General features: G+C 44.5%; 1 protein-coding gene across 2 annotated transcripts; it reads left to right on the top strand.

The window, feature by feature from the left end:
* The first annotated feature begins 14,573 nt into the window (after positions 1-14,573).
* Positions 14,574-64,728, top strand: LOC147454119 (Peptide chain release factor 1). 2 transcript variants are annotated; one of them, XM_086516122.1, is made up of 11 exons: positions 14,574-14,752; positions 14,845-14,951; positions 34,457-34,555; positions 34,653-34,836; positions 34,966-35,014; positions 35,095-35,173; positions 43,370-43,444; positions 43,522-43,599; positions 63,620-63,778; positions 63,862-63,957; positions 64,030-64,728. In XM_086516122.1, exons 1-11 carry the CDS (start codon positions 14,653-14,655, stop codon positions 64,219-64,221), a joined length of 1,218 nt encoding a protein of 405 aa, XP_086372248.1. In that variant the 5' UTR covers positions 14,574-14,652; the 3' UTR covers positions 64,222-64,728. The 2 variants fall into 2 exon arrangements, with proteins under 2 accessions (XP_086372248.1, XP_086372250.1); XM_086516124.1 differs by having other exon boundaries at positions 14,721-14,752; positions 34,453-34,555.
* The last annotated feature ends 7,361 nt before the right edge of the window (positions 64,729-72,089 follow it).

The following is a 72,089-nucleotide window of genomic DNA, read 5'->3' as shown; positions in this document are numbered from 1 at the left end:
TGGGCTGCAGTTGAGCTTGGAGGCTTGTGAACAAGGCCTCTCGGGCTGTAGCAGACTAAGAGCACAAGCAGTGAACTAACGAGTAGTGCTACACTATAGCAGCAAATTGAAGCCAAGCTAAGCGTGCACACACACATACACGTACACACACACTCGCTTTTGGCTGACCACACACACTCTCATTCCCCTGTCGCTCGTCAGTCTCGCAGCCTGCAGATTTCGGAAATTGACCAAAAAATAATAATAATAATGAACTTACACACTATCTTTACTTCGTTAGCGAAGTGGCAAGTTTTCGCTGCTTGGCCCCTCAGCAGCCCTCGAGGCTGGCTGCACCTCATCTCTTTTTAAAAAATAGCGTCTTTTAAAAAAATAGCGTCGACGCTGTGGAGCTCTAAAAAAAGCAACACCGTCAGCTCTAAAAAGCCCTGTCAAACGCAGCAAACAAGCATAATAAAAAAAAAACGCAGGCCCGTCTTCTCCACAGGCAGTTTGAAGGATCAAGCGACACAAGCAAAACAGAGCGCCTCAAGGATTACCTCACTACCAAACGACACAAGGAGGTTCTCTCTCTCTCTCTCTCTCTCTCTCTCTCTTTCTCTCTCATCCACAATCGATTCTCTGTCTCAGAGAACGGTATTTTCTTGGACTGCGATCATCTCAGGTTTATCTGATTACGGACACGCTTATGATGCCCTCCGTATGCATGAATGCATGCTGGAGGATGGCTTTGAACCTGATGCGTACACGTTCGTGAGCCTCTTCAAAGCATGTGGTACCATCTCTGACCTTGAGACCCAAACTCTTACACACGTAATGATGTCATCTACAAAAGTGATGGTATTGACAGCACCGAGATGGTCATTGTACTCCTGCACGATCTCCCCTGTGTTTAAATCCCACTGGACTATCTTCTTGTCACTCATTCCAGCCAGTAAAATAGATTGTTTATTGTCATCCGGGTGTAGCCTTACCACATAAGGAAATTTCCCTTTCCCCCTAGAGAACGTGGATATGACTTTATCTGTTTCAGTGTCTTACAACCTTACAAAATTATGACTAAAACCAAGAAAAGAGGCCTTAATAGCTAAGCAACAGATCTGGCAGCGAAATTGACTGCCTACAAGTCTGTTGTAAAATCTCTTGAGCAATTTTGCATTGGATACATCTGATTCATCACGAGACGTCGTCGTTTTTGACAAGTTTGGATATGGCTGGATGCTTGTGAGTCTTTGTGCATACAATAACGTGTATGCAAGTTCCAAAGTATGTATGTGTGTTGCTTTTCTGAGATTTAATGTTGGTCTCTGTTGCTCAAATGTGGAAAGTTAAGTCACACCACTTCACTTATGCTCGTGGGTGACTCTGATCAGCCTTAACATGAACTCCCAGTGTGCTGCTGTGTATTTGCGAGATCGATTTTCTCAGCAGCTATGGGTAATTTGTTTGTCTGAGGCAATCATCATATATCAAATGCAAGATGTTTGTTGATCTCGTTGCCACATACATGGAAAATACCCCTATTGATACGATGCAGTCAAAGGGGAATCCCCTCTTTTTTGAATGCACGTGGCTCTGCAGATATGGTGCTTGAATGTCAGAACCTGAGGATTTCCCCTCAGTGAGAACTCAGCATGTCCACTGTACTCGTCGCTCATGATGTGATTATGATGCAAATATGGAGTGATGGCAGAAGAGTTGCAAATCTTGCAAGAAGCAGATCTTCCAAGTCTTGTGCTCTCCAGACATTGTCGATGGCGATGCATACAGATGCTCCTGATGTTTGTAGAGTTTCCAACCTTTCTTTCAATTTTTCTTTCCCCGGCTTTCATTCACAAATTCCACATGTGCCACATGATTGAATGCACATTGCGATTGTTGCAGCTCTTCTAAAATGTGAGCCAAGAGCGTCTCTTTGCCGAGCCCACCTTGGCCCACTATACCCACTAGACAGAGCCATGGTGCCCTAAAACTGGCTAATCCTGTGATAAATTGCAAAACCTTGCTAGCTCGCTCCAAGCCTATTTTGGTGATGGGAGCTTCATCAGTGAACACAACATCAGAGGGGAGCTTGGCAAGGGAGGCAAAAACAAGTGTGATACGATTTACAAGAGAGTTTAGCTCAGCGACTGCAGTGTCGAGCTCGTTATTAAGATTGTGTGACTGTGTAGAAGGCCATAGAAAGGGAATGAGAGTTTGCTTCACAGCTTGCAGACTTATGGCAATACCTGATGCCTCTTCATCGAGGCGTGTGCATTTTGGAGTTTTCCGTCTAGCAGTTTTTGCACCAAGTTTGCATAGTGCCATACTTTCTCAAGCTTCTGTGATAGCTAAGCGCCGTTCATGGTTCTGCGGCGGTAAGCACACTGGAGAGCTAGATTTGATTTCGTAAGCAATGTCAAGATGCTCAAAAGCCGGTAAGGGGATTGGGATGACAAAGAGGCTCTATAAATCAAGGTGTCACAGAGCTAGTCCGGGCCTGAAATAAAACACACGTCTCATCAAGGTGCCACAGAGTTAGATTTCGTTTCATAAACAATGTCAAGATGCTCAAAAGCCGGTAAGGGGATTGGGATGACAAAGAGGCTCTACAAATCAAGGTGTCACAGAGCTAGTCCGGGCCTGCAACTCGACAAAGAGCAATACTCTCGAAATCTGCTTCTTGCGTTCTTTAGTTCAGGCCTGCAACTCGACAAAGAGCAATACTCTCGAAATCCACTTCTTGCGCTCCTGTTGTAGAGTAGCCGTGAACATGCAAGTGTAGGTGATTATCGTTGTTGGCTTTTCCAATCAGATCTTGCGCAATTTGTTGTCCCCCTTTGCACTATTCATCTCTCGAAAATTTAATGCTCCAGGGTTTGTGGCGATGATGCAGGGTGTGGTAGTAGCGTTGGTGCAATACGATCTACTGCATGTTGTCGGTAGGAGTAGTTGGAGGACCTTGAGGGCCATGGAGTACATAGATGGCGTTAGCAGACCAAGGCTAGTCACAGCGCACAACACTACTAGCAAATCCCTCTTATCAGCTCTAATTGTTTGCTTGCTGAGGATAAAGGGGTCTCACTAGCAATTACAGCAGCTATGTGTGTATGTCCACCTTCAACTACCTTACTCAACTCGTTTCTGCAGGCGCAACTACTTATGGCCTAACTCTACCGTGTTTCATTGCAGACAGATCAAGAGAAACTTGGACACAACTCCTCTACATTTGCAACGGCGACATATTCCAGCGTGCGGTGAGTACAAAGTGCCACATTTTAATCTTGAACGCTGAGGACACAGTAAAAAGGAACACACCGAAAATTGCATGCTGCCGTGGGAATGGCACGTTCCCTCGTACTATAGAAATTGGGGAGGACTGTGCAAACTCCCCCGTGCATGGACACCAGCACGTTTTCTTTTTTTTCTGTAACATAAGAGAAAAAGAACACATACAAATAATGAGATTACTCTCACAACCTTAAACATTGTGCTATTACTTTTCTAACGCTTTGTACTTATTCTTTGCAAGGGACATTCAAGACATCAGCAACTGCTTGCCTCTTCTCAATCCGAAACCCCACAACAGCGCAATCCAGCACCACGTACATAGTTGTTTCAAACGCTTGAACTGTCCGTTGCTTTGCCGTGAATAGTAACTAAATATCACAAGGTTCTGATCGCATTGAACCATTAAGATTGAGTCCGACTGAAGCCTTCAATGGACCATCACCGAAAGCGTAGGATACACCTCAGCAGATCGAAAGCGAGACATCGCATTTCAATCAAGAAGAAGGCTAGATTTCTACCATGCTCACAATCATGAATTGATATCGTCAATTTAGTACACCGATGGAGTTCAGAAATAGCAACGACATTCAGACCTTTAAGCATATGCTTTGTTTGTGGTGTAGTTTTCATCCAAAGAAGTGCCTCTTTTCATTGTACTCGAGCCCCAGACGAGACATCGGTTGCAATGTTTGCTAGCAGTCTACTGGTATCCAGCTTAGAGGCTACACAAATAGAAACACAATGGGTATTGTGCTCCGCTTGTGAGAACTCAAGTGCACGTCGCAGATATTGTGTGCCGTTACTTCCAGACTACACAAGAAGATTATTGAACGGAAATCAGCTTCACATACAGCTACTGAGCGTCATTGACATATCTATCAACGCCATCTCAACAGTGACAACAATTGCACGCGGTACACTAGACAGACGTTCAATATTAGATAACCCTCTGCTATCATGGAGTAAAGAGCATAGAACAACCTTCACAGAGCAAGACCTAGCTACATCACAAGTGGCAGGCATACTTGCATTCAATCTTGAGAACAACTTCGTACTACAAAAGTACATGTCGATGGCTGAATGACCAAATAAAAGGCTTGGCCTCTACATACTAAGTCAAGATAGTGTGAGCAAGATCATTCAGCACCAACAAGACAACGCACCGTTTGCACTAATAGCGCAGCTTGACACGAGTTTGATGTTTGGTATCATCGAAAACATCGTTGAACCAGCCAGGAGAAGAGCATTCACCGCTAGCGATACTTACGAATTTGCTTCTCTGCAGCTCCGTGGCCGTCAACAATTGCTTGAGAGAACAGTTACTTTCAAGCCCAATGGCATGCCTGCCGCATCAAGCTCCATGAACGACATCACAATAGAGGCGGCAGCATTTCCATTCCTGTTCCCTTTCGGGAAAGGCCAATATGATGGTAAAATCAACTTCAGTATATATGTAAAGATACGTGCATCGACTTTGTTCTCCGTTTACACCCTGTACAAGCCATACATGCTCATAATGTACCAACTAAAGCAGGCTTTTATGTTGGCTAACAATACTCACACGAGCTTGTTGCAAAGGGACATTGACAACTACAAGAAGGCCAATCGTACAGCAACTGACGAGGATACTGTGAGACATGTGCTTCGGTACAGCACCCCTTCCAGCATACAAGGCTCCTGCTCGTGGCACCGCAAGAACCTAAAGGACTTGATAGCAATGGTGGATGAATGGGGAATGCCTGATTTCTTCGTGACTTTCACTGCCGATGAGGTCACAGACACAAGATGGCCTGAGGTTGACACGATCGAGCTAATTGCACGTCATTTGAACGCCTCCTTCACTTGGACACACTGCCCAGTCGAATGCACCCTCACCTTCCACACTAAATTCCAAATGCTTATGTCCAAATATATACTTGTGAAAGGTGTGTTGGGCCGTGTGCAACACCACTTGATTAGATATGAGGTCCAAAATAGAGGATCACTGCATGCTCATGTCATACTGTGGATGCATGAAGAAGACAAAGAGCAACTATCTTCTGAGATAACTGCATACATCCCGCCAGAAACTAGCACTATGGTTTTTCCAGAAGTGAGCCGCCTCTGACAACTCGTGCTCAGGAAACAACTTCACAAGTGCCGTACAAGTTGTTACCACGGTCAAAGAGATAGAGTATGTAAACACGATTTTCCATTTCATGCTCAGCCAAATCCAAACCCAGTCTTCAACGAACAAAATCACAGATGGCAATACTTCAGGCCCCGGCCAGAAATGTCGTACCGTACCACCCTACACTGCTTTTGCTATGGGGTGCACATATGAATATACAGCGGGTCACCAATTCATCGTTGTCCTATTACCTCCTAAAGTATGCAACATTTCTATATTAAACAACACAAGACAACAACTGCATTAGGTTATAACGTTTGTTCTGGACATCCACCAAGGTTGAGAAAATATTAATTTTAAAAAAAAACAAGAAGGTATAGCTGTGAACTTCTGCCATTTCATTTCATTGTTTTGTTCACTGTCTTTATCACATAACGTTGGTCATTGGCTACAACAATGTTTTTTTTTTTTCATTCAAACTATGGCAGGCATGACAACTTATCAACTTCTTTGACTGAAATGCTTTTTCTTTTTAGTTTAGAATGGGTAGGCCGATTCCAGTTGATCTGATTGAGCAGCAGTCAGAATTTCAGACTGCCATGTACATGTTGCAATATTGTCTCTACCCACATTTGCAAGAGCAGGTGCTCAGACACTACATGCATAAATGGAGTGAGTTCATTCCATGGCCAGTTCAGCCACCTACCCCATGGCATCCACATTACATCACACTCGGTCGACAAATCACCATCGACATCGCCGTGCTAGCTGGTTGCTCCACAAAATACCATTGTATGTTGTTCGTTCAGATTGCGGACGTGCTCGGCCTACTCGAGACTATAGAATTAAATTACTCTAATGTGGTCCCCAGCCACCTTCAGTCAGCTAAAAAATTCGTTTCGCGCTATTTTTTTGTCAACCAGTTTCCCACACACACAACTCTAAAGAGCATCTTACCGATATAGTCCTCCTCCTCTTCTCCACAGAAGATTTGTCCATTTCATTGTAAAGAAATCATTGCATGCTACATTCAAAGTTCCGTTCTTAATTCCTCAACTTTTTAACATACTATTTTCATCAAATCGTTTCAGTCACTTACACTCACTTGGCGTAAGAAGATTTGTGCAAAACAAATAAGTGCTCTCTCTCTCTCTCTCTCTCTCTCTCTCTCCTTTCATTTCGACAATCTTCTTTACGAATCTATACTCTGTATACAAGTTTGTTATCCACTTCCGGTTATACAGGCTGACGAAGCACTCTAGTTTGTATGCAAGGATCCGTTCCCACCACAAGCTCTTGACAACCCAACACCGCTTTCGACCATCCGGCCTCGACTCTCCGCCTAAAGCTTGAGAGCTGTGAGAGAGAGAGATTCCCATCGTAAGAGAGCGAGTTGTGGAGAGATAGCGAGAGAGAGAAGAGAGATTGAAAGAGAGAGAGAGAGAGCATATGAGAGAGAGTGAGAGCATGGATTTGCGACTTTGACATCTTGTCTCAGCATTGGAGACTCCCGTCCGGAGGCGGCCTCGACATCGGCGATTAGCCGTTCTGACACAGATGTTGGCACCGTTCTTGCTACTTGGAATTGTCGACACCTCTCATTGCACGCCGAATTTTTGACATCCGACCCTGACACGAGCGTTCTCGGGGACGAGCATTTTCCTTAGATGGCTGCGCTTGCGACATGCACGGGTGAGGTGCCTATACCACAAAGGAGTGACACCTAGAATCGGCACTAAGCGCACCGATAGGCATCGATTTTGCTCTGCAACATAGTTTCAGCTTCAACTTCTTTGGCAACTATTTGGCTAGCATATTTTTGTCGAGCAGCGGAAATTGACACCGACATTCCCATACCGACACCGACACGCACGTTACAGGGGGCTTTTGAGCCCGTTTACGCACAGTTTCTCCAGGTTTCCATAAACTTACAAGCACATCGCCTTTTAGGCAATTTTGGAAGTCATTTTAACAGCAATTTAAAATGCATTTTTGTTTTAGCACACCATTGTGCTATTGAGCTCTTTTGGGAGCAGATATTCCCACAAGGATACTTTTTACTGCACACAATAGTTCTTGGCACCTGTTTCAACGCGGTCATTCATGTACATTGAGTTGCGGACACTGCCCATGCTATTACGTGTGGAGCCATTCTTTGGCTATTTAGCAGTTTTCTCGGCTGTTTCTAAGACTCAGTTTTGGAAGAGCCCTTTCTCAGACTGCGGCTAGTGTCTTTGAGTGTGCATAGCCTCTGGAGGATCGATAGCAAGAGGTTTTCCTTGAGCTGGGGTGTTCTCAAATGTTGAGACACCTTCAGTGATACAGGTGGCTAGAGTTCCCCACTATGTATCCTTGCCATAGGAGATGTATCTTATGGGATCTTATGCTTGACGCCGTGTATGGTAGTCGATTGACGATGACACTGACATTTTTTTTTACATGCCTAGTTAGTGCAATTGGCACATTCTGTGCGTTTTTTAGTTGAGTTTTGACTCCTCATACAAAGGAGACTCTTCCGAATTTTTCCTGCGAGTCGTGACTTTCATTGTTAGCACTTTTGAGCCTATTTCGGTTGAGATTTTGCTCTCAATACAAAGGTTAATCTGCCCAAATTCCTGCAGCTTCTCACCATGGTTTGGCACCTCTCAAACCCTCTTGTCAGTGATGGATTCTTCTTCAAAAAAGGAGGAATATTTCATCCGCAAGTTTGATGGGAGCAACTTCACCATGTGGAAAGAGAGCATGAAGGATGTTTTGACTAACAAAGGTCTATCAAAACCACTGAATGAGCACGCAAAGGGTGATGTCTATACGCAGGCTCAGTGGGAGCTTTTGGATGCAAAAGCCATGGCTACGATACATTTACATCTATTCGAGTCAGTGTTCTTCACTATCATAGGGAAGACAACAACCAAGGCTCTATGAGATAGCTAATGTTCAGCATGGGAGAGCAAAAGTGCATCCAACAAAGTTTTTTTCATGAAAAATCTTATGAAGCTCAACATGAAAGAAGTCAGCACAATTTCTGCACACTTAAATGAGTTCAATTCCTTGTTCAGTCAGTTGACATCTCAGACCTTTAGTCAGTTTGACGACGAACTCAAGTCTATTTTTCTATTATGCTCTCTACCCAGTTCATGGGACATATTTTGCACAACCATTAGCAATTCAACTCCCAATGGCAAGTTAGTGTTCAATGATGTCACAAATGTGTTGCTCACTGAAGAGATTTGGAATAAATCTCTTGAAGATGCTAGTCATGGAGATGCATATATGGATGGCAGTTCAATGAAGCAAAGAGGCCGTGACAAGAACAAAAACAAAAGAAAAAGTAGAGAGAAAAATCCTCGTAGTCCAAGCAGAAACAAGAACTCTAGTAGAGAGCGCGGTGCCAAAAATGTTGAGTGTTACTATTGCCATAAAAAGGGTCATTACAAAAAGGATTGTTGCAGTTTCTTAAGAGACCAGAAAAACATGCAAAAAGATAATTTTGGCAAAGACAAAAGTACGATAAAGATTGAGGAGATCAACGTGGTTGAGTCTCCCATGCCTACCAATGCAGTAGAGGATGCTCCTCCTCCAATGATGAATGTCATGCCATCAATGATTCATGCAAAGGTGACAACACATCCCTCAGATGTTCTCATTTTCACTTCGAATCTCACTCTAGAATGCTTTGGTTGCACAGGATGAGGGGTATGCACAGAATTGGATTCTTGTTTTTTGTGCAAGTTTTCATGTCACACGGTATAGAGATTGGTTTTCCTCTTATGCATCCATGCAGGGCATAATCAAGCTTGGTGATTCCTATGAGCTTGAAATTATTGGCATTGGGGATGTGAAGCTTCAGATGCATAACGACACTACTTTTGTACAGCCCAAGCTTACAAAGAGTTTGCTTTCCATAGGGCAATTGGATGACCTTGGTTACACTATAGTATTTGTTAATAGTTCTTAGCTAATCCGCAAGAACAAACTTGTCATGATGAAAGGTTGTAAAAATGGATCCGTGTACTCTATGTTTGTATCGAGTGTCAACGAACACTCTATCTATGTTGCCGAGCTACCATGTATTGAGTTGTGGCATAGCCGGCTAGGGTATATAGCCAGAAGGGAATGAAAACACTTCAACGTTTTGGCTACTTACCTGTGTTAGATTACACGGATTTTTTCTTTGTGAGAGCATTGTCTATACGGCAAACAGATCAGGTTGACATCTTTTCCATTGAATAAGAAACAATGCGAACCCCTAGACTTAGTGCACAGTGATTTGTGTGGTCCAATGACACATAAAACTCTAGGGGGGGCAACCTACTTTCTCATGTTTATAGATGATTCTACCACAAAGGTGTGGGTGTTTCTCGTTAAGTGTAAGGAAGAAGTCTTTTCTACATTCCAAAAATTCCTCGCCATGGTTGAGAACCAATCAACGAAAAAGCTCAAAGCTTTTCGCACGGACAATGGTGGAGAATATGTCTCCACGAAGTTCAAGGTTTTTTGCAATCAAAGAGGCATTCGTAGGAAGTTTACTGCTCCATCACACTTGCACAAATTGGGATAACTAAAAGAATGAATCACACAATTCAAGAGCAAGTTATCTCTATGATTTTTATGGCGAAATTTACTTCAGAGTTTTGGGGGGAAGCTGTTCAGACATCAGTGCACATTATGAATAGGTCACCTAGCTCTCCTTTAAATTTCAAGATTCTAGAGGGGTTATGGATTGGGAAAACACAAAGCTATGAGAATTTATGTGTGTTTAGATGTGAGGCATATACACATGTGCCCAAGAACTTCGTCGCAAGTTAGATCCCAGGTCACACAAATGCATTTTTATTGGCTATGGTGCAGATGGATAGATGGGCTATCGTCTCTTGCACCCAGAATCCCGCAAAGTCATTCACAACTCACACGTGATTTTCAATGAATCAAAGATTCACAAGAAGCCCATTATATAAATTGAGTACATACGCATTTGATATGAGGATGTAGCCTCCAAATCAACTCAATTTAGTAGTGATGCACCTAATATTCAAGTGCAAGATACTACTATTGCTCTAGAGGGAGTAGAGTCCAGCAGTTAGGCACCGAGACGCTCTGAGAGAGTATCATGTGTGCCCGAGCGTTTGAGCCTGGTATACACCACATTTTGGTCACTGATGTTGGAGAGACAACCTGCTACAAAGAAACTATACAGATGGATGATAGCGTTAAGTGGGAGCAGGCTATGTAATTAGAATACACTTCGATTGTGGCTAATGAGACATGGCATCTGGTTGAACTACCACAGGGGAAACATGATTTACCTTGCAAGTGGGTATACAAGAAGTATACAACAAAAGATCTCGAGTCTAGGTACAAGTCTCGCCTAGTAGCCAAAGGTTTCAAGTAGTAAAAAGGTGTGGATTTTGACGATATTTTCTCTCCAGTAGTCAAGATGACTACGCTTCGCACCGTGCTTGGTTTGGTTGCTATCCAGGACATGGAGCTTGTCCAAATGGACGTGAAAACAACATTTCTTCACGAGGATCTAGATGAAGATGTCGACATGAAATAGCCAGAGGGTTTTGTATGTGAAACTCAAAAGCCAACAAGGGCATAATTGGTTTGTAGACTTAAAAAGGCACTCTATGGCCTCAAGCAAGGTTCAAGGCAATGGTACCAAAAATTTGACAAATTCATGTAGTCTCAGGGTTGCATAAGGAGTCAAGAGGATCATTACTTATACACAAGAAAGTTGAACAATGGTTTTTTAATCATCTTGATCTTGTATGTAGATAATATGCTCATCGCACGGAAATCAATTGATGAGATCAATTAGTTGAAAGGGATGCTAAGCACTCAATTTTCCATGAAAGACTTGGGAAATGCCAATCACTTTCTTGGTATGCGCATCAGAGAGATAGGCAACGTGGAATTCTTGAATTGTCTAAAGAAAAGTACATCCCCCCACAAGGTCTTGCAACGTTTTAGTATGTAGGGGGGGAAGTCATTGAGTACCCCAATGCAAGCATACTTAAAACTCAGCAACCCAAGACAGATGCTAAGAAAGAGGAAATGACAAAAATGCCATATTCTTCAGCAGTTGGCAGTTTAATGTACGCTATGGTAGCCACAAGACCAGACATTGCACATGCAGTGGGAGTGGTTAGTAGGTACATGTCAAACCCTGGCAAGAAGCATTGGGAAGAAGTGAAGAAATCCTCAGATACCTGAAGGATACAACTAGCAAGTTTTTAGGCTTCAGAAATAGCGATGCATCTATTGTGGGTTACACGGATGCGGACTATGCGGGTTGTGTGGATAATAGAAGATCTACATCTGGCTACGTGTTCATGTTTGCTGGTGCGGCTATCTCTTGGAGATCATGTATCCAAGACTGCACGTCTTCCTTCATCTACCACTCAGACAGAGTATGTTGCTGCGTCTAATGCCAGCAAGGAAGCCATATGGTTAGCTCGTTTTAGTGGGAGATTTGTGCAATCACGAGGTTCGAGTACTGCATTGTGATAATCATAGTGCCATTGATTTAGCAAAGAATCTGGTGTTTCACTCAAAGTCAAAACACATAGAGGTCAGATACCATGCCATACAAGATGTATTGGCTCGCAAGCGTATTGAGCTTGTCAAGGTTCACACCAATGACAACCCTGCAGATGCTCTCACGAAGAGCCTAGCCTCGGAGCGATTTACACACTGCATAGAACTTATGGGTGTAGGCTGAAGCTTAGGTGATGCTTCATCGACTTTGTATAGACTAACTATTGGCCACCATGACCTTCAAGTGGAAGGTTGTTGGACTGTAGGCCAGGTGGCCATGGGAACCACCCCCTATTTGACTTTTCTTCTTAATGAATATAGGGAGAGAAAGTGAGAGTAATACAACTCTCACTTTCTACTCCACTAACCCAAACCCTACTGTGTTGTGCTTCATCTCCTTCCCTCCTTCTCTCCTTCCCCCTCTTGCACTCACCGCACGGGATCCCTGATCCCCACAACACTTTACATCCTGGGTTGTTTTATCCCAAGGGGGATCATTTTTGCCAAATTTGCATGCTTCTTTGGACTCAAATTGGGCTGATTGTTATGATACTCGAGTGTCCACAAGTGGTTTTTGTTTCATGCTTGGCAGTTCATGCATATCATGGTTAAGCACTGTGGCCATGTCCCATTGTGAAGCTCAATATAGGATAGTCTTCACAGCTACGACTCAGTGCGTATGGCTCAAGCACCTTATGGATGATTGGGTGTTAGATAGGATACTATCAACATCATCTACACTGACAGTCAGAGTGCATTGGCAGTTGCGAGGAACCCAATTTTTCATGCTGGCATAAAGAAAATTGAGGTGCATTATCACTATGTCAAGGAGAGACTCCCAGCATGAGAGATCAGCTTGGTTTATGTGTCGACAGAGGACAACGTTGTAGATCTATTCACAAAGGAATTGCCTCATGAGAAGTTTGAAGCTTTTCACAAAGCTTTGGGCTTGCTTTCCTTTGTGTATTGATCATGTCCTTAGGGCATGGCACTTCCCAATACACTATGTGCTAGCTGTCGTTCATACTCCATCACTCCCAAGGGAGATTTTTTACCATATATGTAGTAGTGATATGTGTGAACACACTTAGGATTGGTGGGGCCCTTTTTCCCTCACTGGGAGGTTTTTTCCCGTGCATTGTATATATGCCCATCACTCTAGGGCTAACTTATCTTTCTATTTGTACACTAAGCAATACACTCTTTGTTGTGTGCCTTTGAGCTTCTTCATCTTCTTCAAGTTGTGTGTGCATCACTGCAACCCTAATTCCAACACGATTAAATGTTGGGTTCTCAAGAAACGCTTCTTTGACACCTTGGTGATGCTAGTGCTTCTTTATGGATTTGAAGTATCTGATAGACCTTTCAAAAATCAAGAGGTATTTATAAAACCCCTCTACACATACACTTCACCATGAATTAAAAGGACCCCCCTTCCTTCACAAACCTGTATATTTTTTTTCAAATTTCCATTATTAAACCCCTCTCTTTAAGATATAAAAACCCCTCTTGGTGAACTCACATGCCACACTTACATATTTTGAGGTGGACCCCCTAGGGGTGTTAGCATTTGTAAGTCTACTCGAAAAGTGTTTGAGAATGTCCAAAAGTGTTTTCTTACCAGCTTTCTCAAAGTTACGTCACAACACAATACGTGCTCTTACTTCGTGAGTCCGAATCACTTCTTGTTGTGGTTATGACTATGGAGAGAGTTATGGAGTACATGGTTAAGATGTGGCAGAACTCTTTACATTGACTTCGAAGAATTGCATTAGAAGCAAGGTCCACAAGACACACAAAGAAACATATTAAGTTTGAGATGGATGCATGACATCAAGAAGTGGTTTGGAAGATGGGATGCATTAACTTGCTTTATGATGCCTTGATAGACTCCAAAGTGAATGAGGCTTTTTTACAACTTCAATGTATCATGGCTTGGGAGAAATCCAAAGGTTCACACTTCATACATTACACCACATATGCTACCCCCAACTACAACACCATCTTCTTCTTCCAACAAGAGTATTTGTCTTCAGAGGGGGAGGGACACTCGATGGAACACTCTCTACTTTTCTTCTCCAATGCACAAGCTCCACCTAATGAGAACACCTTTTTCAATCACTTTGTAGCCACTTAGTGTGAACCCAACCTACTATGGCTCCTCTATGCTACCCAGCTTGTTTCAAGTTGTTCATATGAAGAGTGAATTGTCCTACACTCCCCACTCTCATAGCCTCGTCTAATAAGGCCATTGTCACACTTAGGACTCAATTGGTTTAATCAACATAATTGCCTTGTGTCGATGTCGTCACATAGAGCCGTGGTCACGATAATGGCGAGCATACGTGGATGTCCAGCACCTCCGACCCAAGTGAAGTTCTCTGCAAGCTGATTGGAGCAGCTCCTTGTGTAGCCCTTCTTTTGTGTCGCCTCGTGTAAAGAAGCTGCGGACATTCGATGTGCACTCCTCTTGGGCGTTGTGGATAGTGTGTGCCGTCTCACTTTGCAGTCGCTCGGTCTGAACCCAACCTAATATGGCTCTACCACTGTACCCAGCTCCAGAGTCCATTCCCATAGCGCAATCTAAAACCCACCTTTCAACCACTTTGCAGCCGCCCGGTCTGAACCCAACCTAATATGGCTCTAACCACTGTACCCAGCTCCAGAGTCCACTCCCATAGCGCAATCTAAAACCCACTTCGATCAAATTGCGCTAGCGCTTCTCAGGGCTAATGAATTGGCGGCGCTGGCATGGGCTCCTGCAGCGAGCTCGCCATCTTCAACACACCCGAATACAATTTTTGGGCAGCATGCATTATTTTTCCAGCGAAGGTAAAGCCATTGCATTTTCTGATAAAGAGCTTTGACCTCAATCGCACAGCTTGGATATCTTATGTGTCAATTTTCTGTTTTGGTGGCCATAGCTTCGCAGAAAGCAACGTTGCTGTCGGAGGAAACATTACGTGTCCTGAACAGTAGGGTTCTTGCAATTGAAATGCGGCATGCCCGATTAAGTAAGACAGCCGCACAGGTAAGGATCATTTATGATTACTTGGTTCATATGGGATTTTTCACGCTCATTCGACATTCATGGCCGGTGTACATGATATGATGACATGATATTGGATTTTTACCAACCAAGGCTCACTCTTTAAGGAAAACGTGATTCTCTTCCGGCAATGGAATCATGAAACCGGCCCACAGGGCCTTTAGCTTTCAGCCCGATCTTTACTTAGGCTATGGTCACGCGAGACTTAGTTTCGGTCACGAGCTCTGACACGCTGCAGCTTTTGACTTGCTTAGTAGCTTAACTATGCCTAAAAAGGCATAGTTGCAAAAACAATGCCGGTCGCCGCCACAGCTTCGCATTGAGTTTCTCTCTCTTGGTTGCGCCCGACTCTCGCTCTCTCTACTTGCTGCTCCCGGTCTTCGCTCTGCACTCCTATTAGATGCGCGCCAGGCTTACGGGTGACTAAGCCTCGCGTGACCACGTCCTTAATAAACTTTACTTGACTTTACGACATAAGAGGAACTTCATGAATTAACCTGTGACTGGAATTAACACTTCAAACAAACCACGGCCTGGCAGCTAGAGCACTACCAAGCAGACAAGCGACACCTTGCAGGCCCCAAAGACTGGCGCCCCTTTCGGTATTTCTTTATTCTTATTGCGAATAAACGATCAGAACACTTTCACTTAACTCTCACCAAGCTGTCCAAACCTGTCCATGGCTGTAATTGCAGGTTTTTGACCCAATTTTGCCAACATAACGGCGCAAAAATCTCTGGAGGTCAAAAGTAGACGTCAAGGACACTTTCCCTTGCGGTTTGGAAGCTTTCCATTGAGCTGTAGGTTAATTTCAGCATGCTGTAATTTCCTGTTTTGACAGTGTCAGGTGCCCAAAGCCCCGTTTAAGCATCCCGAGGCCTTTTGAAGGCTCCCTTGGCGGTGCCTTGTAGTTTAGGTGCGAAACCCTATACCTGCAGAAAAACACAACGGGCTGTAATTTTTTTGTTTTGGATCGTTTTGGGTGGAGTGAACGCGTCTACACGCATCTGAGGTGCTCCCGTACTGCTCCTGCACACAACGAGACGGTTTCCCTTTGAAACGGAGGAGTTTTCACGCGAGAAAACTCTCCGTTTTGGCAATCCTTAGCGATGCAATTGTGCGTACCCGTGAAGGATTAGCAATTAGCTAATCCGGTTCGAGTACATGGAATTGGAGCTGAGCTCTTGAGATAGCTAATTCCAGTGTTAAAAGATTTCAGCTACTAGTGTGAGACGATTTCAGACAGTAGATTGGATAGAAATCAGAAACTAGACTCGAATTTGGATACTGGAATAAGAATCAGACTTATGTACTGGAAATAATGTTCAGATTCAGATTCAGAAGATTGGACGAGAAGTAAGTGTAACTGGAATATATGCCATGATTGGGATTACAGATAAAGATTACAGCGAATATGATTTACAAAGAGAGTACAGCCGACACATTGCCAATGATTCTCAAGTACAAGTGTAGCCAAAGTACTAACCCAAATGATAACAATTGCCAACCCGATTACAATGTAATGGGACCTATTTACACACTTCGGGTTTACTGTAGTAATTACCATAGTAACTACTAAGTAATTCGCTGCCCATCTCCTAAGAGGACGTTTCCACATAGTGAAATTATCAAGCCGTCTACATCCTTCCCTTCTTTCTTGAATTTTGGCAAGATTCCAAAATTTTTGAAAAATTCCCCTGTCTGATTCTAATGTGAGACTGAAAAATCCACCGTCTGGTTCTGATGTTGGGAATCGGGCTTGACCACTGACAGAGTGGCCATTCAAAGATTGCGAGAGGCAGCTGAAAAGGTCAAGGTAGAGCTCTCACCAGGCCAAGGTAGAGCTCTCATCAGGCCAAGGTAGAGCTCTCATCTCCACCTGCCCGTTGAGGAAGAAAAGTCGCCACTGAATTCTAAGATGGAACTACCCAGTATCCTTCCATTGGACCGTCTTCCATTTGCCCTTTGACCTGGAGGGTGCCTGAGAAGTCCCAGTACCAGCATTCTCCTTCTGAATCAGTCAGTAAATGGCCTCCTGTTCAAGCTGATCCCGCCTTTGTGTGGTCATCTCTACTTCATAAGACGTGAGGGAATGATAGGTTTTGGTGTCAGGATCATAGAGTGTACGCCTGCCCTTGGTAATCATGGTTCTGGCCAGCTTATGACAATGCGAAGCAGTATGGATCCATCCTTCTGGAAGAGGCTGATTAGTTTTGACTCAGGCTTCGAAAAGAATCTCAGCCATCTCCCTATACTGTGGTGCCAGACCCGCCTTAGCTACAATATCCTTTTCAGGCAATTTAGAAGATTCGACAATAAGTTGCAGCAGCTGATTAGTAATCTTGGTCAGGCCTTTGATTTGAATCTTCCACTGGCCCATACACATCCGGATCCTATACATCTCCTCTTTCAGTGCCTGAATATTATTGATTTGGAGAGTATCATTGAAAAGCGTTTGCCAAGTCTTCCATTCCACAGTCGATCGCTCATACCAATCCTAAAGCTCATCAGTAATCTTGAAGTATGTAAGGCGATCAACTGGTTCTGGATGTTGAGGATACAGTGTTGGAAAGAATCTTGGCAGCTTTGTCTCTCTTGCTGGAAAGGCATACAAGAGAACTGGAGAATCAGGCACGAATTCTAAAAAATTGAGAACAGCCTGGTTCTCTTGCTGCATCATCTTTCTAGTGATTCTCACTAGCTGGAACAATTTTCGGAGAGCAGTTGCTCGTGCTCCAACTGACATTCTAGTTTGAGGTCCTTTGCTAGTGGCTGTCTGGTCCTCAAGAATGGCTCTGACTCTCTGATCCAAAACTCCTCTGGCAGTTTGCATTTGCACCAAAACTTCCTTCAGTTGTTCCCTAACATCCTTTATACATCTGTAAGTTGGTTTGTTTCCTAGCAGAAGTTCTAATTCCAGGGTAAGAGAGCGACAATCTGCAGTAGACTGCCTTTGCAAGTGTGGGTTGGTCACTCTCTCTTCAGCAGTGAGTATCCATTCAGGAACTCTTTCCAGCAGAGTTGGACTGTATTGGGATGCGCAGGTAAACGGCAAGCTTCTTTATCATGGAAAGCCGCTGATTTTCAATGCTCCACCATTTCCCTGGCTCCAACATACAACCTCTGAAACCGTTCCAAATCAGACAGGAGATCATCATCCTCTAGATACTGTCTGGTTATGGAGGCCTGTTGATGTCTCAATTGCTTGTTTAGGGTAATAAGTTGCAGTGAATGTTGATGATTAGCAGCTGATCCCTCATTCTGAACTTTCATTTTCCCTTTAACATCCCTACTGAGCTGGGACTGATCAGCTGGCTGATTCCTAGTGTGATTGGGCTGCTGTTCTTTAGTCTGCTGATTACCCGACTGGTGCCCTTCATTTTGTCCTTCCTGCTGGCCCTCATTCTGGCCTGGCTAGTTTGGCTGATTGGCCTCCTTCAGCTGGCCCTGTACCACCAGTACTAGGTCCTGGAGGTGGAGATGGTGGTGGGGCATCATCATCATCATTTGTATGCCCTTCTTCTTGGTCATCCTCCTCCTTATCAGCCCCATCATCCTTGTCTTCATCTTCCTTGTCGTGTTCTGCTTCATCCGGAGAAGTCTGCTGCTCAACATAATCCAATATGGCTTGATTCATCAGAGCAGTATTATACTCAGTCACTTTGTTGTGCAAATCACTCTGCATACATTCCATCAAGGACTTCAAATTCTCTAAATAAAAAACAACATTGCGTGCTGGATTTAGAATTTCAGCCAAGCTGTTATAAATGTATCTTTCAGTAAGAGAAGCCTTCAGAGCTGTATGGCGAATGAACAGGGAGTTGAATTCCACCCGCTTTATTTTGAGCATTGTTTCAGCGTGTTCTGCCGCTCTCAGTGCTTCATTCCTTCGATTTTTGATGATCATTATCTCAGATTCAGCCTTAGCTAGCTTCTTGTTTAATAAATAGTACAGTTATGCTCGGGCCAGAACAGTTGAGATTCAGCCAAGATTGTGTGGAGCAGCTTGTAGGAACCACAGCTTTTATTCCCTCTTTTAAGAATAAAGAAATACTGAAAGGGGCGCCTATTTAGGGGCCAATATGGTGTCGGTCTTCTACAGGTGCAATCTAGCAACCTGTATCCCTTTTCCCCTTTGTTGTGTCTTGAAAGTAGTTGTGTCTTGAAAGTAGTTGTGTCTGTGGGCGACAAATTAAATGGGTGAAAGCAAATAAGGTTCAAGTCTAAGGTCTACCGCCCTTTTTGGATTTAACAGGCCGGTTTCACAACCTGAGAGAGTATTGGTCCCAAACCTTGGCGCCCCTTTCGGTATTTCTTTATATTGCATCAACACAATACAAGCAGGTACTCTAGACTCTGCATCTTCTCCAGGAAGCATGCCAAAGAACGAGCCCTTAGCACATATTTAAAGGCCCCTCGCCTATGAAAAGCAGTTTACATGAAAAGCCTTCAAACTCAAAAGCTTCTGGTCCAAAAGCAATGCCAAAAAGCTGTCAGCGTAAATCATGGAATTCCGTACAGCAGTCAGCGCAAAACGCGGAAATCCGTACAGTCTGCCACGTCATCATGTTAGTGCAATTTCGAGAATTTTCGTACAGCTGCCACGTCATCAGCTGCTACGCAATTCTTTCTCTGTGTGTATGGGTCTTGCTTTATTTTAATCCTTTATGTCACTTGGGGCCCCATCGGACGGGGTCCCCATAAGTTGGTAGGACTTCTTCTTCTGTTACTTGTTCTTCTTAGGGTTTAGGCCCCTCGGTCGGCATCTACAAGTTGGCTCCATTCTTCAGGGCTTTGACACGTCAGCAGTTTGTGACATACACAATGTAACTTAGAGTCAGTGAAAGGTTCCTCAAGGCTTTGTGCATCCTGAGAAGAAATGATTGGTTGTACATGAGAGAGCAACAATTTTTGTGCTTGAGAAACCGCTATAAATGATTGAGGAGGAGCATCAAACACCTGTCTATAATGCAAGACCATGGCATTAGCAAGTTATTGTTTGGATGATGTCGAAGCGTTTGAAGGAAGCTTTACGCGCTTAATGTCCTTGGCAACCTTCCTGTGATGCAAACGCTTAAAAAGTTGTTTCAAAGCATAGCCTTTGTCCACAAAAGCCTGTTGACGAGCACGCGTCTACCATTTGTCAAGCTTTCACTTATCATTTAGCTGTATACATATCCAAGCTTCACTCAACTCTGACAATTCAAAGTCCGATAACGACCACGAGTTAGCCAATTCTTGCAAGTGTTGACAAACCTGCTTGGCATCATTAACATCACCTCGAGTCCGATGCATGTACTGTTTACCATAATCCTGAATAGCACATTGCATTTGCATAACAAAGCAAAACCAAGCAACATCAAGATCAAGATGCATGTGAGCAAGCAAGGGGGGAATAAGTCCAGAAATCATATCTTGAAAGGCCTTGTGAGTAAGATAAGCATTGTTAACATGCAGTAGACACTTTTTGAGAAAGAGGTCTGTAACAAACTTGGACACCCCAAGTCAAGATTCTACCGCGACACAACAGAGATTCCTTCAAAACAGTTCACAATTCATAAATTGGTCAATACGGCCCGGCGTAGTTCCGTGCCTAGAGATTTTGGCCCCAAAGACTGGCACCCCTTTCGGTATTTCTTTTTGTATTAATTTGTGTTCGAAGTACAAGAGAGTGGTAGGTTCTCACTCTCAGACTTTGCGTCCAAATGCTCTGAGAAGTGAGGCCTTGCCCACTATTTTATAGATCCAAGGGATGCCCAAAAGCACAGCTCCAAAGCATTCCACTTAAAAGCTTTCAATATTAAAAAGCAACTGTCCCAAAAGCTTCCAAAATCAGCCAGTGAATTCAGCCAACAAAAAGCAGCGTCCGTAATTTGCGGAGATCTGTACGCTGCCACGTCAGCCTGTCAACGCGTTTTGCGCCGCTTTTTCCGGGATTTCCATACCAGCCTGCCACGTGTCACTGTCCGGGCAGTGTGTGTGTCTAGGGTCTGCTGCCACGTCATGAGTTTGTGACATACCCCCCTCTTGAAAGCATTGTAATCGCCCTCGATTATGCCTGCAAAATAGACATAGAACTGCCTTTGCTTGTGGTCCCATCCGATCGGGTGTAATCTCGAGCCACGCCGCCAATTCAGGTGAAATGAAGTTGGCCTTGGCTCCTGCATCAAAGAAAATCAGGGCTTCTTGATCTTTCACTTTGCCCCAAGCTCGACAAAGTTCTGTACTTTCATCAATCGTGCCTGGGTCAGTACCCATGCAATCTGGAACCAGTCGTGCTTTCATCTTGCCTTTTCTTCCACGTTCCTCAGTTGCTCTCGAACTCTCTGGCCTATCTTCATTTTGTTCTTGCTGTGCCTTTGTAGGGCACTTCGCAGATGTGCCCATGTTCCCCGCATCCGAAACAGTTCCCCTCTTTGATGTAGTTGGCCCTCTCTCGAAGAGTGAGCCGGGGTCGTGAATCTTTGTCTTTCTTTTCTGGGGAACTCTCTCTCTTTCTAGTTTCATTATTAGAAGTCGGTTGGGTTCTTTGAGTCAAGATCTCATCAGCGGGGTAAGTCAGATTGCCTGAATGAATGGCAAAACCCCGTTTCGCATGACCCATCAATTCTTGAATAGAATTTGACTTTTGTTCCAAGTAGTAGTCTCGGATCTCTGTAGGAAGTTTGCAACAAAATCGTTCAATCTGTTCTTTAAACGAGACCTTCTTAAATGAAGAGGCTGGTAGAAAAGAGCTCCAAAATCTCTCGCAATAAGCGTCCAGAGAATCTCCCTTGGTCATCCGAAGATGATTCCAAGCAGTTCGTATATCTCGTTCGTACTTCCGAGTCAACCAAGAAGAAATAAAAAGCCTTTTGAATTTCAACCATTTAAGTGGAGCTTCCTTTCTCAGTAGCAGGGTGGACCACCATTATCGAGCATTTCCCTTGAAGAAAGATGTAGCCCTCGAAATCTTGGAGTGCTCTGAGTAATGCCCTCCAGAGAAAGCTATGTCAAACTACTGTATGAAGGCCAAAGCCCTTGGAGCATCTCGAAATCTAGAAAAAGAGTCAAACTTAATTGACTGTCCACCTTCTTTGAATTCTCTTACTTTCGTGCTTTTATCTTCGAGGAAATCATATTGGTTGGCTCTATAAAAATGCTTCTTCTTTGCATAAAACATGTGATCATTGGAGTCCGAACTGTCTGAGGATGAGTCCTCTGTAGAACTGTCAGAAACTGGGCGAAATTTAGGCTTCTTTGCCTTTTTCTTGCCCTTTCCGAAGCTTTGCTTTTTGCTTCGCTTTTTGCCTTTTCTGACTTCTTCGCTCGAGTCAGAAGAGCTAGAAAAACTGTCAGAAGAAGAAGAAGAAGAAGAACTAGGTGGTCCTTCAAATCGTACACGCTTCTGCTTTCTTGCCGATGCAAAAGTAGATTGACGACCCAAATAACCCGGGAAGTCAGTTCCTTTCTTATGCTTTTTATCATGCTTTTTGGCTTTATCGTTTGCGTCCAAAAGCCGGCCGATCTGTGTCTGAATCACCTCTTGTAATTCTTGCTCTGTAAACATCCTCGGAGAAGGAGGTTTCTTGAGTGCTGGTTTGATGGGTGGCTCTGTGGCCTTCTGTCTCATTGGGTGTGCACTTCTGCGAGGGATTGTTGAGTCAAAAATAAGTTTTGGGTCCTTCGCAATGTTAATCATCATCTTTGTTGCTTCGTCAACCATTGTAGACGTTCCATCTCTTCAATCTCAGCCTGAGTAGGCGGAGGTGGGCCGTACTCTTTTGACTGCTCATGAGAATCTTCTCTGCGATCTCCTCCCGCAGATGCAGAAGAAGTCGACTAATTTCTGTTGGAATCCATAGGTGTCGCGAGAAAAGGATTGGATTTCCCGGTAAAAGAGAAATCGGCGCCGTGCTGATATCACTGTAACAAACTCGGACACCCCAAGTCAAGATTCTACCATGACACAGTAGAGATTCCTTCAAAATAGTTCACAATTCACAAATAGGTCGACACGGCCCGGCGTAGTTCCGTGCCTAGAGATGTTGGCCCCAAAGACTGGCGCCCCTTTCGGTATTTCTTTTTGTATTACTCTGTGTTCAAGGTACAAGAGAGTGGGTAGGTGCTCACTCTCAGACTCTGCGTCCAGATGCTCTGAGAAGTGAGGTATAACCGGCCTATACAACGTAGAGGGCGGTACTATTTCAATTACCTGTTAACTTTACACAGAGCACTGAGAAGGGAAGAGAACACAGTTGCGTCCAGCGACTAGAATGTTAGTGCGCACACGAGACCGACACCCTGTAGGCCCCAAAGACTGGCGCCCCTTTTGGTATTTCTTTATTCAAATTAAGATAGACGATCCGACCACTTAGCACAAGCTTTCACAAAGCTGTCCAAACCTGGCGAGGGCTGAAAACGCAGGTTTTCGACCGGATTTCGACAGCATAACGGCGCAAAAACCCCTGTAGGTCAAAAACACCTGTCTAGGACGGATTCCCTCGATATCTGGAAGCTTTATGGTGAGCTGTCACAGAAATTCAGCGGGCTGTAATTCTCTGTTTTTCACTGCCGGGAGCCCAAAAGCCTATACACGCATCCCAAGGCTCTCACGAGGCTCCCCCGATGTTCCTCTGCAGTTTAGGTGCGAAACCCTAAACCTGCAGAAAAACACAGCAGGCTGTAATTCCCTGTTTCGGATCGTTTTTAGCGGAGCGAACACGCCTACGCGTGTCCCAAGGGCTCCCGCACGCAATGGGACAATTCCCCTGTGAATTGGACGAGTTTTCACGTGAGAAAACTCTCCAAACTCGCAATCTTTCGTGATGGAACTTTGCGTACCTGTGGGGGATTAGCAATTAGCTAATCCGGTTCCTGTTCAGAAGGCTCTTGCCTTGGCAAACGCGCATAAACCCCCAGAACTGTACATAGGTCAAATGAGAAGCCCACTAGTGGGGCATAACATACTGTAAGTAGGGGAGAAAGAGAGCAGTATGTAGCGTGCGGGGCATCACTCCCGTCACCATACTGTGCATAGAGGGCAAGGTAAGCATTCCATAGCTTCTGTACCTGCTACAATCCACCTGAGGCTGAAAATAGCTCCCCCTTTGTTGATATGCAGCTCGTTTTTGCCTCCTAGAGTGGCAGAATCGCTCACAGGCTGACACGTCGCCGAGTTTCCGAGTTTGGGCTTTCCCTGCTAAAAATATCTCAACTGGTGCGTCAGTTGACTTGGCAGCAGAGCAATAAAATGTTCCCCTTGTCATTCCAGAGCTAATGACGCGAACACATTTTCTGGTCAAAAATAGCAGTTCCCTAAATTTTAGGAGATGCTTCCATGGCGTCCCTATCGGTCTCCTGACCATCATTGAAGACTACCATTTGACCACCATCTACAATGTGGGTTAATTTACTGGCCCCTTTCAACTTATAAAGTTGCAGTGACTTGACGAATGGCCCAAATTCCAGTTTGGCGCACACGAGCTTCCATACTCATCAGAATTCAGTGCTAACTAGCCCGGGCAGTCCCTGTCTGACCGACCTAGATCCCCGATGTGAGAAACCCATTTGGCTGCAGCCGTTTCACACTGGCCATGCAATGTCCACTTGCACCTTTTCAAGGGTTTTGGGACAAATAAGTAAAAATAAAATAAATATATCTAATACTTATTTACGGAAGGCAACAGGAAAAATACACCTCCTGGTGACACACCCCACCCTTGAAATACTTCAAGCGACCTCGCTTGCATGCCAATAATACATGCGGATATCTCCTGATATCACATATATTCTATGATGGGAATCCAAGATATACATGCTTCCGGAAATGTAGCGTTGGACGATTAAACAATCCCACCAACCTGGCTACGACACATATATCAAGCATAGAAGTCTTCTAGTGTACTCTTGAGCACAAACTTCTCTAGCTAAATTCTGTATGGAAAGAGTAGATACAATTGCTTAACTAGTCTCTTGAGCATCATGAACCATGCTCTTGCCTTGCTCCAAAAAGGCTGCATCAAGTCATTGTGGGTTCCATCTGAAAGGCTTCAAGATACAATTGCAATAGCTGAGGTGAATCAACCAATTCAGACTCTTCCATCCATTTGGCATCTAACGATGGATAGTTCTTGAACTTCACCAAATAGCGTCTTGCAACTTTTCCTCTAACCTTTCTTTCTTTATGTGCCAATATCTGTTCAGGAACAAGGATTTCATCCAATTCTTCCACTTCGGGTTGTTCCTCATCAAGCATATTCTCTGGCACATCACCAACAAAGGGCCTTAGAAGGCTGACATGAAAAGCATTATGTATTTTCCAGCCTTCTGGTAGCTTTAACCTGTAAGCTACATCGCTGATCTTTTCTGAAATCTGAAAAGGACCATAATATCGCATACTGAGCTTAGGAAACAAGCGTTCCTTGCCTTTCCTTTTCCTTAACCTGGCCTTTTCAAAGCGCAAAAGTACCCAATCACCAAGTGAAAATACAAGTTCACGACGGTGACGATCAGCAGCTTTCTTTTGCTTAGCCTGAGTCTTCTCAAGAGCAATCTTTATCTTCCTGTATGTTTCATCCATATCTTGCACATACTTGTCTGCCTCAAATATCTTGTCCTTAGTCTGCAAAATGGGTGGGACTTTCTTTTCTCCTTCCACTATCTCAAATGGTGTCTTACCTGTTGATGTATGCACAGTGTTATTGTAAGCATATTCAACCAATGGGAGATGGTGTTCCCAAGTTGCCTTGTTCTCTGAGACATAACATTTGAGTAGATCCAAGACAGTAGAATTTGCCTCTTCTGACCGTCCATCAGTTTGCGGATGAAACGAAGAAGAGAACTTGAGCGTAGTGCCCATGTTCTCAAACAATGCCTTCCAGAAAAGACTCGTCATACGTGGATCCCTGTCACTGACAATTGACTGAGGCATCCCATGATATTTAAAGATATTGCTCATGAATATCTTGACCATGTGTTCTGGCTTTATCTTCTTCCTAACAGGAATGAAATGGGCCTGCTTACTGAATCTACAAATTATACTCCAAATCACATCATTTCCTGTTTGCGTCCTTGGAAGATCAAAGATAAAGTCCATTGCTATACTTTCCCATGGCCTATCAGGGATCGGCAATGGCTGCAACAATCCCGGTTGCTTTTGTCTGTCAAATTTGACTTTTTGGCATACTAAGCATGATCTTACAAATGTGTCAACATCTTGACGCAAAGCTGGCCAATAGAAGAATGCCTCAACCCCTTTCACTGTCGCATCAATTCCACGATGCCCAGCATAAGGTGGAGCATGACTTTCCATCAAAATCTTTGGCCGTAACTGTTTAGTAACGCATAACTTTCCATGCATCATGAGAAAGTCATTCTTAAGCATATAGTGCTCATGATGTTGCCCATCAACAAGCTGGTCATAGATCCTTGCAAAATCTGAATCTTCAGCATATTGTGTCTTCATTTCGTCTAGTTCACAATGGTACGGAATTGACACTGCTGAAATTTGGGGCTTTCGTGACAACGCATCAGCCACCACGTTCTTTTTCCCTTGCACATGCACAATCTGAAAATGGAACATTGACAAGATGTTTGCCCATCGCATGTGCTTCTCAGACAACTTCGTCTGTGTAATAAAATATCGCAAGGTTTGATGATCCGTTTGGACAACAAAATCAGCCCCTAGCAAATAGTGTTTCCAACTAGTGAGAGCATGGATTACTGCCAACAATTCTTTCTCATAGACTTGCAAGTTCCTTTCAGTCTTCAAAAGAATTCTGCTCTCATATGCGACTACTCGGCCATTCTGCATTAAAACTGCACCAAGACTATGGCCACACGCATCACATTGAACCACAAAAGGTTTAGAAAGATCTGGCAAAATAATTACCGGATCTGAAGTCAGCTTCTCTTTCGAGTGTTTGAACGCTAAAATTTCCTTGGCTGTCCACTTGAAAGTAACTCTTTTTCCTTGCAGTGCATGGAGTGGAGAAGCAATCTCAACAAAATTTCGGATGAACCTCCTGTAATAGGAACATAAGCCTAGAAAGCTTCGAATGTCATGTACGGACTTCAAGTCTAGCCATGACCTAATTGCTTCCACTTTAGCGGGATCCATGCGTACCCCATCCTTGGAAACAATGTGCCCAAGGAAGTGAATCTCTTGCAAAAAGAACTCACTTTTCTTCGCATTAATGAGTAGCCTATTCTTGCGTAGCTCATTGAAAACTGCGGTCAAGTGATCCCTATGCTCCTCTTCAGACTTTGAGTAGACAATCATGTCATCAAAGAAGGTACCCATGAAGTTTCTATGTGGTCTAAAAATTCTGTCCATCATTCTATTAAATGTGGCAGGAGCATTTGTGAGACCAAATGGCATGACAAGAAACTCATAGAGACCAAATGTTGTCCTGAACGCAGTCTTATGGACATCTTCTGGTCTAATGCGTATCTGATGATACCCGCTCTTTAGGTCTATTCTTGTAAACAATGACGCTCCCTCAAGCCGATCAAGAATGTCATCTATCCTCGGTATGGGGAACCTGTTCTTGATGGTATTCTTATTCAAGGCGCGATAGTCAATGCACATGCGCCATGAACCATCCTTCTTTTGCACTAAGAGTACAGGCGAACAAAAAGGGGATGAACTGGGCTGAATCAGCCCCTTCTCTAAAAGCTCGTTGACCTGACCCATAATCTCTTTCTGCTAGGCTGCACTAACCCTGTATGGTGGTCTATTCGGTGGACTAGAACCTGGCACAAGATCTATAGTATGATCCTTAGGTCTCTCAGGAGGTAACTCCCCTGGCAAAGAGTCCGAAAAACAATCACTGAAACCACTCAAAAAAGTTGACCTGTCTTTATCTAAGGTAGACAAATTAGATACAACTTGAGGTACTTCTTTTGCAAAGATCAAGTACGCAGAAAGATGATTCTTTATTACAGATGAAATAGCAGAAGCAGAAACAACTGGAACAGACTCGCCTTTAAGCTTTACATCAAGGACATGAGTCTTTCCTCTATGTACAAGGGTAATCTTTTTGTTGTAAGTATCCACCATAGCATGCAACCTGTAACACCATGGGATACCCAATAACACATCACAGCCCTCAAGCGGCATAATATGAAATTCTTCGGCATCCACATAGCTCTGAATGTGCAGACGAAGCTTTCCCAGAATGGGAGTAACAGGCTCTGAATGTCCTGGGCATGCCAAACCTGCTTCGCCTATCATACCCATCTCCTCTGCACGAATGCCCAACTTTGATGCCAATTCTGGTGATATGAAATTTGCACGGGCTCCTGGATCAAAGAAAACTAGCACTGTCTGGTCTCTAACTTTGCCCCAAGCTCTGCACAGCTTCGTGGCATCTGTGTTTGGCTGATCTCCAACCAAATCTGGAACAAGTCCTACACTCGGCTTTGGCTTCTTCCCTTTATGGTCTAACTTGTCATCCTTATCCTATGACTTCCTCTGTGGGCACTCATTTGCAAAGTGTCCTTCCTGTTCACAAATGTAGCATTTCTTGGCCTCCCTAAGAGCTTTCCTTTCTTGAAAAGTTTTGCCAGAAAAATGCCTTTTTTGTCCTTGTTCTCGTTCCGAAGAAGATTTAGAGTGCTTCTTGGACGTATTAGCTTCTTCAGTGGAGGGCTTCTTTGCAGGAGACTCAGAAGGCTTTGCTGCAACATTGCCCTTGGCTGAAAACTGTTTGCCCTGGGCCCCTTTCTTGTGGCTATTAAATCCATCGGAATCTCCCTTCGACAGATTGTTGGCCACTCTTGCATTCTCTATCAATTGAAACATATTCATGACAGTAGTCTTTGTGCAGTAGTCCCTGATTTTCTTGGGCAATCCGCAACAGTACTTCTCAATTTGTTCTGACAAAGGCACAAACCTGTAAGAGGTGACTGGCAACAGTGCGGCCCAAAACTGTTTATTGTACTCTTCCAAATTCGCACACTGTTTAGCATTCAACTCGTGCCATTTTGTCATCACATCCACTTCAAAAGTGTTTGTCAACCATGCAGGCGCAAAAAGCTGTTTGAATTGGACCCACGTTGTTGGGGCTTGACCCTGGTTCAACAATGCGGTCCACCATTGAAGCGCATTCCCTTTCAAGAAAGTGGCAGCCTTGCGTATCTTTGAAGATTCCGTGAAGTTGCCTCCAGCATAAGCTGCATCGAACTGCTGTATGAAGGTCAAAGCCTTTAATTGGTTCTCAGTTCCTCTGAAAGTTTCAAACTTCACTCCCTGCCCACCTTCTTTGTAATCCTTAGGCTGACTCAAAGGAGCCACATTATCATAAACAGGTGCCTGTAACAGTGGTGCTCCATGAGCGTTCATTCTAGCACTTGCATCAACTGTTTTCCCTGTCATATCTGCATTTTGTACGTATGGCTGCGAAAAACCAGCCATACCAAATTGTGTTCTAGGCACTCGAAACTGGCCATAGGCACCCTGAAAACCTGGTTGGACGCCCATGTTCGCGTACATAGGGTTACCCATGCCTGTTTGCATTGTCCCGAACACATTCCCTAGCATATAACCTGTGGAAGGTCCAGCCATAGCTTGAAACACTGAACCACCTCCAAAATAACCAGGATAAGTATTAGGTAATGGAAGGGTCTGACGCATAGCCTGTTCATTGCTCCCTTGACCATTCACAAACGGTTCCTGTCCAGCTAAAGCAAGTTGCTTTGGATCATTGGACACCGCTAGTTGCTCAACCGCATGGGCTTTCCCTCGAGCATCATGAATCCTCTGCGCATTGGAAATCTCCTTTTCCTGCAACGGCTTAGTCATGCCCTGTGTAGGAGGCTGAAAACCCTGTGTTGGAGCCTGTAAGAATTCCTGCATCCTTGGGTTGTTAGCCAACTGCTGAAACATGTCCATGCAACAACGCAGTTGAGTTCTAAATAACCTGTCCTCTTCTTGAAGAGTTGAAGGAATTTTCTCTGTGCCATGTGAGGAAGATCCCTCTTCAGGTACTTGGTCTCTCTTCTCTGCCATATCGACAAGCTCTGTGTTGCTTTCACCCTCAACAATCCACGCTGCACTTTTTGAAGAAAAAGTGACTATCCCGTCGATGGAACCATATAACCGGCCTATACAACGTAGAGGGCGGTACTATTTCAATTACCTGTTAACTTTACACAGAGCACTGAGAAGGGAAGAGAACACAGTTGCGTCCAACGACTAGAATGTCACTGCGCACACGAGACCGACACCCTGTAGGCCCCAAAGACTGGCGCCCCTTTCAGTATTTCTTTATTCAAATTAAGGTAGACGATCCGACCACTTAGCACAAGCTTTCACAAAGCTGTCCAAACCTGGCGAGGGCTGAAAACGCAGGTTTTCAACCGGATTTCGACAGCATAACGGCGCAAAAACCCCTGTAGGTCAAAAACACCTGTCTAGGACGGATTCCCTTGATATCTGGAAGCTTTTTGGTGAGCTGTCACAGAAATTCAGCGGGTTGTAATTCTCTGTTTTTCACTGCCGGGAGCCCAAAAGCCTGTACACGCATCCCAAGGCTCTCACGAGGCTCCCCCGATGTTCCCTTGCAGTTTAGGTGCGAAACCCTAAACCTGCAGAAAAACACAGCAGGCTGTAATTCCCTGTTTCGGATCGTTTTTAGCGGAGCAAACACGCCTACGCGTGTCCCAAGGGCTCCCGCACGCAATGGGACAGTTCCCCTGTGAATTGGACGAGTTTTCACGCGAGAAAACTCTCCAAACTCGCAATCTTTCGTGATGGAACTGTGCGTACCTGTGGGGGATTAGCAATTAGCTAATCCGGTTCCTGTTCAGAAGGCTCTTGCCTTGGCAAACGCGCATAAACCCCCAGAACTGTACATAGGTCAAATGAGAAGCCCACTAGTGGGGCATAACATACTGTACGTAGGGGAGAAAGAGAGCAGTATGTAGCGTGCGGGGCATCACTCCCGTCACCATACTGTGCATAGAGGGCAAGGTAAGCATTCCATAGCTTCTGTACCTGCTACAATCCACCCGAGGCTGAAAATGGCGCCCCCTTTGTTGATATGCAGCTCGTTTTTGCCTCCTAGAGTGGCAGAATCGTTCACAGGCTGACATGTCGCCGAGTTTCCGAGTTTGGGCTTTCCCTGCTAAAAATATCTCAACAGGTGCGTCAGTTGACTTGGCAGCAAAGCAATAAAATGTTCCCCTTGTCATTCCAGAGCTAATGACGCGAACACATTTTCTGGTCAAAAATAGCAGTTCCCTAAATTTTAGGAGATGCTTCCATGGCGTCCCTATCGGTCTCCTGACCATCATTGAAGACTACCATTTGACCACCATCTACAATGGGGTTAATTTACTGGCCCCTTTCAACTTATAAAGTTGTAGTGACTTGACGAGTGGCCCAAATTCCAGTTTGGCGCACACGAGCTTCCATACTCATCAGAATTCAGTGCTAACTGGTCCGGGCAGTCCCTGTCTGACCAACCTAGATCCCCGATGTGAGAAACCCATTTGGCTGCAGCCGTTTCACACTGGCCATGCAATGTCCACTTGCACCTTTTCAAGGGTTTTGGGACAAACAAGTAAAAATAAAATAAATATATCTAATACTTATTTACGGAAGGCAATAGGAAAAATACACCTCCTGGTGACATGAGGCCCTGCCCACTATTTTATAGATACAAGGGATGCCCAAAAGCAGAGCCCCAAAAGCATTCCACTTAAAAGCTTTCAATATTCAAAAGCAACTGTCCCAAAAGCTTCCAAAAATCACCGAGCGAATTCAGCCAGCAAAAAGCAGCCTCCGTAATTTGCGGAGATCTGTACGCTGCCACGTCAGCCTGTCAGCGCGTTTTGCGCCGCTTTTTCCGGGGTTTCCGTACCAGCCTGCCACATGTCACTGTCCGGCTAGTGTGTGTGTCTGCCAGGGTCTATTGCCACGTTACCAGTTTGTGGCAAGGTCTATCACAACAAGATTGCCCAAAGTACAAATTCAATAAAACAGGATGATGATCCGTCGATAGCTGCAATGTGTAATCCATTCTCATATCGCATACAAAGTCATCGTATTGCTTTGTGTTGAGTACATACCATCTATCTAGCCGTGTGCGATATGAGCAATGAGTAGTATGCTGAAAAATAAATCCCGAGACATCGGGGTACACTAACGACAGAAATCAAGCATTTGTGCAGAAACGAGGAGATGATCCCGTCTTGTCTCTCCACTAGCAACATGTGTGAATTGCCTGTGGTGCTATCATGCATATTGGGAGTATTGTTAAAATCACCACAAAGGAGTGCATTGGAGGTCCATGGATAAGAAGAGATGTCTCGCTATAAGGCAGCCCTTAAACCTTTACCCAGCGGGTGTATATGCATAGATGCCTCCAATTTCATAAATCTGACCATTTAACAAACATTGCACAATCATTCATTGACTGCGTGGGTCATTACACACAAGAACTGGCTGAAGCTCATGCCGAACCATCATTAAAACTCCAGAGTAACCATGCAAGCCAACATATGCAATCCAACCGGCATAATAGGAACACTGACCAGCAAACTCATGTTGATTGTGATCCTGAAAAACAACTATATTGCCCTACATGTATTTACATAGTGCCAGGCTAGTCCCCATTTATCAAAGTTACATAACCCATGCACATTGTACGAGATGCAACTAATGCGATTATGCATGAGAAATCATATGTATAAATGGCAAAAGAAACATAAGGAATTAGGTAGTCGTGCACACTTCTTCCACCACATCTGTGCAAGAACCAATCCGTTGATTCAGTGCAGAAAAAGTTTCCACAGAATTTACATGCGAGGTGGAAGCCTCGCCAACGAGTACATCTTTATAAGAATGCATTGCTTTTTCTCATGCGTCAACCAACGTGCGATTATCATTACATGGAAGTTGCTCGAACGATGCAGTCTTATTAGCATTGACAAGTGGAACATAGTTATGAGAGGAGGGTGAAGTGCGAATCTTCACTGTCTTTTTAGGCACCACCCAAGCACTAGAATCACTGGACCCCACATTCTTACCCTTCACAACATTGCCACTACCAGGAACTGCAGACTGGGAAGGTTCGGTTTTCCCTTTTTCCACATTGGGAGCTACATTCAACACTTGAGCCTCCATTTTGCTTAGCTTCACTGATAGGTTTTCCCATAGGGATAGGAGAAGATGACGGAACTACGGAAGGAGGGGGTTGCAAAATGGGTTAGGGCATTCAGATTGGATGTCCCCAAATTTACCACATTCAAAACATGAATTCACAAACTTGCTCGGTTTGAGTTTGAATAGGCACTTGCCCACCCACGGGTCCCCCAAAATCAACCATAATGCCTTCTGGGGTAGGCTTGTCAATATCCCATAGAATGCAGAACCTGTTGGTGTTCGCATCCAATTTCAGGGGACAGATTACCTTCTTAAGTTGTGCAGCCAACAACGACAGAAAGTGTCTCCACGTGCGAGGGAAATCAACAATTTCTACCCACACACGGAATTTATGGCATTTAAGACTTTGATAATCCTTTGTCAGTGTCCACGGCAAAACATGAATCATCTGCGTGCTAAAAAAAGAGAGGAGACATCTCCAATAGCAGATTTCTGGCTTCACTATCTACCAACAAGACTTCATAAAATCCACGAGTACCAAAATAAACACCACGGACAGCCTGACGATTTGAGAAGGAAATCGACCCATTGCCCGACATCTTGTGTAGTAGGCATTTGTCCCTGGAAAAACAGGATGACTGCATTCATAGCATTCTGCGCAACCGGATCCATGAGGTCGTGCATAGGAATATGCATAGGAATTAGCCTCCAAGGAATTTCCCTTGGGTTTTTGATGCTTAAAAACACACTGAGAATTGGACATATATTAACAAAGCCCATCCAAAGAGCAACTGTCTAGAAAAAAGTGCACTTTTTGAGTTTTTTAATAACCTCTAGCTCTGTACACGAGCTACAGAAATATGTACATGGATCACAAACGACATACATCAAACTAACACAACACCTGCCACAGATTTGTATAATTTCCACACTGTCTTTTAAACAGACCAAACTCTGCACACCAATTCTGAGACGAAGCCGAAGTAGATCGCGCCTGTATTAGGGATGCCCTACTGCTGTTGAAATCTGCTGATTTCAGGACGCGTTCGCTGAGCGCGCCTGCGCGCGCACAGCTAAGCAAGCACCAGCAGCTGAAATCAGGTCATAGGGTCTGGCTGCACAGAACTGGACAACACGCAGGTGTTGCACTGCACAGGACAGGGCAGCGCGCAGGGGCTGCAGGGCGCGGAACAGGGCAGCGCGCAGGCAGGCAGAACGTGATCAGGGGGTGCAGAATGCAGGTTTTGCGCACCCGCGCGCGTGCGCACACACACACACACACACTATTTGCTTCCTTCTGTTTCTGTGGTCTAAGATAAGTCTACAGGAATTTGACTGGTGGCTTGATGACCAGTGGGTTCAATCCACCTGACTTGTGCTGTTTGTTTGAAGGCAGCCAGATGCGTCCCCCACTGAAATGATGAATGTCAATAAAGAGCTGAGCAAATTGGAAGAACTTATTTTCTGCATTTCGCGGCTGAGAGAGAAACAAAAGGTATCTCTTCTCCCTTTCCTTTTTAGTTTCTTGTTTTGGTCTCTATCTTTTACTATTAGTGTTTTCTGTTTCTGGGGTTTATCCTTGCTCATTTCAGGAAATGCAAAACCTACGAGAGCTTATTAAGGAATCTGCAAATGAGGCTGAAATTTGCAAGATGGCAAATGAAGAGCTCGATTTGGCAGCTGAACAGGAAAAAACTATGCAGCAAGAACTTCTTCTCAAGATGCTTCCTAGGGATGAGGCTGATTGTAGAAGCTGCATACTGGAGGTTAGAGCAGGTACTTATGTTCCGAAGCCTTTTTTCTGAAAAATTGCATTCTTTTAAGGGAATCTATTTTTCTCACAGCAAGCTTTTAACTTAGTTGACTTCACAAATTTTATCTGTTAATTTTGTTTTATGGAGATAGGAACGGGTGGAGACGAGGCTTCTTTATTTGCGATGGATCTTTTTAAGATGTACAGCAACTGATTGTTGTGATTTTTAGAGTTGAGTTTGACGTGCAATGGATTCATTATAAATGCCATTTTATCTCCAGGTATGAGAGTTTTGCGCAGAAGAATTTCTGGAAATTTGAGGTTATTGACGTGACAGAGACTAGTCTTCGAGGTTATAAGGTGAGTTTCTTAGTGCGTCAGCTTATGAATCTTGTCAGTGTCAGCCTTGTTCTCACTGAGTCCATAAGTTTTTGTTACTCCCAAGGTACGTGTCTGTCGGACGTGTCCGTTGGCATTTAATAGGAGGGTGGTGGTCAAGAATTATCCTTGTTTTAGAAGCAATTAATCTTTTAGTGAACGTACTTTCTCATGCTCAAGCCGTAGAGCTCTCACCCAAATTGAGAGGCTTGCCATTCTTGAGTGGGAGGAGTCTCTTATGGAATGTGCTGAAAGCGCACGAGAGAGAGAGAGAGAGAGAGAGAGAGAGAGAGAGAGAGAGAGAGAGAGAGAGAGAGATAGATTTTATTATTGTCCTCGGAGGTCAAATATGACCTATGGGACCAAAGTTACATGTAATGTAGTATGTGTATGGCTGATGAGTGACTCTCGATGCTCCAAAATTGTAGTGATGAGAGTCGCAATGGAGAGCCCACACTTTGGCTGGGAGAGGAAAGTGTGTAGGTCTAAGTTATGGCTGAAAATGTGAGAGAAGCAAGTTCGGATGTGATCAAAAGTTGAGCACTCTAGTAGTGTGTGGTACTCAGACTCTCGAACTTGCAGTGAGCATAATGTGCACAATCGATTTGACTCTTCTCCATTGCCCCAACGCCCTATCTCGCATCGAAGGAAATGGGAGCTAAGCCGAATTGCTGCGATAGTGCGTATCGCGGACAAGGGAATAGGCTCAAGTATGTAAGTGTGAGTACGGTTTCCTCTCTCAGCGAAGAACATGGTTTTGTAGTTGGGGGCAATATAGGTGGTGTAATGTATGAAGCGTGACCCACCAGATTTCTCCCAAGCCGTAATACATTGGCGTTGTAGAAAAACTTCATTCACTTGAGAGTCAATTGAAGCATCATGTAGCAAGTGTAATGCATCCCATCTCCCAAACCACTTCTTTATGTCTTGCATCCATCCCGTGCTCAAGATCTTGCTTTTATGCGTCTTTTGAACTTTTTTGCTTGCTTCCCATGCAATTGTAGGAAGTCGATGTGAGGGGTTTTGACGCATCTTTATCATGTACTCCACAACCCTTTCCATGCCCATAACCTCAATTGGAAGAGATCCCGACTCAAGAAGTAGGAGCATATATGGTGTTTGTGTCTTGACTTGGAGAAAGTTTGTAAGAAAACGCTTTTGGACATTCTCAAACTCTTTCCAAGTAGACTTTGAGATGCTCCCACCCCACACTTCAACTCCATAAAGAAGAACCGGTGTCACCAATGCATCAAAAAGATACTTCTTGAGAACCCAACACTTGATGTTTCCCGCATTACACATGTTCTCAAATGCATAATATGCTCTCTTTCCCGCTTCCAAACGACGCATAGCACATTCATGCCACTTGTGATTGGATGGAACCTCAAGGCCAAGGTACTTAAAGCTCTCAACAACTTCAAGTGTCTCGTTGTTGTACACAATGTATGGCTTCTCCTTATGGTTGGTTTTCACAAGCATAACCTTTGTTTTGGATTCATTTACAATCAGCCCACTATGCAAGCAAAAGTTCTCAAGGACAACCATAAGCTTTTGTGCATCTTCTAAAGTGTGTGCTAGAAGCACTACATCATCCGCATACAACAAAAGCATGATTACCGCATTGCAAATAGTGACCTCTTCAATGCCTTCTTCTTGCATAAAGTCAAGTACCATTTGTTCCAATTGATCGATGCATAGACTAAAGAGAGTTGGTGACAATGGACATCCTTGTTTAACCCCAATAGTGCTTACAAAAATTTCTGAAATTTCTCTTCCCATGCGCAATTGACAAATCACCTTCTCATAGATTCGAGAAACCGCAAGCATAAACTCACTTGGCACTTGGAGTTCTTCCATCCTTCTCCACAAATTGTTACGTGGAATCATATCAAAGGCTTTCTTAAAGTCCACAAAACAACAATACAATCGCTTGCCTTTCAACCGACTTTCCTCCATGAGAACACGAAGAGTGACAAGATGATCAATGGTGCTATGGCATCGACGAAAACCCGCTTGTCCCTTTGCACGCTTGTCCCTTTGCACGCTTGTCATTCTCTTCCGCCCAATCACTCAATTTCATCTCCATTATGCACCCAAACAACTTTGCCATAAGAGACCCAATCATTATAGTCCGGTAGTTGCTTAGATTCTTTACATCCCCTCCTTTATGCAAAGGCTTAACCCAATTAGTACTCCAATCATAAGGCATACCATGTTGAAGTGCAAGGTTGAACATATCACACATCCACTCATGGGTAAAATCTCCCGTCCATTTGATCATCTCCGGCTTGATACCTTGAAGATCTCCCGCTTTGCGAGTGGCCAACTTTTCAAGCCCACCGCATACATCCTCAATAGTAAAAAAAGACGGCATACATGGGAGTGAACCATAAAATGGCATTTTTTTCAGTATTTGCTTGCTCATATAATTGTCTACAATGTGTGTACATATCCACTAGACTCAAGTTACCAAAATTCTCAACCCGCTTGCCTCTCAAGTTTCTCCAAAATCTTCCACATGCATGTGCCTTTTCTTGGACTTGAAATTCTTGTTGCTTTACTTCCCATCTTCTTCTCTTCTTTTGAATCAATGCCTTGTATGTATGCAAATGACTTTGATAGTTGTCTTTTTCCATAGTTGCATCAAGCTTTATCAAGGACTTTCGAGCATCTTGACATTCTTTATCAAACCACCTTTTGCGTGATCTATCTTTGTTGATACCATGGAGATGCTTTATGGCAAAGCATTCTTCCGCACAAGAACAAATAGCTTTCTTGAAAGCTTCTCATTTAGTTTCCAATGGTGCATCACATTGAAGCTTTGTCATCCATAATTTTTGCTCAACCATTTCAATGTACATTGGTGCCCGTTTGAAATCCATACATAGTGATAACTTCTCTTTCCTTTGGCTGAGATTATCATGCTTAGTTGCTTCTCCACATGAAAGGTCAATACATAAGGTGCGATGGTCGGATTCCGGGGTCCATTGACCAAACATAAAACTCTTTATGCGATACATGATGGCTTCAGAGAGTAGCATATAGTCAATCACACTATCTCCATTATGTCTCCTACATGTAAATCCACTGGTTCCACTCCACAAAGATACACCATTGGCAATGAGCATACCCGTGCTATTGCACGTGTAAAAGTAACTTTCCATAGTGATCCGGCTCTTTCTCATCCATTGAAGTACGATCATACAAGTGAACTTCCTCCAACTCCCTTGAAATGTATGGCATATCAAATTGTTGAGTATCATGTTGCAATGTTTTTGTGCGAGCATTCATATCCCCAAATACAATAACATCACCTTCACCTTTGAAATAAGCAATGTCCTCTTCCAAATCAGAAAATGGTTGATCTCTATCCATGCAAGCATAAAAGGGAGAATCATGATGAGGAATGTAGCAACCGGCTACAAAAATGGGTGCTCTTTTTGGTGTCATAATTTTCAGCCATACATAACGTTTGTACTTGTTATCTTTCACAATTGATACAAAATCTTCCAATCCTTTCTTAACCATACATGCTAACCCTCCTTGTCCTCTTCGTTGCTTGAGATTCTTTGACCACATCAATGAATGTACATTGTAATCCTCCAAGCCGTTAATCCTTTGTGTATCATGCTCCCAAGTTTCAACAAGAAGTACAACATCGGCTTTGCTTGTTAGTTCATCAATGCCAACCCCCGCATTCCATGGGTATCCATTACAATTCCAAAAGCATATTTTCAATTGTAACTCGGTCTCATAGGTCACGCATCCCTATTTTCTTGAGAGACTTGTCTCCTCCTTGGGCACATTTTCTTCATGAGAGATCTCCTTGTTTTTATTATTCTTTTCCTCATATGCCTTGCGACGCATATTTTGTTGCTTAATAGTGCGATCTTCACATACAAAACATTTTGTATCCCTCAAATAGATCCAACTATTATCAAGGATAATCTTTCGCTTGGTCTCATCCGGCATGGTGCATACAATTGGCCGTTCTCCCGAGCGAGGAGCTCCTTGCTTCCCCACTCTATGTGCTCCATAGACCATAACTCCGGACATGCCAAAGTGGGTTTTGAAGAAATCTTCAATAACAATGGCAAGAGAAGGAGGTGTCTCTAACTTCTCTTCGAGAATTCCACGAATAACAATGTTCTTGGAACGTCGCTCCCGTTCCTTCAACTCCTCCACATCCACATTCTCAACATTCTTTGTTTGAACCATAGCTTGCATGAGTGAGGAATTAGTAACCACATTGCTACCACATACATCAGTCCAAGACTTGTTTGTGCATACATTTTTCTTGTCGCATACATCCCGGCTCATAGTGTCAAATTTCTCCTCTTTCAATACATGGTCATGCTCTACTTTGCTCAACCGCTCCTTCAAAGCATTCAAGTCCACAAGAGAGCGTTTACATTCCTTGACTTCCTCTTCAAGTTGTATCAAACGTGTTGTTTGCATCTCAAGTGTCCTCTTGAGATTCTCATTCTCAACCACAAGTACCCTTAGTGTGCCATTCTCCATTGCAAGTGCTCGTAAGTCTTCGCCTTGTTTGTTTACGGTCTCTTGCAATGATACCAAGTACGCCATGATCATGGTTTCCGATGTCGTTGGTTGGGTGGTTGTGTTGCTATCTCCACACTTAGGAGATTTTGGATCATTTTCCACAATGGTTGTGGACCTTGTTGAAGAAGAAGATACCTTGCAAGTGCCGGAAGACATTATATGTAAAATAGGAGAGAGAGAGAGAGAGAGAGAGAGAGAGAGAGAGAGAGAGAGAGAGAGAGAGATGAAATGAAATGAAATGTTATATTAACGTCTTCAAAAGACCAAAGTGACCTATGAGACCAGAAAGTTACAAGGTGGTGGGTCTGATACAAAGTCAAGAGTAACAAAATAACAACAGTACAAAAACAAAACAAAGATATATACTATGGGATCCTAGACTGGTCGATGTGAACTAAGCAAAAATGGGCGGCTTACTGGGATAGCTGAATCACAGGAGATCTAGCATCAGTCGTTGGCGAATCTCATCAATCTCCTCCATGGTTAGTAGTCTGACCGGGCGTCGTGCATGCCTGGCTAGAGTGCTCCGAATCTTCTGACGTAGCCTCCGTCGATGCTGTGTAGTCCTCGCAGTCGTGGGCGCCTGGATTTCCCCAGTTCAGTCGCTCGATCGATCATTGTGCCTCTGGTGTGAGATGAGGGGGAGCTCTGCTATGGGAGTGGCTCTTGCGGCTGTCCCGTGTCTGCTCTGAAGAAGTTCGTGATCCGTCTTTGAGACTGGCTAGCCTGGAGAGAGAGAGAGAGAGAGAGAGAGAGAGAGAGAGAGAGAGAGAGAGAGAGAGAGAGAGAGAGAGAGAGAGAGAGAGAGATCAAATGTTATATTAACGTCTTCAGAAGGCCAAAATGACCTATGAGACAAGAAAGTTACAATGTGGTGGATCTGATACAAAGTCAGAGTAACAAAAATGACAGAATAAAATGCTATGGAATCTAAAACAGCTAGGTGTGATCTAAGTAAATAGGTGGGATAGCTAAATCACAGATCACAAAAGATCCGGCATCGGTCGCTGGCGGATCTCATCGATCTCCTCCATGGTCAATAGCCTGACCGGGCGTCGTGCATGTTGGGCCAAAGTGATCCGAATCCTCTGATGCAACCTCCGTCGATGCTGTGTAGTCCTCCGCAGTCGTGGGCGTCTGGATCTCCCTAGCTCGGTCGCTCGGTCAATCAGTGTGCCTCCAGTGTGAGGCAGCGAGCTCTCCTGTGGTAGTAGCTCCTCCGGGTGTCCAGTGTCTGCTCTAAAGAAGTCTGTGATCTGTCTCTGAGACTGGCTGACCTCTCCTCTCATCAGGCTCTCTCTGTGTCTGCGCAGCTCGAGCAAAAACAGACCCAAGCATCTCTGATCCTCGTACCGCATGACTATGGAGAGTGGTCCGAAGCACTCTCTGAACAAGCAGTGGAAGCGGCCGCGTATCTCGTAGTAGACAGGGCAGTGGCATGTGTAGTGCAACTCTGTCTCAGGCTCCAGGTCACATAGGAGACATGTCTTGGCCTCTGCTGGTACTCTGCTGTATCTCCCAGTCTCGATCCGCAACTGGTGTGAAGATGTCGTATCTGGCCAATAGCACATCGTATCCCATGAGACAAGTGGGTGTCCATGTATCTAGGTCTCGTCACAAAACCGTCCTCCGTAAACTGGAGAAGATGCTCTCTGTAGAAAGCAATCTTCGTGCCCAGCTCCTGTGCTGGCTGTATCCATGTCCTCCTGATGTCTAGCTGAGTCAGGTCCTGGCGGATGAGCCTTGTAATCTCGGACTGTGTGAGAGTCGAAGAGGGTGCATCCAGTGAGTACTGGAAGGGTGGTAGTCTGTCTATGCGCTTGAAACCATGATGTCATCTCCCCATACCAGGATGCTGTATCTCCCTGCATGGCTAACTGTCGAGAGGACTCAAGTGCAAGGCGGGCATATCTGTTTCTGGGAAGTTCCCAGATGTGGTGTATGAAGGAGACGGATCTGGTGAGTGCCTCAACCACTAGTGGAGGGGCAGCTAGCTCTGCGCGTATAATGGCACGTGGTACTGAAGCCTTGGCTCTAATGAGTCGTGAGATCATAGAAACTAGTGGCTTCTCCATGTCCCCCCATCCATCGACCTGTCCTCCCATGATTGTCCAATGAAGGTCCCCAAATCTCAGCTCCATAGAGCAATGCAGAAGCCACCAGGGTGTCAAAGAGCCAGAGCTTCGTCCGAGGCTCCTGAAACTGAACATGTGAACACATCCTCTCCAATCTACCCAATGCTGCATGGGCTCTGGTCAATCTAGTCTCTGCTGCTCTTCTCAACGAAAATGCTGGTCCACTTAAAACCACTCCAAGGTAGGTGTAAGCATCTGTATACTCCACCATCTCCTGGCCTTATGTGAATGCGGGCGCTGACCTCCTGATCCACTGTGGGGTCGTATTAAATACCATGACCTTGATTTTTACCAAGGTTGAGAGACAAACCACTTTCATGGGCAAAGCTATGCAAAGCATCCAAGTAGTCAGAAACCTCATCCACATACACAGAGAGAGAGAGAGAGAGAGAGAGAGAGAGAGAGAGAGAGAGAGAGAGAGAGAGAGAGAGATATCGACACCATAGTTCTTCCAAGCATTCTCTGCATTCAGAAAGAGAATGCTAAGTTTGCAAAAGAATGCCTCAAGGGTGGGTTGCATTCACGACTAGAAACCTGAGAGCAAAAATTGAATAACTCGGGACTTTAGATTAAGACATACATAATATTGTCACACACAAACTCTTGACACAATTTGCTGATCAACGGTGTTGGTTTAGGACAGGAAGGGGTGTCTCCTACGTGGCAAAAACATGAGAATCAGGTGCTGATTTACTGTGAGGAGGTCAGCATCTTGCTAACGAGGCTGAGAGTTGCCCTCTTTTGCATGTGGCTTTCTCCTTAGCTCTCTACTTCCATGTTCCTTTGCACCTATGTCAAATGAGAGCCCTAACCCTTTTTTAATAGTTATTAATGCGCCTCATGTCGTGTACCAATTAATTGAACATTCAGTCATAAGACTTCAATAAAAGTACCTGCACAAGTGAGACAGTTTTGGTACATAGAAGTGTACTTCTCTTTCTCTAATGACTTGATCGGCTTAATATCTTATATGTTGACAACAAATGCGTAACAACATCCATTTAACAGTACCATCATCGTGCGCAAAAAAAGGTGTTACGGATGGTTAGTAACAATTCCAATGAAGTATTCTTGAAATATAGGTCTACAAACAGGCAACAAGGTTACCAGACATCATTCCCTAGGTTTTCCTAGACTTATTTTGGCTCAATAATAGTAGTAGCATGTTCAAATGGCACACAAAGTAACACAATTTTCAGCTAGTTTTCATGTTCAAAATTACCTTTGTAAACGCGTTTGCCTAATAGCAGCCTGCATGCAAAATCTGTGGCTTAAAGATGTGGCATAAGTGGGATTTGTATTGTCCATGTGTGTATACTTTCTTGGTTTGCCAATTTATGGTTTGGAAGTTTAGGTAGAGCTTTATGTTGAAGGGATCAGGTTTGTGTTTCTCCTGTGTGCCTATTTCCTAAGTCATCAGGAGCTTCCATTCACACATAATGAGTTCTGCTTATTACATATTGTTTCGGATTTTTTGAAGGAAGCAAGTGCCTCCATAACGGGTACTGGTGCATATGGCAAGTTGAAGTTTGAAAGTGGAGTACACAGGGTTCAGGTATATAGTTGCTCCTGTCCACCCTTTAACAAACAAATAGACTTCTCCAACAGTTTCAGTAATTCAATGCTTTTCAGCGTGTCCCTATCACTGAGAAAAGCGGGCGAGTCCATACCAGTGCAGCATCTGTGGTCATTCTGCCTCAGGCTGATGAAGTATGTCTTGTCTGTTAGTTCTCACATCGTTCTTTATGCAACATCCAAACAATCTGAATGCAGTTTTAGTTTTTGGAAATTCAGTTTTGATTATATCTAGATTTAGAGAAGGCAATAGGTTTTGCACGAGGGGACATGAGCTGTTGGCACTTGAAAGAGAATTTCTTGATGATCCCCCCCCCCCCCCCCCCCCCCCCCCCCCGCCCCCTTCCCGAGAAAAAGATCCTTCCATTAGTTAGTAAAACTGCCCATAGGGCTACAACCACCTCTACTAGAGAGGGCTACATCAACAACAAGGGGAGACTCTCCCAATGAAAGAACAGAATATATACAATGGGGGCTAAATCACGAGACGGGAGGAGGAAAGAGCCACACAGGTGGAGGGTAGTGTATATACAATGGGGGCTAAATCACGAGATGGGAGGAGGAAAGAGCCACATAGGTGGACGGTAGTGCCATCTGGGTGCACCCTGGACCATGGTGAAGAAAGGCCTTGGGCCCCAGAGTCATAGGAAAGCCTCTTTGCGCTCCCGCATGCGGTCGGAGCTGCCTTGGAGTCTCACCAACTGGCCCCTGAGAGTGTGAATCAGCTCCAATTAAAAATCACGAACAGTCTCTGCCGATGGGACAAGGCGAGCCTCGAGGATGAGGTAGCAATGGGCCTGCCAAGTGAACCAGAGTGTCAGGCCACATACGACCACTCTTGAGGTATGAGCTCTGTGGCAAGCTGAAGTGTAGGTCGACCCGTTTGGATCACTATCTGAAACCGGCCTGTAGGGCGGTAGACGGTAGCTTTCACCCGATTCTTTAACACTTGACTTTATGACACAAAGCAATGACCTAAAAGGAACCTGTAAAACTGGGAATAGGATTACACTTCAAAACAAAAACACGGCCAGGAAGCTAGAATGCTCCCAAGCAGACAGCGACACCTGTAGGCCCCAAAGGTTGGCGCCTCTTTCGATATTTCTTTATTCTTTAGCAGAGGGAATAAAAACCTGTGATTTCCTACAAGCTGCCCCGCATAATCCGGGCTGAATTGCACCTGTTCTGGCCCGATTTCGGCAGCACAACTGTACTAGGACGCTTCACAGTCAGTATCCCCACACAATAGAGGGCTTTCCCGACGCATACAGACACTTTGCAAAACCTGGCGAGAATCTGCAGCACGTTGAATTCTCTGTTTTCTGCTCCGAAAATGCGCTAGATCACCTCTACAGTGGTCCCCTTGCATCCCCGAACCTCCTGGAGGTATTAGGGACCGTTTAGGGCCGAAACCCTAAACCTGCAAAAATACACAGCAGGCTGTAATTCCCTGTTTCGGGCTCTGTTTCGCGTGCCGGTCGCATCCGTAGCAAGTCCTCGAGCTCTGCTCTTGTAGGGCTACTTGCCCTTCGAATTGGACGAGATTTCTCACGTGAAACCTCTCCGAATTCACCTGTACCTGCGGGGGGATTAGCCACTAGCTACTCCAGTACCTGTGCAAGAGGCTCTTGCCTCGGCAATCGCGCATGAACCCACACAACTGTACATTGGTCAAGTGAGAAGCCCACTAGAGGGGCATAACATAACTGCTCGTAGGGGAGAGAGAGAGCAGTGCGTAGCGTGCAGGGCATCACTCCTGGCACCGCACTGCACATAAGAGGGAAAGGAAGCACTCCATAGCTGTTAACCTGTGACAGAGAGCTTGCAAATGAGCCTCCCAGCTATAAATTCAGCGCCACTTCTTCTTGCATGAGGAAAGTGCACAGACAATGTGCCACTTGGCGTGTTTACAGGCCATTTCTTGTTTCGGGGTTGCCGCCTAAAAATCTCCCGACCGGTTGCCCAGTTGACTTCGCGGCATAGTAATAACATGTTCCCCTTGTCATACCGGAGGTAATGACGCGAACACATTTTCAGGTCCAAAATAGCAGTTTCCTAAATTTTAGGAGATGCTTCCATGGCACTCACACTGGTCATCTGACCATCAATCACCACTGGAACCACATCGAAAAGTGCAATGTCGGCCAGCTATTAGGTGATTTACACTCGTAGCCCCACCGTGGCTAACCTTAGTCCATTTGCCCAACTTCAGTGCTCACTGGCCGTCCGGCCTAGACTCTCACTGTTCGCCTCACACCATGCAACTCGGGCATTGGCATTTCCAGAGGGGTGCTTAAAAACAAGTCAAATAAAATTCCCCAAAAAGAAATCAACAACTAAAGTTGCCACAGACTCGTGACATACCCCCCCTCTTGAAATCGCGAACGTCCTCGTTTGCATGAATATCAATCCATTAGTGTGTACAGCACTTCATGGACACCGTATCAGGGCTGTCAACCTTTTCGTGTGTACACACCTGGTTAACATGGTACGAGACATACATGCTCATAGTTAACACTCTTGTGTATTCAACACTTGTAAACTCATGTATGGTCTACCTGTGAGACTGTTCCATTGACATAGTGGATAGCTTTCACATTGTGCCACTGGCTTTAATAGAGTCCATAACTAATTAGTACACTTCGAATCCTTTCAAGCATAATAAACCAGCAGTTTAAAAATGCGTCAACATGTACTCATTAGAAGCAATTGCTGTACTCTTGACAACTGACAAGACATACTTACTTCTATAGCACTGAATAGACTTTTGGACAAAACTTTTATTCCCCAAGGGCAATTGCCAAGCAGGGTATACTACTATTGCAGTAAATCCATAGATACATGAGAAGTGCTAGCTCCTGGATCACCCCTCTCTAGCGCAGGTCTTTTTCCTTTTGACCTTTGCTCTTCTTGAGTTGGAGAATACGTAGGTGGTAAACCAAAGGCTTTAACATAGCTGCAATACATTTGGTGACTCTAACAGTTCACTCTCTTCCATCCACTTTGCATCCATAGGTGGATAGTTCTTGAACTTCACCAAATATCGCCTTATAACCTTGCCTTTGACTTTTCTTTCCTTGTGTGCCATGATCTGTTCTGGGACCAAAATTTCATCAAGTTCTTCAACTTCTGGCTGCTCTTCAACTGGCATATCCTCTGGCACATCACCAATAAATGGTCTGAGAAGACTCACTTGAAAAGCATTGTGAATCTTCCAGTTCTCAGGCAATTTCAGCCTATAACTGATGTCACTGATCTTCTCTGTTACTTGAAAAGGCCCATAGTAACGTATACTAAGCTTTGTAAAGAGACTTTCTTTACCTTTTCGCTTCTTTAAGCGTGCCTTTTCAAACCGCAACAGTACCCAATCACCAAGTGAAAACAACAATTCACGACGGTGGAGATTAGCAGCTTTCTTTTGCTTTGCCTGTGTCCTTTCAAGGGCATGCTTTATCCTCTGGTACATTTCATCCATATTCTGTACATATTGATCTGCGTGAAAGATCTTTTCCTTGGTATGCAGAATGGGAGGAACTTTCACATGACCTTCGACAATTTCAAAAGGTGCTTTGCCTGTTGAAGAATGCACTGTATTATTGTACGCATATGCAACCAACGGCAAATAATGCTCCCACTTCGCCTTGTGCTTTGACACATAGCACTTGAGCAGATCCAAGATAGTAGAATTTGCCTCTTCTGACTGCCCATCTGTCTGTGAATCAAACGACGATGAGAACTTAAGCGTAGTGCCCATATTCTCGAATATGCCTTTTCAAAATAGACTTGTCATCCGTGGGTCACGGTCACTGACAATCGACTGTGGCATGTTGGGGTTAAGGCCTATGTGCCTTGACCGGTCGCCCAGGTCATGGGCGCCCGCCCACTGTTACCCTATACTTATAGTGAGTATACTGTATAGGGGGAGCTGCCACTTTCAGTCTCCCCACCCACATTGTGTGTGTGTCTCCTTCTCTCTCTCTCACTCTCTGTCTGTGGTGCTCCCCGATCCCCTTCAATTGGTATCAGAGCGTAGGTGCGGAGGGAGCGCGTGTGTGCACAGTCACGACGACAGCGGAGAGCCAGTTTCATTCTCGAAATCGCGTCCATGCGCGTGCGCACTTTCAAGAGTGCAAATAGGGTTTCGACTTCGGCATCGGAAAATTCAGCTTTCCGAAAGTGTTTCCACCAGGTGTCCTGGTGTTTTACCCCCCTTTCGAAGCCATTCGAGCCATCAGAAACCTCATTCGAGCTACGGTTGAGGAGCTGCATTTTCAGCCCTCTTTTGGCAGTTTATGCTGCGTTTTTTGGGTCGAAACGGAGGTTTTTGGCATAGCTTTCACACCCGGACTTGGATACATGTGATCCAGGAGTCTACCTTTGGGTTTTGGCACGCTCCGGACGCGCTCGTCATATTAGAATTTTAAAATTCTGAACGCTGAATTTTCTGCAGCAGCAATTGTTTATTGTGCGTCGAGGATTCCACACATGGTTTGCTCTTAGATGTGAGAGTGACATTTGCTGCAAGTTTCCTCACAGGTGGGAGGATACAATGTATGCCTTATGTGGTTTGATGCTCAGGGAGACTAATGTGATTGCATTTTGAGCTCGGCAATGTATGCCTCGAGCATGTTTTTTGGCAGTTACAAGTAGAGCAGATATTTGTGTACTAGATTTGCAGGTGTTTGCAATGATGTATGCAAAGTGTGGAGATTGGTGCATGCATTTGGAGTGCGGTTTGATGCGCTTTGGTTGCTCATGGTTTTGAGCGTGCAGTCAGTTTGGTTACTGGTTTTGTGGCCATTTTACTGACAAAACTCTGGCGAAATTTTCCCAGGAGTTTTATGCGTATCATTTATGCGATCTAGGTAGAGATTGCGGGTTGCACTCAGCATTTGCGTGCGGTGTTCTCTGCAGGTGGGAGATTTGTGCGTGTGTATGCATCGATACCGCACAGTGTGGGCTTGGTGATTAGCTCACGGGTTTGACAGGCGTACAGTTATCTTGGCACACTCACAGGAGTGAGTATTGTGATGTATGCTTGTGTGGCTACGAGCTAGGTAGCCGGATTCGAGCACTTATGGCTTGAGGTTTTTCAGCAGGTTTCAGCTACAGGTTTACAAGTTTACAGGTAGGTTTGAGGGCTTATTTGGGCGCTGAATTTTCAGCCATTGTTTCCTCTTTGCAGCTGTCCATGTATGGCTCAGTTGTAGGCTGATTTGGGACACATTTGTGACTTGTTTATGCAGTTGTTTAAGAGCTGAATTTTGGGGCTGATTTGTAGCCATATCTTACAGCCATATTTGCAGACTTTTGTTGATGCGATTCGAGCTAGTTTAGGGCTGATTTGGTTGACATTGCGGAAGCTCTATTTTGGAGTGTGTCTCACAGGTTTTACATTGTGTTTCTGGCCATATTGGTAGACAGTTTCTAGGTGTTGTTGGTGAGGTGGTTTTGCTATCTAGCTTGCTACTTGTGCTCATGGCAGAGACAGGTGATCGATCAAATTGTGACCTCTCACAGATGCGCGTGTTTGATGGGTCAGACTTTGCGGCATGGAGAGAGTGTATGCTTGATGCATTGACACAGCGAGGGTTGCATCGACCATTGAGTGGTGATGTAGGTAGACCTTCAAACATGTCTGACGATCAGTGGCAGGAGCTAGAGGAGATGACACTATCTACACTCTCTTTGCACCTTGCAGAATCTGTATATGCTCTTGTTATGTATGAGACTACTACGAGAGCACTTTGGCGCAGATTACATGATATGTATGATAGATCTGAGTCATCACGGACTTGTGTGAGACATGTACATTCACGAGCACACCGACAGGTGACATGTTGGTATTGTGGTCATTCTGGACACGTTAGACGGCGTTGTTTTCGTTGTATGCGACATTGTAGGAGACATGGCAGTCTCAGAGATGTATGTAGTGATGCCATGGACTCAGTTGCTTTGACAGTTGAGGCACATGTAGCATAGTTACCCGGAACGCGGAACGGGAACGACGACGGGATCCCCACGTAACGGGGGAACGGCTAGGGGTCCGGAACGGGAACGGCGCGGAACGGGAGGTTAAAAAACACCCAAATAGTGCATTTTTTAGCTCCTTGTGTTTAAATACAAGGAGTATTAGAGTGCTTTGACTCTAATACTCACAACAAACTCGTTTTGAAGACCATTCAACCTTGCTATGACTAGATGAAGATGAGAGAGAGAGAGAGCTTGAGAGAGTGAGAGGGAGAGACTCGAGAGAGTGAGAGGGAGAGACTCGAGAGAGTGAGAGGGAGAGGGAGAGATTTGAGAGAGTGGGAGGGAGAGGAAGAGAGCTTGAAGGCTTGAAGCCTTGAGCCTTGAGAGAGTGAGTCTTGAGAGGGAGAGATCTTGAGAGTGTGAGAGGGAGAGAGCTTGACCCTTGAGGATTAGCTTGTGGAGAGAAAGGGGGAGGGGGGTGCATTTTATGAGTCCTTGAGGCCTTGCACACTTCAAAAAGAAGCCCAAACATTTACTTCAATTTTTCCAATTTTTGCCAAATTTGTTTGTAGCCGTTGGCCGTTCCAGGGGCATTCTGGAACATTCCGGGGGCGTTCTGGAACGTTCCGGAACGGCCATTCCGGTTTGCACTGGCCACCTGGAACGTCAGACGTTCCGGGACGTTTCGGAACGTTCGAGAAGGGAACTGCCCCCCGGAACGCCGGAATGGGGGCTAGGGGGCGTTCCCCGGTAACTCTGACATGTAGTGTCGGAGTATACTAGTGACGGGGATGTCACTTTTACCTCGAGCTATGCACGAGATGCTATACATGTGGATAGTGCACTCCCTTCGCAGTGGTTGCTAGACACAGATGTTATGTTTCATGTCACGCCGCATCGTGCATGGTTTTGTAGCTATTCTAGCGGGATGCTTGGCAGTGTACGTTTGACCGATGGATCGGTGCATGCGATAGCAGGTGCAGGAGATGTGAGACTGTCATTACCGAGTGGTGCATCTTACTTGTTACGACATGTGCGCTATGTACCAGATTTGACAGTGAGTTTGATCTCGATTGGTCAGCTTAGAGATTGTGGATGTCAGATTTCGCTACGAGAGCGAGATTTTGTGATGCGTTTGGGTTCGCTAGTGATTGCGAGAGGTGCCAGGAGTGGTACAGGTTACCCATTGCATGTGGATCACGTGAGAGACGGTGTTCTCTCTGTGATCATGCAGCCAAGTAGAGAGCGAGAGAGCAAGCGAGTCTCTTTTGCTTGTGGGTTGCAGGATGCTTTGCATGGAGTGCAGAGCAGTGACCTTGTTGTGCAGGTTGCGTCTACGGATGCACAGGTAGAGCGGGACAGCTCTAGTGAGTCACAACAAGATGAGTCATCAGAGGTGATGACAGAGATGACTCACATGGATGCTGAGATGTCGGCTATTGTGGAGTCATTTCTTGATATGCTTATGCCAGAGCTTGATGCAGATTCAGGACAGATATATACTCTTGGTACACATGTGATATGTGGTGGGCACGAGGAGTCACTCCAGAGCTCGGAGTCAGAGTGCCATGGTCTCTATGATAGGGGACAGGATTACCATGAGTTGAGTTCTGAGTTGGAGGTGGCAGAGGTTGCCAGGGTTGCATCAACGTTCGGTGTCCTCATGTACGAGATGCTAATCTCGAGGCCCGACATAGCAGCTGCAGTGGGAGCATTTGCAGCAGGGTTGATTAGTTGTTCGATGACTGATCTCGGCATAGAGCATAGGGGAGGTTTGCAGGTATTGGACCGATACTTGCAGGAGTGCATGAGCTCTTGTAGACTATTTGCAGAGCTTGGAGCTAGCTCTATGTGGCTTCCGCAGTGGGATGTTTGTCTATCAGTAGAGCCGGATGCACTAGCTCATCGAGAGTCAGTGGGCATAGGTTGAGAGAATATCTCACCTTCTATTAGTTGTACACTAGTACATTTCCTGTCGGTGTTCTGGGAAGATGAAAGATAAAATCCATAGCTATGCTTTCCTATGGTTTATCTGGAATCGGCAATGGCTATAACAGCCCTGGTGCCTTTTGCCTGTCAAACTTGACCTTTTGGCAAATCACGCATGCTCGCACAAAGGCATCCACATCTCTTCTCAAGGTAGGCCAATAAAAGAATGTCTCAACTGCTTTCACTGTAGCATCTATACCACGATGCCCTACATACGGTGGGACATGACTCTCTACCATGACCTTATGTCGCAATGGCCTAGTGACACAGAGTCTGCCGTGCATCATCATAAAACCATCTCTGAGGAGGTAGTGCTCATGACGTTGTCCTTCCTGTAACTGTTCGAAGATCCTTGCAAAATCTTCATCATTTGCATACTGTTCATATCATCAAGCTCATGATGATAAGGAATTGACACAGCTGAAATTTGTGGCTTTCTTGATAACGCATCTGCCACAACATTCTTCTTGCCTTCCACATGTACAATCTGGAAGTGAAACATGGAGAGAATGTTTGCCCATCGCATATGCTTTTCCGATAGCTTTGATTGTGTCAGGAAGTATCGCAAGGTCTGATGATCCGTTTGGACAACAAAATCAGCACCCAGAAGATAGTGTTTCCAACTTAAGAGCGCAGGAATCGCAGCCAGTAACTCTTTTTCATAGATCTGCATGGTCGTCTCTGGCCCTTGCAAGATTCTGCTCTCATAGGCTAATACCTTGCCATCTTGCATTAGCACTACACCACTGCTACTGCCACAAGCGTCCCACTGAACCACAAATGACTTCCTGAGATCTGGCAAAACAATGATTGGATCTGAAGTCATCTTTTCCTTTAAGAGATTAAAAGTTGAAATCTCCTTTTGGGTCCATCTGAAAGTGACCTCTTTCTTTTGCAAAGCATGTAAAGGTGAAGCAATCTCTGCAAAGTTGCGAATGAATCTTCTGTAGTAAGAACATAGCCCTAAGAAGCTACGGACATCGTGCACAGTCCTTAAAGCTGGCCATGTCTTGATTGCTTCCACCTTCGCAGGATCCATTCGGACACCATCCTTTGACAAAATGTGTCCGAGGAAGTGGATCTCTTCCAAGAAGAACTCGCTTTTCTTGCCATTGATGAGCAATCTGTTCCTGCGCAACTCTTCGAACACAATGGTCAGGTGATGCCTATGCTCCTCTTCATTCTTCGAGTAGACTATCATGTCATCAAAGAATGTGTGAACAAAGTTCTGATATGGACAGAAGATCCTATCCATCATCCTATTGAACGTAGCAGGAGCATTCGTAAGACCAAATGGCATCACTAAGAATTCATAGAGACCAAATGTCGTTCTAAACACAGTCTTATGCACATCCTCGGGCCTAATTCGAATATGATGGTACCCACTTTTAAGGTGGATCTTGCTGAAAATCGCCGCACCCTCTAGGCGGTCAAGAATATCATCAATCCTTGGGATAGGAAACCTATTCTTGATGGTATTTTTATTTAACGCACGGTAGTCAATACACATGCGCCACGAGCCTTCCTTTTTCTGTACTAAGAGCGTTGGAGAGCAATAGGGTGACGAGCTAGGCTGAATCAGCCCTTTCTCTAAGAGCTCCTCCACTTGGCTCATAATCTCTTTTCGCTGCGCCTCACTAATCCTATACGGTGGCCTATTTGGTGGGCTACAACGTGGCACCAAATCAATCGCATGATCCTCGGGCCTCTCCGGCGGTATTTGAGACGGTAATGAATCAGAAAAACAGTCATCAAACTTTTGCAAAAATGCTAACCTGTCTTTATCTAACACAGATAAATTTGACTGGCAACTATCTGAAACATCACGTCCAAAAACCAAGTACGCAAAAAGATGATTATTACAGAAGTGATAGCAGAGGTAGATACAATAGGGACTGACTCTCCTTTTAGCTTTACATCCAGGATGTGAGTTTTGCCCCTATGCTGTACAGTGATCTTTTTGTTGTAGGCATCCAAGACACCATGCACTCGGAAGATCCACGGGATCCCCAACAAAACATCACATCCTTCCAGCGGCATGATGTAGAACTCTTCTGTGCCCACATACGACTGAATATGCAGACGTAGCTTTCCAATGATGGGAGTAACGCACTATGAGTGGCCAGGACATGCCAATCCTGCCTCTGCGGTATACGCCATCTCTTCAGCTCTGATGCTCAGCTTCATAGCTAATTCTGGCGTGATAAAGTTCGCTTTGGCACCTGGATCAAAGAAGATAAGTGCCATCTGGTCTCTAACTTTACCCCACGCTCTGCATAACTCACTGGCATCTGTACTAGGCCTGTCGCCCAACATGTCTGGCACTAAACCTGCCGAGGGCATAGGCTTCTTTTCTTTCCTGTCCTCTTTGTCATCCGAGTCAGCTGCCCTTTTCTTTTGTGGACAGTTGGTTGCAAAATGACTAGTCTGCTCGCATACAAAGCACTTGTTTTCAGCCATCAAGACCTTCTTTTTCCTCGGGCGTCTTACGCATAAAAGGCTTCCTTTTCTACTTCCTTGCCTGCGCTCTAGAAGTCTCGGCTGAACCTTTGCCTTTATTGAACCTAGCTGGCCCCTAGGACGCTTCAGGAGCCGCTCTCGTAAAGGGCTGCTTTGCTGAATTTTTCTTTTGCTGCCCTCCTTTCTCGTTGCTCGGAAACCCACTGTCTTCTCCTTTCAACAAGGCAAGACCAGTGTTAGCAACTTCCATAAGCTGAGTGAGGGTAGCCATTCTGTTCTTAGTACAGTAATCGCGAAGCCCTTTAGGCAGCCCACAACAGTACTTGTCAATCTGCTTTGTCAATGGCACAAATCTATAGGAGGTCACTGAGAGTAACGCTTTACAAAACCTCCTATTGTAAAGAGAAGATCCTTCTCTAACACAGATTGCAAGTGAAAGAAGAACCGCAAGAACCTCAAGAACCTCAAGAACCCCAAGACCCTCAAGAACCTCAAGAACCTCAAGACCCCCAAGAACCCAAGAACTAGCGCTAGCACTTACGGGCAGAAGAGGCAGCAGGAACCTTGTGTTCATCAGGCACCTTCTCAGCAAGACCACCCCCCCCCCCGGGCAGGAGACTCAACGTTTTCAGCCAAGAACAGCCAGCGTTTTCTCCATTGCAGATCAGCCCCAGCGTTTGCATTGCAGATCAGCCCGGCGACAGCAAGACACAACAGATTCCCCTAGCGTTTTTGCATTTGGACAAATTCAGCCCTAGCGTTTTTGCATCAGCAGGGCAGATCAGCGTTTTGCAGTTCCATCGCGACAAGATCACCTTTAGCACCAGCATTTTCAGTTTTCAGCATCGAGATTCCACAGTAGAAACACCGAACGTCGCAGATCTCACCTTCCCGCAACAGATCCTTGCCGCACGGTCAGATCAAGCGTAGTTTGCAGATTCAGCCCGGAAAACGAAGATTTCAGCTTCTGCGTTTTCAGCACGTCGTTGTCGCATCGTCGCATCGACATCGTCATCGACATAGAGTCAGAATTCAGCAGATAAAGATTTGCAGGTTTCAGCCATTAGCGTTTTCAGATTTCAGTCCGTCTTGTCGTCGTCCTCATCGTCTTCGACATCATTGGTAAGTCCAAAGCATTGTAGAGATTTGTGCAATCATAAGTAGACCGCTCTCGCCATAGAGAGTGGGGCCTTCGGAGGAGGGTTTGACAACATTCTGGTGTCGTATTCTTCTCTCTCTATCTCTCAGTCTCATGTACCTTCATTAACAGTGTTCACCACTTTGTTTGTGTCCATTGCACTCTCTCACTAAAGGAACGGAAGGCTCTCCCTTCCGTAAGCAAAAGGAACCCTTGAGCATAGTTCGGAGCACTCATCTTGAGCAAAGTTCAACATTCACTTCCGCTGCACCTTACATCCAGGTTCAAAAGCAGCTGACTAAAATGTCTCATAGTGACCATGCAAAATCTGACTACATCGTCTAATGTGGCTCTCACAGAGATGATGCTTCTGTAGCATAAGAATATCAATCTCACCACCCACAAGGCCTTGCTGAAGCTCCTGACGCAACCGACCTCTCTGACGTTGAAATTGGGGCTCTCCTTGTCCTTGCACATTCCATGAGACAATCCTCATGGAGTCAGTGAGAGAAAACCAATGCTGCAATAGCAGCCAACCTCGCTATCTTAAGCCGGCTTGGATGGGGAGTAATCCGTATCCGAGTGACCTTGAGATAGGTGTAACTGTAAAGACTGTCCAACCCAAGACCAGGAAGAGAACGTGCCGTCCGTAGGGCTACCTCCTCTGTCTAGGAGTCCTCATGGATATGTACATAGCATGGTGGACTGTGCATGATAGGAAAAAAAAATGTGTCTACATCCTGTTGTGTCTGGAGGTGTTACCGAGAACTTGGCCAACAGCCACAGAGTCTATACCAAGCTGGCAACCCCCAACTCTCCTATGTGATGAGAGAACTCAAGAGCCTGAGCTTCAAGCCAGTCAGAATTTCTTGATGATTTTAGTACACAATATTGGGAAGGCTACCAAGGTGAGAAGTTTGGGCTTAATATATATCAATCAGATGCACTGACGTGGCATCCATACGCAATTTTTGTGTGGATTTTGGCCAAAGCTGCTTTTGGGCACCAATATTGTAATTACCAGATGTTTTAAGTGCATTTAGGCAGTGTTGCAAATAGGAGATGAATTGAGCTTCTTTTTGGAGCAAAATGTTGATAAATTGGAGGCCACAGTGACATTAGTACTCGAATCATGTAAGTGAGCTCACATAGATCAATTGTAACCGTGACAGATCATCAACATAAAAATTACCACAAAGGGCATCTGTTGAGGGGCAAGTATCTTTGAGAGTGATACTCACCACTCTATGAGAGTGATACTCACCACCGCCAAGGGCGCATGTCGAGGGGCAAGTATCTCTGAGAGTGATACTCACCACTCTATGCGTTCCGATTAAAGTGCTATTTTTAGTTCAGCTGGCCGTTTTTCATTCAGTTGTGGTGTTTTTGCATTCTTTAACCTCGTTGTTGAGTCACTTACCGGTTTCAGTGGTATAAGAGACCCAATTAATTCTTCTTTAGTAAAGAATACGATCGAGAACTGCAACAATTGTCACGTGCACATCTAACCCTATGTGCATGTGGACAAGCTACTTGAGGTCCAGGATTCAGGTCAGCTTAGGAAGTGTTCTGGCACCTTTGTGAGCCTGTGCGCAGGCCGTGCATGTCCAAACACTTAGTAGTTGCATATCCTTTGGTTGCACATAGCATGATCATCAGCATGACAGTCAATACCATCATGAGCATTTTACAGTGCATAGAACCCATTTTCCCTATTTATCCATTTTTTCACTTATTATTAATAAGTGACTTTGTTGGGAAACTGGGTAGGGAAACTTTGCTAAGCTGGTATTTATAAATACCTAGCGCTAGCACTTTTTGGCAGAAGAGGCAACAAAAGTGCCACCAACTTACAGTGCATCTTCTCAGCAAGACCGGCAGGAGGCCTAGCGTTTTCCAGCCAACAAGAAGCAGATAGCGTTTTGGTTGCAAATCAGCCTAGCATTTTCTGCTACAGTATCAGCTTAGCGGTTTTCAGCAGATACCAGATTCCAGCACTTGCAGATTGCAGATCAAGCCTAGCGTTTTTGCATCTTTTTTTTTTCCGAGAACAAGATCCTTCTATTAGTTAATGAAAACTGCCCATAGGGCTACAACCACCTCTGCAAGAGAGGGCTACAACAAACATGATGGAGAGACTCTCCCAATGAAAGAACAACATATATACAATGAGGCTAAATCAAGAGATGGGAGGAGGGAAGAGCCACACAGGTGGACGGTAGTGCCATCTGAGCACACCCTGGACAATGGTGTAGAAAGGCCCAGGGCGCCAGAGTCGAAGGAAAGCCTTGCGGCGCTCCCGCAAGTGGTCGGAGCTGCCCTGTAGTCCCTCAAGCTGTCCTCTGAGAGTATGGATCAGCTCTAGCCAAAAGTCACGAATAGTCTCTGCTGGTGGCACAGAGAGAGCCTCAAAAATGCGGAAACAGCGGGCCCGCCAGATGAACCAAAGTGTCAGGCCGCTGATGAGCTCCCAACACTCCTCTCTCTCACTGCACCACTCCTGTGGAGTAAGCTCTGTAGCGGGCTGGAGTGTAGGTCGCCCCCCCCCCCCCCCGTATCACTATCATCCTGCTAGTGGAAGATAGCTCAAACTGAAGTGCCGGGCCCGTGAGAGTGGACCAAGCCGCTGCCCCCCAAGTGTACTGTCTAGCCGTGGAAAGAGTAGGCATCGGCCGAAGAACTCGTAGCCACACTTGCTGGGCCGAGGGACAATCCCAAAGACAGTGACGCTGACTCTCCACCAACTGGTCACAGGCTGCACATGCGGCCGAAAGACCACTATGCACAAGCCAGCTCCCTACTGCTGTAGCTCTGTGTGCAACCAGCCACTGAAACAAGGTGACGCGCCTCGGCTGTCGGGAGTCCCAAAGCCTCTCCCAAAAGGCTGTCAAGAACTCGACTGTGAGGCCCTCCTCCTGCCAATGACGTGCTGCAGCGGGGCGGGCCTCTCTCTGTGCTGCAAGTATATGACGTCGAAGCCGAACAGTGTACTGAAAGAAGGGGACTCCTGGGTGGTTTGCAGAAGAGAAGGGGTCCCTCCAAAGCCACTCACCAGGATCCCACTGTACTCGTGCCAGTGGACAACACTCCCAAGCCCATAGCCTCCAGTGTCCAGTCTCAAGAGTTGCTGGGTCAGGGTCTATGACGCAAGTCCTCCCACAGATGCCCACAACTCGGATCCTCTGGAAACAACACTTTGCTACCTGCGGGGCCTCTACTGCAACTCGCTGTAGTCGTCCCCCACCCTGAAGCTCGAAGAAAAGGGCTGGGACAGTCTCTGAGCAGGCCCTGACTGAAATGAGAACCTCCAGTCGTGTGAAGGCTCCCATCCACCGGGGTGCTACTGGCTCGAGAGGCGTGAGCCACTCAGCTGGAACTGACTCTGAGATGTCCTGACACATGCTCTGCACCCCTCTCATGCCCTGTAGCTCGAGACCCTGCACCTCCTCTGACAAACATGCGAACTCTAGCCAATCACGTAGAGAGCGCGAGCGTTTTTGCATCTTGCAGACACTACCTAGCGTTTTGCAGATTTCTAGTGTCAGATCAGCCCTAGCATCAGCGTTTTCAGTTTTCAGCACTTAAGACACTGCAAGATCAGCCCCTAGCCTCGCAAATCTCACCTACCCGCAGTAGATCCTCGCTGTACCATCAGATCAGCCAGCGTTTTCAGATTCAGCCTGCTGTTTTCAGATTTCAGCATCTGCGTTTTCAGCGCGTCGTTGCCATCGCCATCCTCGCCGACACAGCATTAGTATTCAGCAGAAAGTCAGCATTTGCAGATTTCAGCCCTAGCGTTTTCAGATTTCAGCCCGTCCTCGTCGTCGTCATCATTGTCGTCAACATCGTCGGCAAGTCCATTGCATCTAGATCATTGTACCAGATTTGTGCAATCAATAGCATAGACCTCTCTCGCCATAGAGAGGGGGGCCCTTGGAGGAGGGTTTGAGAACCGTCTGGTGTCATATTCTTCTCTCTCTCTCTCTCTCTCTCTCTCTCTCTCTCTCTCTCTCTCGGTCTTAGCACCTTCATTTACAGGGTCATTCACTTTGTTTGTGATCATTGCACTCTCTCACTAAAGGAATGGAAGGCTCTCCCTTCCGTAAGCAAAAGGAACCCTTGAGCACAATTCGGAGCACTCATCTTGAGCAAAGTTCAACATTCCAATTCTGCTACACCTTACAACAATTGATCATGGAAGCAACACCATTGCCTAATTCTAACCCTAATGTAGAGGAAGAGGTGTAGGACATAGAGGTGGAAGTGGAAGAAAAAGTAACAGATGAGGATGGTGACAACGAAGAAGAGGAGGAAGAGCGTTGAGAATGCTAGGGTATAGAATATCAAGAGCTCCAATATGGAATGACCCTCGGATATTTTTGATCCAACTCGATTGAGTTTTGTAGATATAATTGCGGACAGTTTTGTGGATATAATTGCGGACGATTACCCTTCTTTCAAGAGGGGGGTATGCCACAAACTGCTGATGTGTCAACCACTGAAGACGAAGGACTCCTTGATCCTAATCCTAGCCAACCTGTAGATCTTGGCAGAGGGGCCTAAACCTTAGAAGAAGAAGAAGAAAAAGAAGAAGAAGAAGAAGAAGACCTACCAACTTACTAAAGCTGACCGAGGTTAGGATGAAAAATACTAACCCAACCAACTTGCAGAACATTTGGTTGAGGGCAACCCTAAAATTATTCTATGATAGATCCCAACTAGAAGTGTTCATGTAGACCCCTTAGATGGAGCTGATGTTACGAAGTATTGAAAGCTGGCCGGTCCTTTTATTTGGTTGTTGAACACCCGTTTTGACATTAGTTTCTCGGTGGGACTTCTCAGTTGATTTATGCAAGAGAGCATGCTCTTCAGATCTTGTGGTATTTGAAACAGCCTCAGTGGTTGGGCATTTGGTATGCCGCTGGGGGTATGGACTTCAGGATTACTCTTTGAGAATAAAGTCATTTTGATTAGGGTGAAGATTCAGATGGATGACGCTCGACTACAGGTTACACCTTTTCATTTGGTTCAGGAGCGATTTCATGGAGTAGCAAGAAGTAGCCTACAGTTGCCTTATCTTCCTCAGAAATCGAGTATCGGATTGTTTTCAGTGCTATATTTGAGTTAGTGTGGTAATGGAGGTTGCTTTTGGAGATACGGTTTTTTGCAGCAAACGACCACGATGTATTCAAACACTATAGCCATTGTGAGGAACCTGGTGTTACATGCCTTGACCAAGCATATAGTGTTATGTGCTGCAAAAGTGATTTGTGGTGATAACTCAAGATAAGTGCTTAGTGCATACTCAAGGTTTCTTTTACTTCATGAAAGGGATGTGCAAAAGACTAGAGAGAGAAGAGAGAATGATATTGTGGGTGAAAAATTTGAGAGAGAGAGAGAGAGAGAGAGAGAGAAGACTAAGTAGACGGGTGGGGCCCCAAACTCCCCTCCAAGGGCCCCCTTCTTTATTGCTAGAGAGGTATTTGCTTTAGATTGCACAAATGCTGATACAATGGCCCTAAATGCTGAGATGCTGATAGGATCTTGTTGTATGTGCTTGGATCTACGAGGTTAAGGGCTGAAAACTGAAAACACTAGGGCTGATCTACTAATGCTGATGGCGAGGGTGTTGATGAGAATACGGGCTGAATTCTGCATGGCTGTTCTGGGATGCAAAAACACTATGGATATAGTGCTGAAATCTGCAAACGCTGGTGCTGAACGAGGGCTGAGTCTATCGCGGTGCTGATATGGTATGGCAAGGCTAATCTGTGACTGTGTGCTGAAAACGCTAGGGCTGGGGAGGTGTGCTGATGAAGATGACGATGAGGGCTGAAAGTTGATGCTGAAGCTATGGCAAACGCCAAGGTTCTGTCCTTGGTACTGTACTCGTGGTACTAACATACAATGAGAATAGTGACCTTGGAAGTCACACTTCTAGGTACATGATGCTGGGTAGAGCAATGCTCAGATAAACCTTACAACTTTAATTGTCGGCTTAAAATGTCACTTATAAATAAGTTAATGAAATCTCTTATAAGAGGTGCTTAACATGAAGGTAAATACCTAGGCCGGGTACTATAGACTTGAATGGGAACCTCCCCAGTGCCCACACCTAGCAAACACTGGCTGTGCTCATATGCAATCAGAGGGTATGCAACTACGCTAAAGTGCTTGGACATGCACGTCCTGCATACAGGCTCATAAAAGTGCCAGAACACTTCCCAGGCTATCCTGAGAAGATATCAATTTGTTCGTGAGAAGATCCCGGATGGTACTAGTGGACTTGAGTATTGTTCTACGTTTGATAACCTTGATGCCTTCACCATAGCTTTACGGTAGGCAACATTATCCCTTCATGCTAGCTCCCTTTGATTGGTTCATTTGTGTCAAGTCTGTAACAGTGGTTTTCTGCTTGGCATATATTACTGACTGGTTACATTCTTTGTAGCCCAACAGGCCAAGTCTCCATCGCAAGAGGTGGCATCCCCTATCGCCACCCCACACCACATCCGGTGTGGGTGTAGTTTTGAAAGGACTGAAGTCCAAGTTTGGTGTGATCACTCAATGGATGCTCTATATGATTTTTGACTGTTCTTCTTAATCCTCCCAGCTAAGGGTGTGTTCATAGACTGGTTCATACCTAGAGGCCTATGTGACAAGCAACCTTCCTGATGTTTGGGGAGTCTAGGAAATAACACCAATTGCAGACTTTGTGTACAAATGCATCTCATAGGAAGCCAGCCAATCTCTGTTGTCGATTCTTCCCTCTCTTTCTAGCCTTTATTTTCATCTTCTACACTGCGGGAATGACCCCCAAAAGGCCAAAGTGGTCTTTAAAATGAAAGAAACAAAAATCAACTAGACAAATGTTCATGCTGCTCTGTGCCATAGAAAATTACTCCCGAAGGTCCAAGTTATTAAAGCTGGATTCCGTGTGCACTATGAATGGTGGCTGGCGACATCCCTGGAATACTCTCTAAAGCATGCCATCCTGCATGGAGGCTGAACAGTTACTTCATGGGCTGTTGACAACATATGCAATCACTGTCGTGAGAGTGCTTCTAAAACTTGAACTGGCAAAAAGGAAAACACCCCCTAGGCTGAATGCCTATGCCTCAGCAAATCTTGACTACGTATATTACTCTCTTGACCCAAAAGTAATGGCTAGTAGAGCGCAAAAAAAACTCAAATCTGGATGCATGTGGTTGCTGGCAAGGTACTGAAGCGAAGCAAGGATGGGTTAAACATTAGAATGGCCTACATGTAATCTTACAACCCCTTTGAAAAGGCTCTACATGATTAAAGAGCCCTATGAATGTTGTTGATTAAGGTTGGGCGTATTGCGGATGTGGTGTGCAGGTATTGGTGAAATGAAATTTCTCTTCTCCAGACCCACGCTTAGAATCCCCCCCCCCCCCCCCACCCCACCCCGCGGGCCCCCCGCCTTCCTTCCTTTGGAGAAGAGCTTGGGTGCCTATTCGTCAGTGCAATGTGTAGGCGGGAAAGATGAACATTGGATAGGCAGCAGGTTTACTGCTCAGCTTTAACCAACACATCGAACATGATCGGCTACAATTACTTGTGCATACCGAGCAGTTGCCGCCTCATCTGAACAGAGGGGTGGAGGACTTTGAGAGAGGTTGATTTCTATTGGCTTCCTAAAATCTTCCCAACACTTTCAACACAACTTTGATTCATTAAATAAAAATAAATTCAACAAAACGATTGATTGAATAATCACAACACACAAAGAGAGCAACATAAACGAGAATCAAAACACAAGACACCATATTGGGTACCAACCATCCCCCTCAATCAATATGATTGATTATTTGCCTTCCGCCTCTTTATTCATCTCATGGAGCATGAATTACAATAAGATAAATATATGAAAAGATAAGAGAGCATGAACTACGTAATGGAGAGAGTGTATGCCATGATTAAGAAAGAAAATTAGCATTAAAGAGGGCAAAAGTGTATATTCTGTAGCTTTGCTCTGATGGAGATTTTGATGGCTCTGTTGGGTTCGAAAGGGGGGTAAAACTGTAGATAACTTGCTCAGGATGCTCTCGGAGCGCTCCATCTTCCTCGTGAAAAGTCAAGAAGTTGATTCCTGCCGAAAAAGTGCGGTGCGCGCGAAGACTGGATTTTGGGATTCTCTCTCTCTCTCTTCATGCATGCACCCAAAAATAGAAGTGGTTGCCTTTGACTTAAACTCTAAAAATAGTAGGTAAAGGAGTGGTCTATGCACATTGCTTCTTTTGAATGGTTTTTGAGAATAAAACATAAGTAAAAATGATAAAATGTTAAAAAGTAGTAATAGTGATAACAATTTTTGCCGCCTCCATCTGAACCCAGCCTAAGTTTATTGGCCTGAAATCTTGAGAAGTCATTTCTTTGCATTACCCAGGTGGCTTGTCAGGCTCCTCTTGGGAAATGTGAGCCCTATTCTTTAGCACTCTTAGGAAAAGCTCATGACATGGTGTTTCCATTTGTAGTGATCTCTTTACTTCAAAAAAGGGCCTCTTAAAGTCTTTATTGTGTTGCACAGCTTTTATAGATTTATCAATTTGGAGTTTCTTTAATAATCAGGTAGATGTGCAAATACGGAATGGGGATTTGCGCATTGACACTTACAGAGCAGGAGGAGCAGGGGGGCAGCATGTAAACACAACTAGCAGTGCTGTGCGAATCACCCACATTCCTAGTGGAATAGTAGTTGCAATCCAAGACGAGCGGTCTCAGCATCAGGTACGATGTGTTCTTTGTAGATTGCGCCAATATTAAGCTTGCAGATGCTTTTAGCTAACTGGTGTGACAAGGAATTGCCATAGAATAAAGCAAGGGCTATGAGCATTCTACGTGCTCGACTTTATGAAGCAGAGCGGAAACGGTTCAGTGCTAGCCGGTCCGAGTTGCGACAACTACAGGTAGATTTCTTAGGCCAAAAGATGCCTTAATAAAAAGCTGTGCTCGTAATTTACCAGTGTCCTTTCTCCTAGATTGGGAGTGGAGATAGGTCTGAGCGTATTAGGACATACAATTTTCCTCAAGGTAGAGTGACGGATCATCGAGCTGGGATCACAACACATTCTATTCAAAGTTTTATGGAAGGTGGACTTGATATGTTTGTCGATGCGTTGAAAATGAAGGAGGAGGCAGCTGCCCTAGCATCACTATCCATGGATGGGTGATTACAAGGTGCTATTCACACTCATAAGTTATGTGAGCTGTTTCATTAAGATCTCAGCATACAGCAGCAGGTCCTAGTGAAGCTGTCTGAATCGACTTGAAGTGGGGCTTTATTGGCCATTCATTAATTTCTTGACACCTGCTGCTGTTGCATATGCTCTACACATATCGTCCTTGAAGTGGTCAAGCTTTTTGATCATTACCGCTTTAAAAGGCAATCCTGTCTTCAAATTGGGGTTAACAATCGTTACTTGAAGTGGTCAAGCTTTTTGATCATGGCCGCTTTAAAAGGCAATCCTGTCTTCAAAGTGGGGTTAGAGACAATGAAGATGTAGCACTGATAGATGTTGATTATAAAGTTCCAGTCATTAGTATGTACATTGGAAAAGTGTTTCAAGTAGCCTTTATTGGCACAGAAAAATGAGTACCTGCTAGATGGGACTTTGTGTATATGTATACTTTCAATTCATCAAATGCTACCCATTCGAAAGAAAGTTTTTCAGGCTCCAGTATGCGAGATCAAGCAAGGCAAGCGTGCTAATGGAGGTATTTGATACGTTGTCTATACTTCCAAGATGCAGTCGTGAAAAGTTACTTCAAATTATCGTATTATGAAGGCACGAATTCTCCATTCTGTAGTTGTTATGTTTCCTGTAGTGAGTGTCATTCTTGGCATAAGAGGAGGGCCTAGCTTCTCATCCACTAGGAACTCAAATAAGTTCATGCTGGTACACAATTTCTTTTTTCTGACTATATTCTGAATTGTTTTTATGTGTTTTATATCTTCACAAGCCACGTCTCTTCAAATGAGGCACTTGCATATTCTGCAATGCATACTTCCACAATATAAAGAGGTCAGATTTTCTTGTTGGTTTTTGTTATTTAGTACACTACACCTAAACAAGCAAGGCTAATCTGCTTGCTGATTACTGTGCCCTTTGAGAAGGTTTCAAAACCATTGAAGTAGAGACGTCTGTAACGTCTTTTGAAACTTGATCAAGCTGTGTGCGTAAAGGAAATTGCCATGTTCAACTTGAGTAAAAGCCTTTGTTAAATCGGATGATGAAGGCAACTTCTTTTGGGTCGGTAAAGAATGTGTCTTGTAGCTCAACTATTGACTCGAGAATGTCACAATGGCTTAACTCACTTTCTATGTCTTGGACAACATGGATGTCCAAATCTACTTGCCAAAAAGGTGCTCTTGAGGATATTGCGAGGGCTGTACGAAGCTATTATCTCCTAATTCTTAAGAATGAGGGGCTTTAACTGTCTTAATGGAAGGTCCTGTAAGGACAAATACACCTTACTCTACAACCGTGCTGAATGACTGTATGATACAACACACCGTACGATATTAAATACTTTTGAAGAATTTTTTGAAAACACATCACACGAATCTAAACTGTGTAATACATCGTATTTTCCCGTAGGACAACCCTGAATATCTTAAATGCCTCCACATAGCACTTCCTGCTCTTAAGAGTAAGCAAGGAGCTTGAATCTCAATCAGCCAAACACATCAGAGGTGTAATCTCAAAGAACAAATCACCACCAAGATGGCGTGGTGTAAGCCTCTTAGGTGTTACTACTAGAGCAACACTTATTTTGTTATGCCAACAAGAAGTTTTTATGGTCTCCGTAGTCTAGCTAGTTAAAAGGGTGGAAAAGATAAGAAGCTGTTCTATGCATGAGGAGATGAGGTTTCATCTGCAAAATCACCAACATATAAAGCCTTTTTTTGAAGATATTTATATCCAACTTGTTCGCCAACTTGGGTTACAGTTTGGGATAATCTAGCAAGTTAAGTGGGAAGAAATTCATAATCTACTTGTTTCAGTGGGAAATAGAAATTCTTAGAGCCTGGCCTATGTCTTCTGTTGAAAGGGATCATGCTTTAAAGCCTAGTTTCATTGCCTATTATAAATTATGAACAACATTTTGACCATCAGACATACGTCATAGCATATTAATTACATAGCATACATGCATATGCAACACAATGCACAATGCAGCTTAAAGACCCCCCCCCCCCCCCCCCCCCCCCCCCCGGGTCCTATCATATATAGGTCCCCTAGAAATCTGCCCGCCAGCCCTCATGAAGTGGTATAAAAGAGGGCAAAAGCAAGGAAATGGGAACAACAAGGTAGTAGAGGCCTCCAAGGCTCGGGGAAAAATTAGATAAGGCTCGGATAAAATATCCTAGATTCCCAAGCCTACAGGAGCCTAATGCCAAAACCTAAGCTAAACATGGTTGGAAAATCCCGACATGAGAAGATTGCCTTACACTCCTTGTGCATAGCCACAAAACAACCCTCACTCCCTAACACTTGTCAAACTGGGAGAAAGTGGGACCATCTGGATAAATCTAGAGAGATGTCATAACTCTAACAGAGCTTTGACCTAAAAAATGGACCTTTATCCTTTCCAAAAACATCAACAAAGGTATTTGAGCCCTTTCTAACTTCATTCATGAGAGTTTTCCTTGATGATTTTGGTATGATTGGAAAGAAGGCAGAGCATTAAGAGCACCTTGAGAAATGTTTGGAGAGATGCAAGAACTTCATAATGTCTTTAAATTCTTATAAAGCAGCCATTTTTGTAGAGAAGACACTCTTTAAGGGCTTATAATTTCAGAGAATGGGCTATCCATTAATCAAAACAAGGTTGAAGCCATTCCAAAGGTTCTAGCACCAGAGAATTTAAAGTAGTTGAGCACGTTTACAGGCCAAGTAAAGTGGCATGGCAGACACAAGGTATCTTTGTGATGTTGGTGCACCTTTGAGTCACTTAACCAAATAAGATGTTTGTCTATAAGGTTTCTTCCTTTAGCACAATAGTTGCCACATTCGGTAATATATCTCAATGTGCTTGGTGCCAACATGGAACATTGCAATTGCTAGTGCACTCTGATAGTGAATCAACATAGTGGTGGCAGACTGTTAGATATAAAGAGAGAGAATGAGAGCTTGAACTCTTGCAAGCACACTCGTATACACCCAAGAGAGCACACGACGGAGATGGAGGCTACAAACTCATTTTCCTTCTTCACTATTAACAAAATAGTCTATGGTGCCGGTAAGAGCTGGACATATTGATATGTTGTACATCAAGTGTGTTGTACCTAGAGAGGAACTCGCTCTTCTTGATACCAGGTCAAAATGGGCTTCTCTATTGTCAACTATCCAAGGATCCCCTCTGCACATCAGTGGCTCTTGAAGAATGTTGTCATTGCAGTCAAATCCCTCCCCATCTGTAGCAACCTCACTGGCTCCGCGCTCGTGTGCTTGCTATGTATGGCCTGTCAAAATTTCACAAAATCAAGACGATTAAGACCGTTAACACCTCATGAGAAACCACAAAACATGTTGAGAGACCACCACCTACAACACATAGTCTAGGACAACTAAGTTCAAAGACTCAACACATTTGTGAAATTGCATATAGGAGAGAGCCCCTCCAAGCACTCTAGTATAAGTGTCTTAACTATGTTTCATGCCTAAAGTCACTAAAAGTGTCTTATGTGCATATCCCTTTTGGATTTTCCCCCTGCTTTACATGAACGTTTTCTCAAGGCAGTCCAAGAACTAGGGGCATTTAGCCCACACGTCCTAACCATGGAGGCAATCGATGGACTCACCATCTCCTCTCTTTCAGTTCACCCAGACATTGCTCAGGTGAGGGGAAGCGACCTTGATCTTTGCGTGATACATTACATTAAACTCATCTTGCAAAAAACCCATAGCAAGAGTTGTATCGATGGATACAACATTGATCCTCCCCATGAAAGAAAAGCAGAAGGTGTAAAGCTTACCTTCCAAAGTAGCCGTGCCAGCAAAGATATCGGTAGTTTAAGCCACCTCAATCGGTTCATAACATTGCTCTAGATAGCCCTTTAAGTTGCAGCCTGTCATTGCCATGGAACTTCTCTAATAGGGAGGTAGGGCCCACAAGATCAAGCTTTTGCAACATAAAAATATTTGGATAGTAATGTGTGGAATGTACACTCAAAGTCACTCTATTCAAATACACATTGAAAGACCATCTCTTGCTGCTCAAACTCCACAAGGATGCACTCCACGTGCAAGGTTGTGTTCTCGTCCAATGACTCCCTGTATGCCCACTCCTTCCACGCGTGCAATGAAGGATTGCCATTCCACACGATAAACATCTTTTTGCCCATATGGTGAAGCTCAAGGATGGCTAGGAGTTCGTCCACTAAAAGCTATAGAAATATTGAGATGCCTCTCGTGCACACTGCATTGTTCAAACTCCATTGCTTCTGCCCAAGGAACATTTCTTAGATGATGACCTGGGCTATGGTGGAGTGGTAACCTCTTTTGGCAATAAAGTTTGTCAACTCAGTCACACACTCATTCTTGTATCAAATGGAGGGGTTATCTAGAAGTCGGCATAGAGGAATGTGTGGGACAAGGTGGTTGTATGGCACATTGTGTACATTCATCAAGCCCGATGAGATGTGGCTATCCACCACATAACCAGATAGCTCAGTCATGAGCTCATCCAAGGAGGCAGGAGCCATGGATGGAGGGAGAGCAATGCTACTTGCTCCTTGCTTACTCTTAAGAGAGGCGAAGAGAAAGGGGAAGGAGAAGAGAGAGGGGAGATAAAAGGGGGATGGAGGGGAAGAGTGAGGGCAGGGAGAACAATGAGGTAAAGAGAGAAAAGGGAGAAGAGAGGTTAAGAGCGAATGGGGAGAGGGAAGGGAGAGAAAGTGGAGGGAGGGGAGTGGAAGGGGAAGAGGGAGGGGATGGCGAAGAGAGAGGTGAAGAGAAAGAAGAGGAGGGAGGAAGGGGAGGGAGGAGAGAAGGGACAAAAAGAGGGAAAGAGAAGCAAGGGAGAGTGGGAGGGAGCAAATAAGGCTAAGGTTTGAATCGATTTTGCAACACATTTAGATGCATCTCAAGGGCGACATAATGAGCAAGGAGTATTTAACATTGTTCATGTATGCAAAAGTAGGACAACTGGTGGCATGGGCTCAACTGGTTCATTAAAAGATATGGTAATCTGTCAAAGATAACAAAGGCTCAAATGTAAAGAAGCAGGAAAGGATATGGTGGCATAGCTGGCACCTATCGACCCCAAAGACAAGGGCAAAGATAAGGTGAATGTGCCAGATACCGAGAAACCCAGCAAAGATATTGTTTGGATAGAAGCTAGTCAAAAGACCATGAAAGGAGCAAAGATTGTGCATGTGGAAGATGGTGCATCATTGCCAAAGAAGAGAAAAGTAACGGTGCTGGTAAGCACCCTCACCCGCTTGTTAGATTCAGCTAAGCCGATAAGCAAAATCTACATGTTCATCTAGTGAGACTACCTTGAACAACCTGAGTAAGCAAGTTGCTGCAAAACTAAAAGAGGTGCCGCCACTGCAACTCTACTGACAACAATGATTGTGGTCCCAAGCATGGAGTCTTAACTTCAACGACTCATTTATGTGGGCGGTAGTGACCAAAGAATCCATGCGATGCATATGTCTCTTAACATATGTGCTAGAACTTATCTTTCAAATCTGCATAAGCTCATATAGGATCAGACCAAGCATCTGCAAGCTTTGGAGACTTGTTAGAGTCTATATGATGACCAACAAATAGAAGCTGGAGAGTGCATTGTTGAGATAAGAAGAGAGAAACAAGCGGAAAGCTCTCAACATGCCAAAGAAAGATAGAGGCTGCCAGCAATAATTGAGCAGATTAAGAAAGAAGCTAAGGAGGCCAATGCTACTCAAAAGCTAGCTGAGAATTTAGGAAAAAAAGAAAAGCAGGCCACTGAGCACCTTGTTGAGTTTACGCACAATATGACATACAAGATCGGCACCCTAGAAGCAGATAATCATACACTTAGATCAAGGGTTGCTACTACCAATAGTGAGGAAGCTTTGATGGTAGATCTGACTCAATTGCAAAACCTGTAGCATGCATATGAAGAGGAGATAAAGGAGGAATTAAAGAAGTATGAGAAAACTTTAGCCACATCACTTGATATGCCTCCTTTCTATAAATTTTTGAAAGAATTGAAAGAAGATAGCGAATACAAGGATGCTGATGAGGTGCCGTAGTAGGAGGCGAATGCAAAATCCATTGCGCCCTTAATGTTGACTGCTTGGAGTAAACACGATCAAACCCTTGAACAGCAGAGCACGCCAGAACATGGTGCAAATGACAATGATACATGCTCCAACTACCAGCACCATGCAGCCATGAGAGAGACCAGAGTCATAAAACTGAAAAGAAGGGGTCGATGCAAAAATTGATGCAATCTGCACACTAATGAAATCTATGAGGTTAAGCCTCTTTCCTACCAAAATGATGCATGTCTCTTGTTAGTGGGTCACTGCGTGACGGACGTTTGTAGCATAGCTATCTGACACTAACATAATAGTATCAATACTCAAGGAAGTGATTCAGATGGGACACGAGGTCTTTGATAAGCCCACCTTAGCTTAGTACAACTCATCGCTTTTTGTTCTTGGTCAGGTCTCTCAAAAGTCAGGTCTCTGTGACCCTTTGGTCTATAGAAATTGGTTTTGGGTAACCTAAAAAATTGGAATTAAGAAACTTGTAAAATTTGGGCTTTAAAATTAAAATCAGTTTCTAGTGTATCTTACCTCTCACAAGATTTTATCATGACTTTACTTGACTCAATTTGGAGTTGTGTATCAAAAGTTAGAGCAAGTTTGGTGAATTGCACTTGAAACAACACTCAAAAAATCTCAAGACTAGGACACATGAACTTTTGCTTGTATCTTAGTCTCTAGAGGGTATTTTTAGCTCAAACTTGAGATATGAGATGTACTCAAGTATATCTACATGCTCATCAAGTTAGATACCCTCATTATGAAGAGGTACATGGATTGCAATCCATGACCCTCTGTCAACTTTTGACATTAAATTTTGATAGTATTTAGATAGGGTCATCTATAATATCTGTACTATTTTTCACCAATTTATGAGGTTGGGAGACATGGATCGCAATCTATGTTCCACCACTTCTGGACTTGATATCTAGAGAGCTTGTTACACACTATGTTTACAAACTATATCTCAAATTCTTTTGAATTTAGAATTGTTTTGATAGATCAAAAGCCAAATCCTAGGTCTATTCTGTGGTTTTAAGTCTGTCTACTGTTTTGATGCCTTTTGACCCAAATTTGGTCTTTTTTTTTCAAAATTGGACTTGGGGATATGTTTCCTTATATATGCAATACAATATGGAAAAATTTCACAAAGATATGGATTGCGATCCATTTTTGAAGGTCAAATTGAGTTTTCTTGGTACCATTAGGATCAACATGATTACTAGATGCTAAGGTATCAAACCTTTGGGTTTGGACCTCTGGATTGGAAATTAGGTCAATTTTTGCACTCTCTCAGAGTATTTGGGCAATTTGGAATTTTGACTTGGGTTTTGATGTCCGAATGAGATGAAACTTTGGGCTTAGGCTAGAAATAGCATGTAGATCAAGGTGGCTAGGTTCTGGCTTGAGAAAGGTACATGGATCACGATCGATGTTTAGAGAGCTTTTAATCCCAAAATTGAACCACTCATAGATGAAGGTATTTCTAGGTTGTCACCAAAATCTTTTTGGATTTGGACAAGTTTTGGTTAACCAAAAGTGAAATCTCAAATCTGTTTTAACGGTTTTTGGCCATCTTCTGTTTTAGGCCCTTTTGGTCTTTGTTTTGGATTCTTTTTGTAATCTTTCTTTGGAAAATATTGTTTCTAATGGTCTCTTCTATCGATTGGAGAAGTCTATGCCAAATTTGTCTGATGGGGGACATGGATTGTGATCCATGTTCCATCACTTATGAACTTGAAATTTGGCTAGCTAATAGATTATGATGTTTGTAGA

The sequence above is a fragment of the Adiantum capillus-veneris genome, chromosome 7, assembly GCF_014529385.1.
Source record: "Adiantum capillus-veneris isolate H3 chromosome 7, ASM1452938v2, whole genome shotgun sequence".
Taxonomy (NCBI): Eukaryota; Viridiplantae; Streptophyta; class Polypodiopsida; order Polypodiales; family Pteridaceae; genus Adiantum; species Adiantum capillus-veneris.
This window is presented reverse-complemented; position numbering and strand designations above follow the sequence as displayed.

Bases quoted from the DNA above. Each gene is read 5' to 3' on its own strand.
- LOC147454119 (XM_086516122.1), top strand. From the start codon at position 14,653: ATGAATTGGCGGCGCTGGCATGGGCTCCTGCAGCGAGCTCGCCATCTT. The intron at 34,837-34,965 runs GTACTTATGTTC...TTATGGAGATAG, and splicing joins CATACTGGAGGTTAGAGCAG to GAACGGGTGGAGACGAGGCT. The intron at 43,445-43,521 runs GTATATAGTTGC...AATGCTTTTCAG, and splicing joins GTGGAGTACACAGGGTTCAG to CGTGTCCCTATCACTGAGAA.